General features: G+C 38.1%; 1 protein-coding gene across 1 annotated transcript; it reads left to right on the top strand.

Annotated features, from left to right (window-relative positions):
• Window positions 1-36,896: 36,896 nt before the first annotated feature.
• On the top strand, window positions 36,897-42,169 carry LOC145982347 (uncharacterized). Its single transcript, XM_083115904.1, has 2 exons — window positions 36,897-38,762; window positions 42,158-42,169. The coding sequence occupies exons 1-2, from the start codon at window positions 36,897-36,899 to the stop codon at window positions 42,167-42,169; spliced, it is 1,878 nt and encodes a 625-aa protein (XP_082972030.1).
• Window positions 42,170-72,089: the final 29,920 nt, after the last annotated feature.

Here is a 72,089-nt window from a genome sequence, read left to right as displayed (position 1 = left end):
TATATATATTGTCAATATATATATGTGTGTGTGTGTATATATATATATATTGTCAATATATGTGTGTGGGGTGTGTGTGTGTGTGTGTGTGGGTGTGGGTGTGTATGTGTACACAATGCATGCATGTATATATATACACACACACACTTATACATACATACAAATGAATACTTTTTTTCTGGGAAGAAAGGTTCCGGTATCATAGGCGTGTGCACGTAGGAGGGGGGGGGGGGCAATTGCCCCCTAATCATGGACGTCCTCAGATTTTTTCCACGGAGGACATATTACCGTGATAATGTGTTGCCCCTTCAAAAACACCACTTGAATTTGAAATTATCGAATAATTGTAAATTACTATGGCTGAAAGCAAATTATACGTGTGAAATATATACTTTTAGGTTGACATTGGTTTTCTAAGGGGGGAGGTGTAGCCATCCTTGCTCCCCCTTCCAGACGTCCGTGTCCCAACATTATTATACTTCCACCTAGATATTTAGTGGAGAGGAATCATATCGCCGTTATTAAACGATATTATACTCTTAAAGAAAATTAAGTATTTTAAACCGATTAATGGGGGTACAGTGGCTGAACAAGGACCAATGGACATTGCCACTCCCCAACCTTGGACGGAAATCAATTCTAGGGGGACAAGGGAGGCAAACATTATGGTAAAAGAGGGCAAGACTAGTAGAATCTAAGAGTAGCAGGACAAGAGTATACTCAAGATGGAATTAGTTTTACGTCTTTCTTGCATTATTTCTTTCAGACGGCCAAGAGCCCCTGCAGGCGGACAAAGAGGGGCAATTGGCCCCTCGATATCAAATTTAATACAAATAAAAATACATTCCGAAAAATTGCCTTGCTCACTTTTCTCGCATTACCTGCTTTTATACAGTTTTGTCAAATTCAGAGCCGTAGCTAAGGGGCAGCGGGAGTTGGCCCTGAGCGTCGAACGATCTAAATGAAAACTATTGTAGAAGAGAAAGCCATTGCTTCCCATGAAATTTTTAGTGCCATATCAAAATCAATATTGTTTTCAGTTTTCAAAAATTTGGACCTAAAAAATTTTCTTGCTCGCTTCGGTGGCAATTTTATTATTTTCTGTAGTGCATTGTAAATTAACAGAGAGAGAAGTTAGAATAACTGCTAAGTACTTCACACTCTTGCTGCTAAACAGTTTTGTCTTAAATGCGTGAACACAATTGTTTGGAGGAAAAGGAACGCGCCACAAATCGCAGCCAATTTATTTGTTATGGTGCGTCTATGTTGATGCATTATATATATTATAATGCAGCATATAATACCACCGGAAATATTTAGTGAACAACAATAAATATTGAAAAAACTGCTTTCGCATATATATAGGTATGGGAGGGGCTCATGAAATTAGTGGGCACAATACGTTCAACTACGTAAGGAAATATGGTTTTCAACACAAACTTAGTTTCTTTTAAATTGGAAACCCCATTTTGTTATTAGCCCATTTGAAAGTACGGAAAATTAATTAAGAATGGCGTTTGTTACATTGTAATACGTCAAGTGGTTCTCAAGTAATTTTAACGTGAAGTTGACGCTTGAAACAAACATTCTCACAAGTTGATTCGTGTGTCGTAACATGCATATCCCCCTTTTGACGCCATTCGTGTATTGTAACAAACATGTTACTCTTCTGCATGCTATGCGATGTGCTTAGGAAAGTTGTTACGTTCCAACAACTGCAGGTTACAGTAAAATGTGTAGTTTGTACATGAGTAAGTTTTGACAAATTATCTAAAAGGTTCTGATAAATCTTTCTGAGTTAACAAATAATTGTTAATTAAAAAGTATAAATTTTAAATATTCCGCCATCAGTTATATACAGAAATGTTAGTACATTAACATGTTTCTAATTTTTAATTCGCGTTCATTAATTTATGTCGTAATATTTAGTACATCGGAGCAATAAACTCCTCTCGTTTGGTCATGACAAATCTTTAGGTTTTCAAGTTTTGATTTATCAAATAATGCAAGGGCGTAACAAAGTATACTAATTAACAAGACGTTTGTGATAGTGTATGTATGACAGAACTGTTGCTGAGAAAATAGTATTTTCAAACTCTGAAAAGCAGGCCCGTAGCCAGGAATTCTTTGTACGGGGGGCGAAGTCAATCCTAGAAAGGGCAAATTTTTAATATATTGTGTCGCATTGGCAGATATAACAGGGTACTCAGAGGCACCTGCCCCCTCCCCCAAAAGAGATAAGTAACAGAAACGGGATGATATCTTGAAACTGCAACGAACAAAAGAACTTCGAGCAACATCAAATAGCAATATTTCGATAATGACCTTTCCAGATTGCCAAAGAATATGAAGTTTAACATAAATACCTAGGTAGGATAATAGGGACTGTATCTACTTGATATTTACAGGTCGATAATGTTAATAGATGATTAATATGCACCAATAACTTTGGGACTCTCTGCAGAACTGATTAAGGGAGCCCTTTATAAATCATGTTTCATAATGATTCCCTCTAGTTTCCAGTATGCAAGATTTTTACGCACAAAGGAATCTAACGAGAATCCAACAACACCATTGTGTTGAAATAGAATTAATTAAATAATAATGGTTACATATTACCTACACTTTGATGAATTGTGTAAAAAAAATTGTACTTGCTAAAACACTAAAACATGGGTCCCTTAGTCCAACACGGACTCTATTTCTTTAAAAGGGGAGACTCTTGCATCACTACAGATAACGTTTGCCTACTGGTTACGTTAACCATTTTGCAAAATATTGTGTGAATTGTATTATATTATAGTTAAAATACATTTTTTGACACCTGACAAACAAATAGGAATCCCTTGATTGATCAATGCCTTCTTGGATAACAGTGTCATCATTAATATTTCATATTAAGTTTCATAGAAATAAATTGTTTTAATAAGGTGCAATAATTTCACGGTGCACCATGGCATTCTGGTTAATAAGAACAGGAGATATTGCGAGCGAAGCGAGCAGGAAAATTTTAAGAAATGATTTGTTTATTTGTATAAAATTTGAAATTAGGGGGTGGGGAATTGCCCCTCTGTGCCCTTTCCAAGTGCCCTTGGCCGTCTGGTAGAAAAATGCAACGAACACGTAAAAACTAATTCTATCATGAGCATCCAATTGTCCTGCTATTCTTAGATTCTCATAGTCTTGTGTTTTAATTAAATGTTTGCTTCCCCTAGAAAGGATTTCTGTCCAAGGTCAGGGGGAGGGGACAATGCCCCCTGTAGTTGCGGCACTGTTTATGAGTGTCTCTTCATCAATTTCACGTCATCCTTCATTGTTGCGAATTGCGATTAGCTGGAAGTGGCAGGAATGCAACGCAAAGTAAGAAAAATCAAATATCCACTCCCTCTCTCTACCATACTATTACCAAAAGATAGACTTGGGAAACAAAAATTTAAGCAATTCAAAGTTCATAGCAACACATCCAAGAAAAACATCCTAACACATTAGGCACCTTTAATACAATACTACTCAAAATGTCAGAACTGTTCTAGATACTGAAAATTGTGAAATCATTTCTCGAAGTCCAATCTGGAAGGGAATTCCCCCCCCCCCCCATCCTGATACGACATTATATGGAATCCCATACACCCTAATAAATCACAAAATCAATAAGTGTCTTTGTAATGTTGCTAGAGTAACACATGAAATAATTGTAAAGATTTGTGAGAATTCAAGGTAGGAATGTTTTCTGTATTTTTCACAGACACCCTGAGCAGGCTCTCAGGGGGGGCAGTTGCCCCCCTGCCCCCCTTCTAGCTACAGGCCTGCTAAAAGGCTGGGAGTGTAGGAAAAATGCAGCACATACGCCCATGCATCTGTATGCGCGACTGTATTTGCGCTCGGCTCTGCCGACAGGCATATAGTGGAAGATGTGCCTTCAAGCTCAACTTCAGGTTACAAATACTTGAGAAATGATTGATTGATTGATTTGTTGTTTTAAGTCCACTTTATGCACAGTAAGGCTAATCGGGACTGGACCTACAGTTTAAAGTGGGATCCTAAACACTTTTGCCTCCACCGGGTATCGAACCCGGGACCCCTTGATTACAAGGCGACGACGCTACCACTGCGCCATCAGGGAGGCACAATTACCTGAGAAATACTTGACGTATTACAATATAACAAAAGCCGTTCTTAATTAATTTTTCCGTACTTTCAAATGAGCTGAAAATAAAATAGGGTTTCCATTTAAAAAAAAAAGTTTTTGTTGAAAATCGTACTTCCTTGCGTAGTTGAACGTATTGTGACCACTAATTTCATGAGCCCCTCAAATATATATATATCTGCGAAAACAGTTTTTCAATATTTATTGTTGTTCATGAAATGTTTCCGGTGATAATTTTAGGTGACTCATCCGGTATATATATACAGGGTGTCATTTTAATGGAGCCCACGGACCATGGAAACGTATAGAGGACATCAAAACGAACAACCTTTCTCAGTAACATTTTTCTCGTTGGTGCATCGTTTCGGCGCAATGTCGTTAAAAAAAGCCCGTTTTGCAGCCTGAATGCTGGCAACCACACACATTTGATTGCATTTGTGACGTCATATCCCGTCGTGAAGCGATGCGTTCCAGGGTTGCCAGGAACACACATATTCTCTGAAAAATGACATAGCTACAATCAGCCACAACGGATACACATGTAATAGTTTGCAACTGTGAACAGGGCAGTATATTCGCTACTGATTCATCATTATATTATTACTGTGGTTGTACGTGTTTTAGCTGTAATGTAACAACGTGAACCTCGGATACTTCCGTTATGAGCACAAAAGTACCACAAGGCATCTGGACACAAACCTGTAGATATCAACCTTGAAACGAGATTTGCAAATATTTGACATGTAGCTGGGTGTAAACAGCCACGCAAGCTGTAAATCCAATAAAATTTATTGTTGTTGATGTTTGACATGTAGGCTGAGACAAAATCCGATATTGCCACTTCATTATGAATACGTTTTTTTTACGATTTCTCATACCGTTAGTTCACTTCCCCCTTCCCCTGAGGTGACTGCTGGTCTTCTGGCTATGGTATTCGGTCTACTGGAGTCGTTTCTCGCTTTGTTTTACAGCTAATAATGTGGTTGGTAGTTTGTCGTTTTTCAGAAAATTTGGTTGTTCCTTGTAATCCTGCCATGCGGTGTTTCGCCGCAGGAAATGACGTCACAGATACGATCAAATGTTGTGTTGGGTTGCCAGCATCCAGGCGGCAAAATGGTTTTTTCGAACGGCTAGAGCGTCGAATCGACGCACCAACGAGAAAAATGTTGCTGAGAAAAGTTGTTTGTTTCGATGTCCTCCATACGAATCTGTGATCCGTGGGCGCCAATAAAATGACGCCCTGTATATATATATGCTTTAGTTTCAATGCAATGAAAGTAAAACAGCGAGGTAAACTGAGGTTTATATCTTTCCCGGCTGTACTTTCGTCAAGGCCTTTGCCTCCCCCCCCCCTAATCAGAATGTCTGGTACTCAAAGTTGGTTTGTTATTGTTATTATTTTATTCTACGTTAAATGATCGTGCATCTACGAAGCTGCATACTCATATGTCTGTCGCCCGACTCTGTGGCCGAGTGGTTAGCACATCGCGCTGCGACGCCAATGGTCCCGGGTTCGAATCCCGGTCGGGTTTGGTTGTTTGTGAATGTCTATTCATCAATTTCATAATTTCATCACTCATCCCCATCTTCGCAAATTAGCCAAGAGGCACAAAACGAGAAGTAAAATAAACTAAATCAATCAATCAATCAATCAATCATATGTCTGTCCTTAAAATAATACGTTAATCTATGTTCTTACCTCTAAGCAGTAAAAAGCACGGTGTGTGTATGATATATATACACACACACAAACAGATGCGAAGAGCTTCAAAACAAGACTAATAATATATCTGTAGAACTATACACTATTAAACACAAATAAAAGCACATTACTGCCGTATGTATAAACTGAAAAGTTTTATTCTTTATTTATTGCAATTATAATGCAACTATACTTGAGACGAAGGCAAGGATTTCGCTTTGTCGTTTAATTGACTCAACTAAAACGCTTAAACTCAATGCGTGGCTATCGGCATGCCTATGATCACATAGACGTAGCTTGCGCCCCGAACTACCACACCAAGAGATATGCAATGATAACTGAGCCAAAATTTGCTCTTTAGCCTTTTATTTCCAAATTAATCTTTAGGCTAGCTTTATTATTTAACTTAGAATGGTTGCAGTATTGTGCATAGCATCAATGCATGGCTATCGGCGTACCTATGATCACATAGGCCTAGCTTGCGCCCCGAACTACCATACCAAGATGTATGCACAACACAGAGGAGTTATTTTTAAGTTTAAAAGCTTCGTCTATCCGTGGCGAAAATGTGATGATTTCTTACGCGATATCCTCGCTTTTATACTATTTCGAGAACACAGATTCAAGTACAGATGCATCACTCACTATTTACAAAAAGATGCTACCAACCAAACTGACATCTATACATGTTTAGAAATACAAATTCGTATAGTGCACTCTCGCAAATATGAAGATACATTAAATTACCCATAATGTAGCATAAAATACAATAAACAATAAACAAAAGATATACATTACAAACAAGGTGCATTATTACATATAATAACAAAGAAATTACGCTTTCTTTCACAAAAATAAATATATTAGTGACATATTTTCCACTGGTGACGTCACGTAAAAATATGGATCATATCAAGTTAACATTGATTGATTGATTGATTGATTTGCATTATTTTACTTCGCCTATTGTGCCAGTTTTGGCTAATTTGCGAAGATGCGGATGAGTGATGACATGATGAAATTGATGAATAGACAGTCATAAACATCCATGCCCATGCCGGGATTCGAACGCGGGACCCCTGGCGTCGTAGCGCGATGTACTAACCACTCCGCCACGAGGGCCGGAGAAAAGTTAAGAAAACCGAGAATCCATTGCTTCTACATGGTACGTTATACTGAAATATAAGCACTTTACTTGATTTTGTTTCCTTATCGTCTCTGGGGATGAGTATTTGAAAGGGAAAGGTGAATGTCCTGGCGCAGTTGTTAATTTATTCGAACCTCATTTGGCCTCTTGTCAAACGTCAAACAAATTTGTATAGTGCAACAGACGAACGCAGATGATTGAATCAGTTTTCACGATTTTCACATATTGCAATATTCACAAATCCATTTTGGCACCACGTAGTTATTTCAGTAGAAAATAGTAAACAATGGCATTACTAAAGTTTTTTAAGCTTTCGATTTCCACATAACCACTCTAATTTCCCGCAAAAACAAACAAAACAAATAAAAATTCGCACGCCCGAGAAACTTTTAACCTCGCAAAGCGCTTGGAGAAAAACGTGACCGCGGCCAGCGAGTGTTACGAACTCTATTTGGCGGATGTGTCTATGGACGTGATGTCTTAATAAACCGAACGCTCTGAAACGTTTATATTCACATAGAATATGTCATACGCATGTCACCAATCATATTTTTGTGTTTCTCGTGTGCTTTGAAACTTTATGGTTTATTTAAAAATATTAAAATTGTAACTTGTTTCGTTGATATGCTACAACGCTGGCGTGGACACTTAATCGTGTATTTCGCAACACTGAGGACATCAGTCAACTTCACGGATGGCACTTTCCATCCCTTACCGATTGGAATGCGAAGTTTCCCTCCACATAAAACAGTCTCCCATTCGCTGGTTCAGTGTCGCCTGGTTCTCTTTTAAAAGCAGGCCAGGGTGATGTGTCGCCGTCGCCGGGCAGATGTTTTGTCAAGAAGCCACGAGAGGGTGTGGATGGTCCCATATCAGTAAAGGACGAACATTACAGGTCTAAGGAGGGTTGATTCTGTTTAGGTAACAGGGGAGAAATAATGAAGTTAAAGAAGTAATTTTGTAACCGTAATGCTCAGGGCCAGCACTGTTGGCCTTGCTGTACCTGAGTGCACGCGCATGGTGGCAACACTGTTGAGGGTCTGGCACATCGCATTCCAGTATATCACAACATCTTTTGATGTTTCAGATACCCGAAAGATTGGCAAGTTTGCATTGAGTCGTGTAGTCTCTCAGAAATATTGTTAGATTTCGTATTTGTAGTACATGATGCGAAGTGGCAACACTGGTCGCTATTTGGCAACGTAGCACAATCCTAACAGCAGCACTCCATTCACCATTTCGACATATCATTTAATGCAGGGAAGTATTTCACCACATTTTGGCTGCTAGCGAACCTCATAAGATAACACAGGTTGAATTAAATGACCTAATCAGGGACATAGAACTTCCCAAAAATATGGCCGAATTGTTGGTCTTACGTCTGCAAAAAGTGAATCACCTGGAGGATGATGTGAAGGTACTACTCGCTATAGACAAATAATTTCTTCGAAATGGGTACCTGAGTGTAATCCATGACAAAAGCTTCTTTGCATCAATGAATATATCACAGAAGACCGAATACTGGAGACTTCTTATTGATTCCTCGAAGTTATGTCTTAAAGCAGTTATGCTGCAAAATGGGAATGTCCTACCTTCAATTCCTGTTGCCATGCAGTTGACATTAAATAAACTTATGAAAACATGAAAGAAATTATTCAGTGATGGTGAGTGAACTGCATGGAATGCATTTCGATAAGTGTGTCATAGTTTTCTGGGGAACAGGAAGATAACTATGAACAAATCGTGGAGAATCTTCTGACGTCTTACGAGAAGACTGGGTGGAAATCAATATTCATAGTATTACTTAGTGCTTTGCTGTTAGTGATTTTTACTTCTTCAAGGGATCTTTTTCAGTAACTAGAAAGTACTTTCTTCTATATAACAGAAAAAAGTCTTGTCAAGGGTTCAGTAACTATATATTTCAAGGCCGCCAGCAGGAAATTTTCTCGGTGGGGGGGGGGGGGGGGGGGTTGCAGTAATGTTTAATGTAGAGGAAACGTGGAGTGATGCATTCTTCCGCTTAAGAGAATTCTCATGAAGCACCACTAGTACTAGAATAATTGCCATAGACACTTAATCTGCTGTCTTTCACGACACCTCTCGTCTATGTATTAATGTTATAAATTGAAAATTTGATTAGTATTAAATCTTTCCAGATATCTTGGAGGGCAATTGCCCCCTGGCCCTATTCTTCGTGCGGTCTTGATATGTGTTCAAGTTATGCCCAGATTGTGTATGATTAATTGTTGTGTGACATGAATTACGCTTATCTTGAATATAAGAGGCAATGCATTGGTTATGGGTAACTTGAATTATGCCGTAACTTCAAATTAAGAGCCAATCTTAGAGAATGAAGTGCATATTCGTGTTTAGGAGGTAAATTTCAGTAAGTAACAGAAAAATGTGAACATTTGTAGAACACTTACATTATAAATATATATGAAAATATCAGCTGAATTTGGAGGGGTCACAACATAAAAAATATCTTTAATTTTTTGGTTCACCATCCTGCGAGGCTTTGACCGATTTCATTCAAATATAAAATAAGTATCTGACAACCTAATGGTTAATATATAATAATAACCCGTGGCTCTACAGGCAAGCGCCCACCCAAAAATTCCTGTGCCCATCCGGTTGCCCACCCAATCAAATTCAATAAGTACATATACTTGGGGATATATGAATGATTCAATAAATAAGTGTATTCTGGTGTACATAACATGTATTTTTAACTTCTGAATAATATCTATGCTAGAAATGTTCACATATTATCAACCCATAAAAAGCCAATTTTGTCATTAGAAAGTGAAAGTAATTACTAGAGTTATTGAAAGAAAAACTGTGATCAAATGAACACTTCCATGGTTAAAAGCAGCTAGTAGGCTTAGGAGGCTCAAAATTATGCAGGGTATGATCAAGATTAGATCAGAACTAAGGGTGAACTTGAGGACTTCGCTCGCAATGCCTGCTTTTCTTAGTCTTATCAAGTTCAGACCGTAGTTAGGGGGTGGATGGAGTCGGTCCTGGCCGCCGAACGATTTAAATAAAAATAAGTTGTAAGATTGATTTTTTTGTTTTAATTCCACTTTACGCACTGAAAGGCTAATCGGGACTGGACCTACAGTTTAAAATGGGATCCGAACCACTGTATCATGTGCCTTCACCGGGTATCGAGCCCGGGACCCCTTCATTACAAGACGACGATCTTACCACTACACCATCGGCGAGGCACAAAAGTTGTAAAAGAGTGAATCCATTGGCGCCTCGTGAAATTATTTCCACCCTATTAAATTAATATTCATTATAGCCTGCAAAAAAATTGTATCCAAAAATGTTCTTGCTCGCTTCGCTCGCAATATGTCGTTCTTCTCTGTAATGAATTCTAGATTTCCATCTTGAATATATATGAGAAACATATATTGTGCATTAAAGTTGTACATGTTAATGTAAAAAACAATTATGTTTGGAATTTATTTACCAAGCATTTTCTGTCTTTTAAAAATAGTTTGCGTGCTTGTTTTCCATTATTAATGTGAAATTGAACCTGTTGAAAAAATAATTCAAATAGTTTGTTCGAACACAAATGCTCTAGCACCAACTTCTACCCCCTTTTTGCATAGTTTACGAGGGTAATAACGTCTTTGATACTACCGCTGCTACTACTACTACTATTATTACTACCACTACTACTAATAATACGAATAATGTTGGTCCCGGGTGCAAATCTCGGCTTATGCATGAATGTTTGTGAGTGTCCATCCATCACTCATCCCCATCTTCGCAACTTAACCAAAAGTGGCACAAGAAGCGAAGTAAAATAAAGCAAATCAATAGTAATAATGTTATAATAATATTATCATTATTAATTTTTTTATTACTACTACTACTACTATTATTATTATTAATGATACGTTTATCCTGTTACTCCCCCCCACCCCAGACAAAAATTCGTGATTATGCCTCTGGATTGGAGTGAGGTTTTGGTGCTGTTCCGGGCCTCCACATACGTATATAAATCGCGGCCTGAGTATGGTTAAAATACTCTCCAAATAAACAAATAAAAACATCATCTTAGCATTACTTCCTACGGCAAAACAAAATATTATTTCGACTTTTTAATTCTTATTAGAATAATTTAATCAAGAAGACTTAGATGGGAAGACCAAGCGACACGAATGGCAGGGGAAAGAATAGTTTACAGGATTCTCGTTGGGAAACCTGATGGTGAGAGACCTGTAGGAAGGCCAAGACAGAGATGGAGGGATAACGTTGAGATGGACCTAAAGAAAATCGGTAAGGATGGAAAAGATTGATCTTGCCCAGGATAGGGACAATGGAAAACTTGTGTTGATGCAGGCATAAACCTTCGGGTTTAAGTATGCTAGATAGTATAGTATAATTTTAATTAACTCTGCATTGAAATTCTAGAGGTGTCCCTTTTTTATTTCATTACAATTTTTATATAGCTACCTGTCATCTTCAAATATCAATATGGTATGTGGAATATCAACTTTATATTCGTTCTACTAATAAGAAGGAATCACAATAATCACTACAATACCGAACTGACTAAATTTTAAGTATGGAAAAAGCTACAGAATTATTCATTTGCTAATGAGTGGCTTATCCCATTTAGAAATCCTCGTTCCACACATAAATTTTGCCACATGAATCAGCCGAAGATGTCAACAGAATTGTAGATGCAGCTGAAGTAAAGAAGGAAAAGTTATGTCACGAAGTATCCAGAAGACGATTTTGTTAGTTTGATTTTAAGCTCATATAGGCTAATCGGGACTAAACATACAGTTTAACGAGTAGTCCGAACCAGTGTGCATTGTGCTTCCACCAGAAGAGGGGGAGTCGAACACATGACCTTTTCATTATAATACGGCAGCGTTGTGCCATTGGGGAAAAATATACAGAAAGATCTCGCACCTAATGTATCATTTTTATCACCACAGAAGATGCGTCTACTTATAGAGGGTGATTGACTGAGACAAATATTTGAGACTTTCGAAAAACAACGTCATTGTTCATAGAATTAGCTGCCTTGATCCACTAATGAAACGCTGTGCGATTGAAATTACCACCTCAACTTTCTAAGAGGTATGAATTAATGAAACTCCATTTTTGGAAGAGTAAGTTGGGGTTGATTTGTTTTATTTTAAGTCATTTTTCTGCTAATTTTGATAATGACGACGTTATAAGGTTCAATGGTGATTAGATGAAAGTAACGAAGAGGCGAAAACAAACACATGCTGACACTCAAAATACAAACCCTCACAAATTATTACTTTGACAGTGGTTCCAGGTGCCAGGGACTCGATGCCCTGCAAGAATAAAGTTTCCAGGGTATGCTGCACAGGATAGAGGTTGACATTCTAATGTGTTCGAAATGGTCACACCATACAACCCAAGTCATCTATGAAAATAGATGAATTATTACTGGTACGGTAATCAACTTTGATGAATTCCTTGTGTCCTAAATCATTTTGTTACCTCATAAAATATGTTCATGTAACCATACGTGTATTGCATCTCCCGCATTAGTAACATGAAAGTTCAAAAAACGAATAGCAACTTAGCTAATAATCTCTTCAATTCTGAACAGATTTTTCAATCTTACTTGTTTATTACTTATGAGTGATATTTTGTCAAAATAGCCTTTCATTAGCCTAGCAATACTTCATGGACAATGAACGAACAATTGGTTATCCGTGTGTGTTTTAAATCATTCTTAATAATGAACGTTAATTTTAATCCAAACATTCAATGTCGGCGATTAGGAGGAGCGGGAAGTGGGGGATGCAGTTCCCCCGCCACATTTTGCCCCCGCACTATGACCTCATTATGCTAAGCCTTTTCTACCAAGAAAAAGTACATTGTCCTTGCCCCTCAAATGTTGGCACCCAATCGCCGCTACTACAAACATCCAGATAGATTTCTCAGTTGTACAAACATTGTAAGCTAAGAAAAGTGGCCCCCAAGGAGTAAGAAAACTCTTTCAGTCAAAAACGCATACCATGAAAATACTATGCTCAGGAACATGCATTTAAATTACGAGAAACTTCACGATTGTCTACCATCGAACTTTCTATTTATCACTGTCGCCGAATACATAAAATCAAGTATGTGTCTTGTATTTGCAACACAAGCTTAAAAAAACCTAATTCACATTTATTTTACTCTATTAACATGCATGAATGAATGTGACTAGAATGTTTGGCTGCTATGGATAAACACTTCCTTGAAATAATTGTGTCCATCAGAGACAAAGCGAAACAAAATGGAACAAGATGCGAGAATAGATTAGAAAAGAGAAAGGGGATAACATTCGAATTTCGAAAATACCATTTCAGTGGAACCCGGCATTTGGTATACGATATCTGGTATAAGGATTTTGGTACAAAACGAAATTTTTGTGGTACATTTCGGTACAAAACGAGTACAATTCGATGACATAATAAAAACGTCGAAATTCGATTGTCGGAGTTTTATCGTTTCACTGGAACCCGGTATTTTGGTATACGATATCTGGTATAAGGATTTTGGTACAAAACGAAATTTTTGGTTGATTTCGGTACAAAACGAGTACAATTCGATGCCATCATAAAAACGTTGAAATTCGATTGTCGGGGTTTTATCGTTTCACTGGAACCCGGTATTTTGGTATACGATATCTGGTATAAGGAACTTGGTACAAAACGAAATTTTTGTGGTACATTTCGGTACAAAACGAGTACTATTCGGTGGCAGTATCAGAACCTCAATTTTCGAATATCGAAAATACCATTTCACTGGAACCTCGTTATTTTGGTATACGATATCTGGTATAAGGATTTTGGTACAAAACGAAATTTTTGTGGTACATTTCGTTACAAAACGAGTACAATTCGATGACATCATAAAAACGTCGAAATTCGATTGTCGGGGTTTTATCGTTTCACTGGAACCCGGTATTTTGGTATACGATATCTGGTATAAAGAACTTGGTACAAAACGAAATTTTTGTGGTACATTTCGGTACAAAACGAGTACAATTCGATGCCATCATAAAAACGTCGAAATTCGATTGTTGGGGTTTTATCGTTTCTCTGGAACCCGGTATTTTGGTATACGATATCTGGTATAAGGAAATTGGTACAAAACGAAATTTTTGTGGTACATTTTGGTACAAAACGAGTACTATTCGATGGCAGTATCAGAACCTCAATTTTCGAATTTCGAAAATACCATTTCACTGGAACCCGGTATTTTGGTACACGTTATCTGGTATAAGGATTTTGGTACAAAAAGAAATTTTTGTGGTACATTTCGGTACAAAACGAGTACAATTCGATGCCATCATAAAAACGTCGAAATTCGATTGTCGGGGTTTTATCGTTTCACTGGAACCCGGTATTTTGGTATACGATATCTGGTATAAGGAACTTGGTACAAAACGAAATTTTTGTGGTACATTTTGGTACAAAACGAGTACTATTCGATGGCAGTATCAGAACCTCAATTTTCGAATTTCGAAAATACCATTTCACTGGAACCCGGTATTTTGGTACACGTTATCTGGTATAAGGATTTTGGTACAAAACGAAATTTTTGTGGTTGATTTCGGTACAAAACGAGTACAATTCGATGCCATCATAAAAACGTCGAAATTCGATTGTCGGGGTTTTATCGTTTCACTGGAACCCGGTATTTTGGTATACGATATCTGGTATAAGGAACTTGGTACAAAACGAAATTTTTGTGGTACATTTTGGTACAAAACGAGTACTATTCGATGGCAGTATCAGAACCTCAATTTTCGAATTTCGAAAATACCATTTCACTGGAACCCGGTATTTTGGTACACGTTATCTGGTATAAGGATTTTGGTACAAAACGAAATTTTTGTGGTACATTTCGGTACAAAACGAGTACAATTCGATGCCATCATAAAAACGTCGAAATTCGATTGTCGGGGTTTTATCGTTTCACTGGAACCCGGTATTTTGGTATAGGATATCTGGTACAAGGAACTTGGTACAAAACGAAATTTTTGTGGTACATTTCGGTACTAAACGAGTACAATTCGTGTATGTATTTTATTTCGAGTTTCTTTATTGTTGGGTTCCAGTGAAATGATCCCCTCGGTTTGCCCTCTGTGCATTTCAGTCAGAACTGCTCAAAACGCATTCGCTTTTCTTGAAAGATGTCAGTCAAGTATTTTAGTTTTGTTTCCACTTCTGTAGCACCAATGCGTGGAGACTGAATCTTACAGTTTACCTCTTCTATTGGACCCATCACACGGCAGTAGAGGGAGAGAAAGAAAAATGTCTTGAAGTGAAGCATTGTCTCCAGGTATCCAGCACATTTTGATGCTCCGTCAGTAGAATCTACTTCAGAATATTTCTCAAGAAAATTTAGAAGGTTTTCATAGTTCCTTAAGATCTGTTGTACACTGTAGGCTCTCAACGTCCACCGACGAGGTCAAAGTGGTCGCAGTCCAGTATGGCCAGCCTTCTCATTCACATCAATAATACCCCTAAATATTTGCATTCTTTTAGTGGATTCCCAAACAGTCTTTAACAAGTCGTTGGCTATATTCATTATGTCATTGATTAATATATGTATAATAGTAAATAATAATTATATACTTAGTATATAGTAATAAGTCATGTGTTTTGCTGTCTCCGATCATAGCACCCCAAAGTTGATGGTTTAGCGGTCTCAGCCCCCTCAAAGTTGATGGTCTAAAACATTTCAAATGTGTATTTAAAGTTAAGTTCATGCGGCACAATTCACAGAACTATACAAGAGAAGAAAAATAATACATTAGATCCTCTTAAGCAAAATTATTTGAGGGGCTCAGCCCCACATCATTAACATTTGAGGGGGGCTCGAGCCCCCCTAAGCCCCATTGAGTGGGCGCCTATGAATATAATAAATGACCTTATGAAGAAAATAAATACATCGCTAGTATCATTAATGTTTTGGATCTTGCTCAGGCAAGACTACCAAGTTGTTGTTTTGAAGTCGTCTTTCTTAACCTGGAAAGCTAGTAGCAACCCTGCCACACGCCCCTGGTAGTTATGTCAGAGCAAGCATTTGCTGTCTTGGTTTGCATACGTACAGGATAGATTTTAAGCGCTTATAGAGCAGAAACTAAACGCTTTCGAGGTGAACTTCATAGGAAAAAGTTACTTGTTTTCATGATATCGACCAGCACCCAAGCGTTGTTGAAAGAGTTTTGCGACACCCTGTATACTCCATGACCAACAGTGGAGGAAACGATAAATATAAATGACCCTACCAATGTAGTGTATGGTGCAGTAACGCCGCTCCCAATCAGAATTCATTCCAGTTACTTTGAGGAGTCGCCCATTAATATCCGCCACAGCAATTACAATATAAAGGAACAGCTCGAAGCTGAAATAAATAGATCTGAAAAGGGCTTTAATTTTTGTCATCTAAATATTCAAGGTTTACTAAACTCCATAGACGAATTTAAACAAATAATATCGGACTTAATCTTACACCTGATAGCCATTACAGAGAGCTGATTAAAACCGAACATTAGTAATAAAATAACAGATCGAAAATTACACATTAATTCGACAAGATAGATTAAACAAATCTAGAGGTGGTGTATGCCTATACACATCCAAATCGCTTAAATGGAAATTTTTAGACGGGTTTATTAATAATGATATCGGAGTAGAGTCCCTTGTAATCGAATTAACTATCGATAGGGAAAAGATTGGAATTTTGGTAGCATATAAACCCCCAAATGTCAGCTATGCTCACATCATCCACGTAGTTGATATTCTCCAACACCTATACTTAAATTACGATTACTTCATTGCGTTAGGCGACTGGAATATCAACATGTTAAGAAATAACGAAAGCAGTAATAGACTACTTCAGAGTATAATCAAGGAAGTTCACGGGAAACTATTAATTACCAAACCAACCAGAGTGACAGCGACGTCAAAGTCATTAATTGATTTAATCATTTGTTCACAAGATTTAATTGTAAAGAAAATTGAGCATAGCGAGTTACCTGGAATTACAGATCACCATATAACATACTCGATGTTTGACCTGTACCCACCAAAACAGTTTCAAAAATTTAACTTGGACAAGTTTTGAAAAGACGCGGAAAATTGGAACGGTGTAAAATCGAAAGAAACGACGACGTAGGTGCAGCGGTGGAGGTCCCCCAGCGAAAAATTCGTATAACCAAACCTCAGTAGAAGGTAAACGCGATAACGGATGTTGCTATTTAATATTCGCAATTAATTTGTATGTACTTATAACTAATTTGCACGGGTTTTAATTAATTCGCATGTATTTAGAATTCATTTGCAAGTACTTAGAATACTTTACATTTATGTATTTGCATGTTTATAACTTTTTTATGAATATATAATTCTTTATTTTATGAAAAATATGTATATAAAAGGTAATTAGAGGTACTCAACGCTATGCATATGGTTTTATATTCATTACTGCAAAGTATGTAATGTATGAAATGTTAATATTAATGTTTATAGTATTGAAAATAAGAGTTTATGGTTTATGAACCGCTATGAACGGTGGTAATGGCTGTAGGTACAGGTCCAATTACGATTAGGGACGGTTCCGGTATTCGAACCCACGATATGTAACGATAATAAATATAGTGCACTATGTAATAATGTTATATGGCATGTAATATATTGAGCGGAGACGAACTATGTATAACGTGTGAGCTGAGTCTGATGCCAGACAGACAAGGGTGAACTCCGCGCATGTAGAGGAGAAAGGAATTTGGGGGAAGTGCGGTCAAGGTCAAATGACGTCACAACGTCAGAACAAACAAAGAACCCGATTGACCAATCAGAGATCGCGTCGGCAGATTTTCAGAACCGGTTTTTTCAAGGTTAACCAGTTCGCAAGAACAGGGGAAAGCTATGCAATACTGTAGGGCAGGGGAGGGATTGAACCAGACAACAAAGGATGTCTGGAAATGCGCAGCAAGGGCCAAATCTTTGAAGCTATGCGTCGCTTGTAGAACCGGTTTCCGCCACCAATTAATATTCTGCTCAGGTTTGCCTCCAGGGCATTGAATGCTGTAGCGAGGGTTTTAGGGTAGAAAGCTTGCATGTTAGAACAGGTTTCTGTCAAAGTAGCCCAATGTTACCGAGAACACAAGAAAAAAGGATTTTTGGATACCCAATTAGATTGGAGCGAGAATTTTATTTTGAACAAGGAGAACGAAGCGTAAGGGTTTATTATCTGTACTAGGAAGAAGGGAGAGCTCTCAGGGACTGGGCCTGCAGTTTTCACTATTTGCTTTTATCACGGGGTATCGAACCTAGGACCCATTGATTATTGATTTAGGTAGTAAATGTATGTTACTGTGTGCTATTTAACATAATATCAAGTTTATTTTTACCAAATTTTTTACAAGTTTTTATGTATTTATACACTTTTTATTTTACACTTTTTATTATATTTATTTTATTTTTATTTTACACTTTATTTTACACTATTTATACTATTTAGGCAACATTTTTTATTAAATTTTGGACTTGCAAAGACATTTTTCAACTTTTAAGTTATTATTTTACAATTTTATGTTAATTTTTTACCAAAATAACACTATTTATACTATTTAGGCAACATTTTATATTAAATTTTGGACACACAAAGTGTGTTTTTTCAACTTCTATCTGTTTATTTCACAAGTTTAGACTTATTATTACCAAAATAATCCAATTCAATCTGTTCAGGAAAGACTTTTAGTTACATTTTCGACACACAAAGTGTGTGTTCTCAACTTCTATCTGTTTATTTCACAAGTTTAGGCTTATTATTACTCAAATAACACTATTTATGCTATTCAGGAAAGATTTTTAGTTACATTTTCGACACACAAAGTGTGTGTTCTCAACTTCTATCTGTTTATTTCACAAGTCTAGGCTTATTTTTACCAAAATAACACAATTCTATCTGTTCAGGAAACACTTTTAGTTATATTTTCGACACACCAAGTGTGAGTTTTCAATTTTTATTTGTTTATTTCACAAGTTTAGCCTAATATTTACTCAAATAACACGATTTGAACGTGTTTTTTTATTACATTTTGGACACACACACACACACACACCATCAGACACACACACAAACACACCCATACGTGTAAACGTGGTCTTATAAGGCCCGAGTGAGTGTACATATGTTGTTGGAACCACTATAATTTGATAAATTAGCATAATCAAATTCACTTTAAAATGTCGAGACCATGCATGTGATTACAAATACCACCGTGGTTTTTGAAAATTATCATTTATGCAGTTTTCCTGACGAAAAAATGGTTACTATTCTTGTTGGAACCTGGTACCAATATCACCTGTCTAATTTACGTGTTGTAATTTTAATACAATTGCATCCGTTGTGGGTACCATTCAATATTGCACAAACCGTCCAACCAATCACAATTCTTGTAGGTCACATGATTTCTTCCTGTGTGTAAGCAGCTACGTGCCATACCGAATTGGGCAATAGTTGTGAAACGCGCTTTACGGCGTCAATTGAGAGCGCGTAGCTTGCAAGTATCTGTCTCGTCGGCGCAGAGCATTCGGAAGGGGAGGGGGAAAAAAAAGAAGAGTTCCTCTCGCGGCGGAGTAAGGAAGGGATTAACTGCGGCGCAGTCAGTGGCGTACTTAAGGAGTTTTTGCCCCACTGTGGAATTGAGAAAATAATTACATTTACCCTAATCGCTGAATCTAATTTTTACTTTGCATACTTTTTTGTGTTGTTTGAAGATTTCAGAAATCAAAGCAGGCTTGTGCGGCCTATCATGGTAACTGTGTGAAACGAAGCTCTTTATTGGAACGCTACCAAGCGAAACGCAATATGTAACAAGCGACAAGAGATACGTATCGCTTGGAATTGAACCCTCAGTAATCAATTCGACCTTTCGCATTGATGCGACAGGGCAAGCTGCACATGTCGCTTGCGGGTCGATGCATTAGGTTTTTCGAGCATGAGCGGCGAATTTCTTGCTTTAGATTGAAATCGCCAGTGTTCGTGGGTGTCCGGAAGGGGGGCAAGGGGGGCCGTGCCCCCCCTGGAAAAGTCAAACAAATAATATATTTCACACATATAATTTCATTTCAGCCACAATAATAAGTGTTTTTTAATGCACGAACATGATAAATTAAAATGGAAACAATGTTTTTTGAGGGAACATTGGGGAAAATGTGGCTTATTTGCCCCCCCTGGAAAAATACCTTCCTTGCCCCTCCCTGGAAAAAAAACCTGCTGACGTCCATGCCAGTGTTGCCTGTCGGTTGTCGCCTGCCACTTGTCGCTTCGATCTGAAGTCTCCTTGAAGGAGTCAGGGGAAGAATTCTGACGGAGGCGACAAGCGACAGTGTGCTTCCACATCGATAAGAGACACGGGTCCCTTTTGGCTTGTAGACTAAAACATTCACCGCCCGTGCACGACAACAAGTGGAGGCGTCACGATGCACAACATTGATAAAAAAGCGACATGCAATATTTGCAGCTTACCGTGCTGTATCAGTTCGAAACGTAGCATTGATTACCGAGGCTTGTCGCTTGTCGCGTTACGCTTCGGTCTGGAATCTGCTTAAACGGCAGGCGACTGGCGACATGGAGATTTTATACCAAAGCAACAAGCGACATTAGAAAATTCAATATAAGGCAAAACATTCACCGCGCATGCGAGAACAAAAGTACGAAGCCACATGATGCACAGTATTAACATAACTGGCAAATCAGAGCGACACGCAAGCTACAAGCGACACCTGCATCTTGTCGTGTCGCTTCTGTTCGAAAGGTTCAATTCATTACTGCTGGTTCGCTTCCAAGGGACAGGTGTTGGTTGTCGCTTTCGTGTGAAATCTCCCTTACAAAGCAAAAAAGCTGCAAACGACAGACGACAAGTGACAGGCGACAAGCGACACGGAGAATTCACACAGAAGCTACAAGTGGCAAGCGATACTAGCACAGTTAGTTTAAATTCAAACATTCACCGCGCATGAGCTAACAAGAGCACGGTATTGAGAAAATTGCCTGCAACTTGTCCTGTCGCTTTCTGAATGCTGGTTTGCAAATTAAGCGTGTCACGTGCCTCTCGCCTCTGAAAGCTACACCAAGCCATTGTTTTATTCAATTCTCCTCAGGGAAGGAAGAGAATGCTTATACAAATACAGTCTCCGCAGATCATTTGCGAAGCCACTCATTATATTTGAAACTCTATTTTCTGTGCACACTCAGCGTGCACTATAATCTACCGAAGCGGCCCTAACAATTTATTTGCTGGAACTATAGTGGAACCACGAGCAAAACAACTTGCGCAGACCCGCGGCTCCTGTGCACCGTACCCCCACGAGTAGGGGAGGGGGAGAGTGGACATTGCTTCCTTATGGCCCGAGGTGGAGGGAAGAAGGGAAAGTTGCGCGAGGACTTTTCGTCCCAAGGTTTTTTTTTCTTGTGGTCGATCTATAGGATCTCACTTTCTTCATCGTTGTGAAGGGTCACTCGCAATAGAATTGTTACGATTTTGTCTCTCTGCGTGAGAACAGAATTTGGAGACTATAGTCGACAAAAAATTACTTCTGTTGGAGTTATTAAGTTTGTGGAGGAGAGTGGTGCTTCAGATGGCTGTTCCATGTAGACTGTACATTTGAACAAAACGAGCAAAGGAAAAAGTCACTTATTTCATTTCTTTGTAAAATGAATTAAGTGTTAATTTACCAGAAGTCCAGTACAGTAAAACTATCCAAGTTTATAATGGTGTGAGTCTTAATCGACATTTTAATTAAACCTTTCTTCACAAACTGATTCAAAATTGAATAGGGCAGTGGTTCCCAAAGTGTGCTCCGCGGTGCCCCGGGGTGCGATATTTTCACTGAAATGCCACTTACTTGTTAGTCTACACAGGGTTTTAGATATGATTGTTTCAAAAATTTGCTTATTTGGTCCTTTTTACATAAACAATGTTTCTGAATTTGAAATATGTGCTTATTTTTTAACTTAAGGCAAGCAACCTAACAACAGTAACTTAGCGTTGCAAGTTTTAGATAGGCCTATGCCTACATTCTGACTTGGGCGCCGCGGAAAAAAATTGAAACTACAAAGTTTGGGATCCCCTGAGATAGGGCATAGTTGTAATACTCGTAATGAATGATTGACGTATAAACTTGATGTGAAGCGTACAGAAATATTTGTTTCGCGAATAGAGCGAACAATAAAACGTTTTATAAATCTCATTCCTTGCAACCACCCAATCACAGTAACTGTTGATCACCTGACCTCTACTTCCACGTCACCCATGAAGTTTGCTGGTGTATCTTTGCGTCCTAGCACAAGCATTTCGTTTTCGCGCCTTTTTTGCCGGACGCCCGGTCCTTTCTTACTTCGGTAGTTCTTCTCGCAGTCAAGTAGGAGGGGTACGAGTTCCACCTAAGACCTCCCCGATGGCCATGTCGACCTCCGTGGCGGACTGGTTAGCACGGCGCGCTACGACGCCAGGGGTTCCGGGTTCGAGTCCCGGGTAAGGCACGGGTATTTGTGTTTGTCCAAATGAGAAAAACTTAAAATTGAGAATAACCGAGAAATGAAAATCTTGAGAATATACTGAAAAACGGGGGATACTTCTGGTTAGGGGTATTCCTTAAAAAATGACGTAAAGGTTGCTTCGTCGCCTTGTAATCAGGGGGTCCCGGGTTCGATACTCGGTGGAGGAATTTCGTGGTTTGGATTCCACTTTAAACTGTAGGTCCAGTCCCGATTATCCTTACTGTGAATAAAGCGGACTTAAAGCACCAACTCAAACAAACTAGTTCCACTTGCACCAAAAGCAAGCATACAGTCAAGAAGTTTAAATATCGTATGTCTTCATGTCGTTACCCAGTCTCAAACGCAGGATAAAAAAAAACACGATTAAGAAAAAGAAATGAACCAATGTTCTCGAGGCCGAGTTGGGAGAAGTATATTATGGTAAATAATCATATTGTAGTCACGGACACTTCTGTGTTGTAGCAACACTATTGACTTTCAATGGAATCATTACTACCCAGAAGTGTCCGTGACTGTACAACCCTAAACTGATGTTGCGTCACATTTTGTTGGTATGTCGACTAAGAAACTCTCATAACATGTCGCAATAAAACAAGTGGCTTCACCAAACTGAGGTGGAGGCGAACAAACCATTATTCTGCACTGTTATCTCAAGAGTCCGATATTAGCAACAGAGGGAGACATTTCTTAGTCACAAGAAATGTTTTCAATTCACTACTTATAAAAAGTATATGGTGTCGTCTTGGCAGAACGAACTGACCTGACTACAAAAGCACAAGAAGCTAACTGTCTCGATTATTGCGACCATACGGTCTAGTTTTATTATTGTGTGTAGTTTTACCAACTAACCTTGAAAGAAACAGTTTGGTTCGACGTGTACACGGAACATTTCCAACCAATGGCAGCACAAAACATGTCGCTACTAATACACAGCGACGAAGTGCAATAAGCCTACGATCACAAAATGAACAATCTCTATTTTATGGTGGTATTTTAAGACTTTAGATTTCAATGTCGTTGGAAAGGTGTAGAGTGCTTAACACAAAAAATACTAATAAATAATATGAATGTGAAACATGCAAGGGTAAAGTAAAGTGCATTACAGCGTTGCATGGATGTAGTTGTAAGAAGCCACATATTATATCTCACTTAATGTCCCACTATTTTGGAACATTTCTTGATTTAAGGCAGTTATTTGGAAAATATTGTCCGTCGACGAAGCTGCTATGCCTGCAGTCATCTGTAGAAGACAGAAAATCTCAGTCCGGATACGAGTGCATCAGCTCAATCTATGGCGTAAACTCGTTCCGACTTTTGTAATTGTTAATCGGCCCAGATTTGAAAGCACCACTGATGCAAGGCCTGTTGTTGAGTGAGCGTGTCATCCGTTTCTTTTCCTACCTACTAATTTATGATGGCGGGCCATCAGCAAAAAGTGCATAATTTTAAAGAGTGGGAAGTTGCATGAACGTTTACTATACAGGGTGTCGCAAAACTCTTTCAACAACGCTTGGGAGCTGGTAGATATCATAAAAACAAGTAACTTTTCCCTATAAAGTTTACCTCGAAAGCGCTTATCCTGTACGTATGCAACCCAACACAGCAAACGCTTGCTCTGACATAACTAGCAGGGGCGTGGCAGGGTTGCCACTAGCGTTCCTCGTTAAGAGATTGATTGATTGATTGATTTAGTTTATTTTACTTCGCGTTTTGTGCCTCTTGGCTAATTTGCGAAGATGGGGATGAGTGATGAAATGATGAATTTGATGAATGGACATTCACAAACAACCAAGCCCGACCGGGATTCGAACCCGGGCCCCTTGGCATCGCAGCGCGATGTGCTAACCACTCGGCCACAGGGTCGGGCCATCGTTAAGAGAGACGACTTAAAAACAACAACTTGGGAGTCTTGCTTGAGCAAAATCCAAAACATTAATGATACTTGCGATGTTGTAAGAAGGATTCACAGTATTTATAAACTGACCAAAACAAGTAATGGGCAGACTGAAATTCAAGATTACTCATTCTAAAATATCTCCATAATTGATTGATTGATTTGGTTTATTTTAATTCCCTTTTCTGCCACCTTTGGCTAATCGCGAAGATGAGGATGATATGAAATAACAAATGACACCAATGTCTAGACCAGGATTTAAACCCGAGACACCTGGCGCCGTAGCGAGCTGTGCTAATCACATCACCACGGAGTGTTTCGTACATCATGCAATATCAACAATTGCAAGGGACACGTGTTATAGGGGAAATCCACGAACGAACAAATGTATAGGGGTTAGAGCTGGCGCTCTCCCATTGTGGAAAGACCGCAAGGTGAATGCAACGCGGTCCTGAAAACTCGCCCTTCTGGCGTATGACGTCATCTGAGATACACAGGTGGGAAAGAAGTAAAGTTTGTTTAACAAAACAACAGTATTTCATGAACTTTAGAATATTTTGAGGGAATATTTAAGAAAGTATACATCTTCTGAAGTAAAAAATACACAAACTAAAATATTTTTTGTATAGCATGATTTCTATCAGTTAGTCGTTAAACTTCCACCTTGCAGTGGAAAGTATTCTTTAATAATTAGGCTATCTGATTTCCATCAACCTAGCGTGCAGCATTCTTCTGTGCTTTTTATTGGGTCATATGTACAGGTAGATATCTCGGTGGTCGAGCGTGTTGAGTGGTATACTGGTAACCTACGTAGCGAGGGATCCGGGTTCGATTCCCTGTGGCTGGTGTAAGGTGTGACTTTCGTGAAGGGTAGAAATTCCACGTGCCAAAGGCCTGGGCCGCATTCTGCAGAATTACGAGGCTCTGGAGCCCAGACACACAGGCAGCATAATCCTTTGCTTTGTGTTGACATGTTTGCCCTGCGGACCACAGCAGTTCTAGTATTTGTCTCGATTGTAATCACTGGCGTAGGCAGAAGAGGGGGAGGCTTGAAGGGACTAGAACCACTCCGAAATTTTGAGAAAAATCAACATTTTCAAATAAAGCAGTGAGAACTCGGTTGGAAACCCAAGTGAGTGCTAAATGCAATGGCCAATGTGCTGACGTGTCCATAATTTAAATAAATCAATCAAGTATGTTCAAGTTCTGGCCTGGGTATGAGTGTACCTTTGTAACTGTAACTCATAATTCATCTTTGTCGTCGCCAATAGTGGCTGAAAACATATGTAAATTAAAGAACACAAACACGCTGTTGCAATTCTGACCACCTCTCTTACATTGAAGCAATTTTTTAATCTTTTCTCCAGGCCAGTGCTTCTCAACACCGCTGTTATGTACTACCTGGTTAGTAGAGGTAGAATGAGAATGAAATACCGGCAGTTTCATTTTTAGTGTTTAGAAGAAAGTTACAAAATTCAGAACTAAATTATAATATTTAGAACTAATTTGTAATATTTGAAACTATATCAACTCTTTTGGTTTATGAATAATTTGTGTCTTATAAATATATGAATATTAATTTATGAATCTCGGTACTGGGCAACATTCCCAGGAGCAGAGCTCTATGCTGCAGAGCGCATCCCCAGGTTGCGGATAGGGGAACGGCCTACAGATATGTAGGCTAGCTGCGACAAATAAGCAGTTGCGGACAATGAGCGTCAGTGTCAACAGGATGTGGAGAGAGTTATTTCTGGCAGGATAACTCTCATTTAAAAACCACAAAAATCCAGCGACGACACTGAGACATGGCGAGTAAGTGCCGCCATTAAATAAGCACTGCCCCTGCTGCCTTGCAGGTAAGAGAGGGATCTCTAAAGGCTAAGGGAAGGAAAACCCTGACAGAAAACCAAGGGGTAGGAAGAGCTCTTAGGCATGGTGAAGCCCGTCTTCCTAGGGGTAGGAACCTCGAATACAAATCCCTGGTCCTCCAGGTTGGGGGTTGGGCGTAAGGCCAGCACCCTTACCCCGTAAAACAACCTCCCGCTACGAACTCTCAGACAAGCAAAGCCGGACGGATCTATAAGAGACGACCCACGCAATGTAAAAGGCTAAGGAATGTGGATTTTAACGTGGCAACCTGGAATGTCCGTACCATGCTTCAACCAGGCAAAATGAATGAAATTGCAGACGAACTAATAAAATATAACATGCAAATAACAGCATTACAAGAGATAAGATGGAATGGGGATGGATGGATTAAAAAGAAAGAATTCTCTCTTATGTATAGTGGGCATCCAACAATTAAAGGAAGAAATGGCACAGGTTTTTTAGTTACTGGAAATGTGAGGAAATGTATACTTGGATTTGAACCAATAAATGACCGAATATGTAAATTAAGAATAAAAGGAAAATTCAACAATATGACCTTTGTATCTATATATGCACCAACTGAAGACACAAACAAAGAAGATATTGAACATTTCTATAGCGAACTGTCAGATGTATGTGATAGAGTACCAAAACATGATGCACTAATTCTACTAGGCGATTTTAATGCGAAAATAGGTAATGAATCCAGCAGCAGCGGAGTGTCAGGCAGATTTTCCCTACACAGAGAAACAAGTGACAATGGAGAAAAGCTGATACAATTAGCACAATTACAAAATCTTGATATCAGTAGCACTAGATTTAAGCATAAAAAAATCCACAAAGGGACCTGGAAAATACCCGGTGAACAACGATGTAATCAAATTGATCATGTATTGATCAATAAGAGGAGAGCTACATTAATAATTGATGTCAAAACATATAGAGCACCTAGTTGCGATACGGATCATTATCTTGTTAGAACTAAAATAAGACAAAGAATTAGCATGGTTAATGAAGGAATATACAAGAAAACTAAAAAATGGAACATAAAAAAATTGAAGAAATCTTTTATACAAAACACATACAGACAAGAAATACAAACGAAACTTGATGAAATAGGAGAAGAAGATGATGTAGAAGTGGAATGGGATAATTTAAGAAACATCATAGATAGTATTGCTAATCAGGTTTTAGGAACCAAAGCATATGAAAAAAATGAAGATTGGTATGATGAGGAATGTAAAAAGGTGGTTAAAGCAAAAAATGAAGCTAGAAATAGATGTCTTAATAGAACTACAAGAGCAAATAGAGAAAAATATGAAAATCTGAAAAAGCATGCTAAGAAAATGTGTAGAGAAAAGAAACGCCAAGCAGTAAAAACACAAATAGAAATGTTACAAGAACTAAACACCAAAAAAGAATATAGAAAATTCTATCGAACCCAGAAAGTTATAACACAACAGTATAAACCAAGAACTAGAAACCTAAAATCTAAAGATGGTCAAATCCTAACTGAACAAGCAGAAATAATGAATAGATGGAAAGAACACTTCCAGGGAGTTCAACACAACCAGGATTTAGAAGTGCCCTATAGGAATACGATGAATCAGCAGGATAATGAAAACATATTAGTTGATGCACCAACATACGAGGAAGTGGAGACAGTAATTAAAAACTTTAAAAAGATGAAAGCACCAGGAATTGACAATATGAATAGTGAACTTATACAAGCAGCTGGAAAAGAAATGTATCGTCGAATACATAAACTTATAATTAATATATGGAATCGAGAACAAATGCCAAATGATTGGAACATAGCACTAGTATGCCCTATACTTAAAAAAGGAGATAAAACAGTTTGTGAAAATTATAGAGGCATATCACTATTAAACAACCTATATAAAATACTTGCAGCAATAATTAACATCAGATTAACTGATTATGCTGAAGACATTATAGGAGAGTATCAAAGTGGATTTAGGAACAACAGAAGTACTACAGATAACATCCTGATGATGCGTTTGATTTTTGAGAAATGCTATGAATATGATATAGATTTGCATGTTTTGTTTATTGATTTCAAACAAGCTTTCGATTCAATATATAGACCAACAACACTACAAAGGCTACAAGAAATTGGAATACCAAATAAATTAGTAAGATTAATTCGAATGACAATTCAAAACACTAGAGCCTCAGTTAAAATTGAAAATGCAAGATCGGACTTTTTCGATGTCATGACAGGAGTCCGCCAAGGAGATCCTCTTTCAGCAACATTATTTAATTTAGTTTTGGACTCGGTGATTAAAAAATTAGATGTGAGAGGAGACATCAGTACGAGACTAAAACAAGTCACAGCATATGCTGATGATGTAGCTATTGTAGCAAGAACTAAGAAAGCTCTTTCAGAAACGTTTATAAGCCTAGTAGAGGAAGCTGCAAGAGTAGGACTCCAAATTAATGAAAAGAAAACTAAATACATGAATATTAATAGAACTAACATGAATAATAATAGATCAATATTAATAAATAATTACTCCTTTGAATGTGTTAGTAATTTTACATACCTTGGATCTATACTTAATGAAAACAATAAAATAGAATCTGAAATAGATGAAAGAATAAGGAAAGGTAATAAGGCCTATTATGCAAATGTATCCCTGCTAAAATCGAAACTTCTGAAACGAAATACAAAAATGAAGATATATCTTACTATGATAAGACCAGTGGTTACATATGCTGCTGAAACCTGGACCCTAACACAGAAAGATAGAAACAAACTAAGTATATTTGAGAGACAAATTTTAAGGAAGATCTTTGGCCCGGTACAGATAGAACATGATATATGGAGAATAAGAAATAATGTGGAACTAGAAAAATTAATCAATGGTGCAGACATTATACGACATATTAAAAGTCAAAGAATTAAATGGTTAGGCCACATACAAAGAATGGATAACATGAGAACTATAAAACGTATACTAGAATGGAAACCTATGGGAAGGCGACCAATTGGAAGACCTAGGATGAGATGGATTGAAGATGTATGCGAAGATTTAAAGATTCTCAAAGTTAGAAATTGGAAAGAAATGGCAAAGAAGAGGAAAGATTGGAATGATTTGTCTGAGAAAGCTAAAACCCACAAAGGGTTGTGATGCTAATGGAAGAAGAAGATTAATTTATGAATAATGAATAAAATACGCAAATAAAAAGGTTGATTTAGTTCTAAATATTATAATTTCGTTCTAAATATTGTAACTTAGTTCTAAACACTAAGAAAAAATCTGTCGGTACCTCACTCTACGTCTTCTCTGGTTTTCTGGGGTAACACATACAAACACATACATAAGGAGAGAGGAAAACCCGTTTGTGCCTTATTTACTAAAGTTGCCTCTACGTTCAATAGGCTCTAGGTTTAGCCCCCCACCTCAAATGAAACCACAGGCATGCTGCTGTACCACATTTTTCAAATTCGTAAGGCAAAAGTATTAGGAATTATCACTGCTTTCTGTAGCTTCAAATTATTTGGGGGGTGGAATCAAATTATTAAATTGGAATGCACTAGAGGGGTTGAAAGTGAAAAATAATTTTGCATGTGAAACAGTGTGAGTTGCGCAAGAAATTGCAAGATATATAGCCTAGTCATTAATAATGTAAAACATTTTAAACGCTGATTTATAAAATTAGCAGGTAGATCTGCACATAAACATTTTTAATATATCAAATAAGCAATATTTGATCAAAATAAGAGTTATGAGACTGGAAACGGAATGAAGAGACAATTATTGAATTCAATATTTTGGAAAATTTTACCTTCTGTCTTTTAAACGTTCTACGAAATTTTCTTTCGTAGTAGCAATTTTCTTCTGAGTACAGGTTATCATGAGCAAGATATTTTGAATGAACTAACAATAACATCCAAAAAGTTTAAAATACTTTCTCCTCAGTCGATTTGATTATTGAGACAACTATTATTTTCCGAGGTAAAATTAGTTTAAGTTTTCCATGAACTTTAAATTTTCAATCGAATTTTTCCAGTTTCTGAAATCTCTAACACCATATTTGAGGCTGGTTTAGGACCCCTATTTACATACTCCCACACAGAGTGAGAGAGGGAGCTGATATGCACTGCATGGTGCCTTCAGGTCGGCAGTTACGGCGAGATTTTCAACATATCAAGCAACAACTGTCACCATTGAATCTAGACTTGCAACTAATTATTTTGCTCACACTTTTTCCTTTGTTCCCTTGTTTAATGAAATCAATAAATACTGTTCAATATTTACTTATGAATAGCAAGCGAAAGTTCATGTCATCTTACACAATGTTATGATTCTTAATTTAGAGCCAGTATATTTTCCTAAGTTTCTATATTCTTTCCGTAAAGTGAAACGGAAGTTTTCAGTACAGAAAGAAATATATTGTGCGTCGTTGCCTTGTAAATTAGGGGTCCCAGGTTCGACGGGTTCGATACCAGGTGGAGGCACATAGTTGTTGGGATACCACTTTAAACTGTAGGTCGAGTCTCGATTGGCTTTACTGTGCATAAAACAGACTTTAAAACACCAAATCAATCAATATACTGTAAAATCAATAAATGTGAATCATATTCTTAGTTCTTAAATTCTTATTTATATTTTATTTCTCGAACAAATTAACATTGCTCAAACAATTACATTACATTTACATGTAAATGTAACGTAATCGTCTATTTCGAGTGTTATTGTCGATTTGTAGTACCTGAAAAGTTTCAAAAGATGAACAGAATAGTGTGTTAACTAACTGCTACGATCCTAGCTGCCCATGTAGCACACAAAGGTTGGGCCAACGTTGGTAAATGGTTACAAATTTTTTGTGCCAACGGTTGGCAAACTGTTGGCGATATCCGCCTTGCCATCAATCTCCCAACCAACTATTTCCCAACGTTGGCCCAACTACAATGGAAAAACTTTGCCAACCATCTCCCAACCAAATCAATTTCCCAACGTTGGCCCAACTACAATGGAAAAACTTTGCCAACCATCTCCCAACCAAACCTATTTCCCAACGTTGGCCCAACTACAATGGAAAAACTTTGCCAACAATCTTCCAACCAAATCTATTTCCCAGCATTGGGCTAATACAGTGGAAAAACTTCACAACCATTAATACTCAAACCAAAAACCAACATGCCAATGTTAATACTTTTGGCAAGTTTCTTTATAATATTAATAAATATTTTACAAACAACTGCATCATTTCTTGTATGTATAAAAATTTATTAAGATTATATTATTAAGACATTTTCATACACTGGAGAAGAATACAAGGAATGATAAAAAAACTTATGTATTTATCATTATAAAAGTAAAACATTTCTTAGCGGAGCCAATAAGCAAAACGAATTTTACATATACTATAATTACCATCACACATTACAAAAAAAGTAGCAAGATGCTATTGTATTTATTGAAGGAAAAAAGGTGCAAGAGGTTGACAATTTAGGTGTCAAAGAACACAATGTCATTTCAATAGAATAGCTTATTATTACAAAATGGAATACATCCAAATGCTGATGTGTCAGCGAAATCTGCTGTAAGAATACACGAATATACTTTTTATGTAAATAACTTGAGGATACAATAACTCTGTTCTTACATTCTTTTAACTTAAACATAAACAATCTACTGCTTGGAAGAGGTGAAGTGAAAATGTCCAATTTGTTTATGAAAATGTCCAATTTGTTTATGAAAATGTTCAATTTAAATTATATGTACAAACCATCATTACTACAATCCTTTTCAATGGAGTTTACAACAACAACATCACCCACCATCTTTCATTAAGAAGCAATCATCAGGTGAGGTTGTTCCCACAATACAATTCTCATTTTCAGGCAAAAGTATAGATTTGATACAGTCAAATGAACTTGTAGTCTGAACAACAGAACAAACCACTTTGAATTATGTCTGTAGATCCTGAAACAGAAGGGACTTCATGAAATTCACTCATTATAATTTCTGCAGCTTTAGAAATGACTCGTCTCTCATATCTTGCTGAAAAACTATCACCAGTCTTTACTTGTTTACTTATTTCTTGATGTTCCTGCACTTGCCTTTTCCTTTCTACGTTGCTCCCGGCTGCCATTTCTATCATTGACAAAGCGGAACCAGCTTTGTATCACTGAGTGTATTTCATAATCTGATGCATTTGTTGTACATGAATTCCTTCGAACTGAAACTAGAAACAATTCAAACTGTTAGATCCATGGATGAACTCAAATGTAAAATACCATATGATATGTGTACTTGGACCTATCTTTAGTATGAGGATTAAACTTATTCCCTGTCCCATGAAAGGAAACTAATATTCACATATTATCCATGTGGGGTGACATTAATCCTTCACATCTAGACAGTTACTTATACTATATGCATGGACGTCCGCAGGATTTTTTCCAGGGAGGGGCAAGGAAGGTATTTTTTTCCCAGGGTAGGGGGCAAACAAGGCACATTTTCCCCCAAAAATAGTGTTGTTTCCTAAAAACAAATTGCTCAAATTTGAATTTATGGTGTTCATGCAACAATTAACAGATATTATTGTGGCTAAAATGAAATTATGTGTGTGAAATACATAATTTTTGGTTGACTTTAATTTTCCGGCGGGGGGGGGGGGCATGCACCCCATCCGGAAGCCCATGACTATATGGTAGGGAAAGGATGAGAAAGGAATTACAGAGATTTGCCACAATATTCATTTCGTGTGAGTCATGTAAAACTGCAGGGAAGAAACTGCATGGCTAGCCTGGCCTCATCTGAGATCTAACTCACTACCTTCTGAATATAAAGTGAAAGCTCAACTAACTGAGCCAGGCTTGCTGAAATGTGACAAATGAGTTTGCACTTATGAACACTGTTCTAGTAAAAGCAGAATACTTCAGTGTTACATGAAATAATATTAGTTTTTCCTATTAAGTAAATAAGACAGCTGAAGTAAAAAAATATATATACCAAAAACAATGGTAAAATTAAACAACAAATGAGGTTTTTTTTTAAATAAAAATGTTTCTTCTCAGAATACATTTTTGAAATGTCCTTATTAGAGGATTTTTAAAGACTTATGTAAAAGAATGCTTACTATTAATACTAAATGTTCTAAAACTTTCCATCATGTACATTTGGATTTTACATCAACAAGTAATGGCCCTACAGCCATATTTAGTTACCAATTGAAAAAAGAAAAAAAGAACAGCCTTCTAACTTACTTGGTACAAGTTCCAATAATTTCAAATGTCGGAGAGGTATTTTGTTGTGTTCTCCAGTCCAGTTATGACTTGCTGCCAATGCATTAGAAAATATTTTATCCAGAATTCTTCACTCAATTTGCTGTAGGTTTTTGCCTCCAATGAAACTCATGTATGATTCCTACAACGAAACATTAATTCAATCAAGAAGCACTGACTGCACTGTGGGCGATACAAGGTACACATTTTATCGTAAAATTTCAATCTCCGGGAAACGTATTTCTTCAATTTTACAGAACGGAACTGAGTTTCTGTACACTTTTGAAAGGTCATGGAAGTGTTTTCTTCCATCGTTCAATTTATTTGGCCGGTAAATCATGTATTTTTCTAGATTAATGTTTGTCTCTCTGATGCACGAAAGCTGTTGCCTCTATTTCCTTCCACTACATAAACCAGATGTTGTGAGCATTTCATGACGTAACCCCCGGTCAGTGTTTCCAACCACACATATTTGTAACTATGTTAACGTTACATAACCTATGTAAATCTGCATCTTAATGTACATGGTTTTTGAGTATGTTAACTTAACAAAGTTAATGTAACGTAACTAATGTAACCCTTTTTTTAACTATGTTAACCTAACCTACCGTAACTAAGATAACCCTTCTTTTAACTAGGGAAGTAGTTATTTTTTAGTTAGGAAGGTTGGAAACACTGCATACCCACTGACGATAGACAACGTTAGTCAAGATTTGCCCACCATATTGTGTGTAACGCAAGCGAAGAAGGAACAAAAATAATTACTCGATATGTGCAAAATTGAAATTATTTTCGTCAAAAAAGCGAAATCCCACCTTAAAGAATCTTTAGCAATGCATAATAGGTAAGTACAAATGTGAAAAATAACAAAATAAACGAATTTGAGACGTCTCCCGGAGATCGAAATTTTTATGAAAACTGAAATACTTCAATTTGCATGATTTTTACAGTGAAACTTATATTGAAGTAAAAGAAGCACATGGAGTTTAGAATGTAATTGATCTCTCTTAAATTACAACATACCACTTTGAGCTACAGTCAATTATGCTGAAAATGTTAACTGCTCGATTAACACACACAAAAAAAGTTTGACATTAATGATTTCACTCACGAACATATGTCAACTTACCATCTGCTTCATGTGCTCAGGAGAAGAAAGTAACTACTCTTCCACCCTCTGAATGTCATCCTCTGTTTGACAAGGAAGCTTTAGATTTTCAGGCAAGGGCTGATTTGAGGATATCAATGTTGGATTCAAATTTTCCAAAATAAGCTTCTGATTTTCATGTATTTCTAACAGTCTATTCTCAATTTTTGCCCGATGACGTGAAATAACTGATGAACTACTCCCATGAAACTGGCAATTTGCAATTCTCGTCTGACCCAGATGTAGATTGTAGAGCCGAAGTTGCTTTGCCTTCACCTAGAATGAAGATGCCAGTAAAAGTAAAAGATCAATCTCTTGCAATCAGTACAATATACATATTACAAATTGAAACAGGAAAATAGCTACAGTGTGTCGTTGTACAGTTACAAACATGTTAGTGTATCTTCTTAGTGGTACTAGTTTACTATCCTCCTTCGGACAGATTTCTTCATTTCTACAAAAGAAACTACTTACCGTAATAAGTTCCTGTAGTATTGTCTAACATCTGGAAGGTGTTTTGTGTGATGTAGTAATGTTTCATAGCGGAAATTCAATCATTGATGCATAGCCCCACGAACCATTTCCGGTAAGGTTAGGTTAGGTAGGGTCACAATAGGTTACAATAGTTAAAAATTGGTTTCGAAAAAAATATGCGTAGCCCCACACAACATTCTCGCATAGCCCCACACACCATTCCCGCATAGCCCCACAAACCATTTGCGGAAACGTATGTTCTTCAGTTACAAAAACACTTTTTTTAAAAAAAAAAATGATCAAAAAAACGTGAATACACGTTAAAAAATGATTCGCGAAGCAGATAGGTAAGAAGAAATGTCAATAATTGACGAAACTCAGAAGTTATGGGTGTCCGAAGGATAGTAAACATTTACCACAAAGGCACATACTTACTTACTTACTTAGTCGATCCTCTTCTACCTTGCGGTGTTGAGGTTTCCCAGAGGGTCTTCCATCGGATTCTGTCTCGGGCCAGCTCCTTTGCTCTCCTCCACTCTCCTCCTCTAGCCTCTACAGCTGCCTTCACATCTTCTTCCCATGTTCTTCTGGGTTTCCCGCGTGGTCTTGCTCCTTGCATCTTTGCATTCAAGGCTTGTTTAGCTATTCTGGAGTCTTCCATTCTTTGTATGTGCCCAAACCATCGTAACTGGTTCTGTTCGATTCTCTCAAGCACTGGTGATACGCCCAGGCTAGCTCTAATGGTCTGATTCCTAATTTTGTCTCTTCTTGTTTTCCCTTCTATTTTGCGGAGAAATCTCATTTCTGAAGCCTGTATTTTACTCCTATGTTTATTTGTCAATGTCCAGGTTTCACTACCATAAAGTAATGTAGGTAAATATATCACTTTATACACACGGATTTTCGTATTTTTGGTCACTAATGGATTATTTAGGAAATTTCTCTTTAGCGCATTAAAGAGTCTCCCTGAGGCTTGGGATCGAGCTATAATTTCACCATCTATTCTACCATCTTGCTGCACTATAACCCCGAGGTATTTAAAATCTGTAGTCTGTTCTAATGTCGTTCCATTATTCAAAGCAATCTGATGAATATTTGGCTGTCGTGCCATCATCATGGTCTGAGTCTTTTTATCATTTATCTTCATACCCCTCTTTTTTAACTCTTTTTCCCAGATTCTCACGTTCTTTTGTAAATTACTTTCGGAATCTCCCAATATTAATATGTCATCGGCGAAGGCACAATGGTTTATATATATTGGTTTTAAAAACCTCGCTCCCAGGGCGAGCCTCAGCTACTGGGCGGGTCGCAGGTGGCGGATAGCGAATGGCCCCCAGATATGGGGGTTAGCTGCGAATAAGGGGAAAGCCGAATAAGCAGTCCCGGACCGAGGCAAACTGCTGCCTTGCAGTGAGAGGGAGAAACCTCAAAGGCTAAGGGAAGAAACCCTAAAAGAAAATCTAGCAGGCCGAGGGCTATAAGGGAGGCAGCCCCTCCCACAAGGCTTTGGAACTAGGGCTGATAACCCGAGTGTCCGAGATGAAATTATTAAAAGAAACTACAGAGGAGAAACCGGACTGATTAAACTGTTGACGACCAAGAGAGGGAAAAGGATAATGAGAGTGGCAACCTGGAATGTACGTGGACTTGCTAGAAAGGAGTTTGAATTAATGACGGAAATGGTGAGAGCAAAATTGAATATATTGGCGGTGACAGAGACCAAGAAAAAAGGAAATGGATATGAACAAATAATAGAACCAAATAGTGATGAAAGGTTCCTAATGTTTCATTCAGGCGTAGGCAAAGAACAGAGAGCAAAAGGAGGAGTGGCTATAGTAATCTCCGAGGCCTACAGACATTATGTTAAATGCTGGAAATTCATCAATGAAAGAATAATCTTGGTAACTTTAACCTTTAACAGTAGCATAAATGAAGACACTACTTTTATTGCTATATATGCACCAAATGAAGATGATATAGCAGAAGAGAAAGATAGATTTTACGAAGAGCTGCAGAGGACAGTGGATGACACTATGGGAGCTGTCTTTGTATTAGGTGACTTTAATGGCAGAGTTGGAAATAACATAGAAGGAATGGAAGGGCTGTTAGGGAAATACGGCGAGACGCACCAGAATAATAATGGGAGAAGATTACTAGATATGTGTGCAGGAAATGATTTTGTAATTACGAACACAATGTTCCCACATAAAGAAACACATAGATATACAAGAGAAGTCCCCAGCCGAAAAGAAAAATCTATTATTGACTACATATTGACACAGAGGAAACAGTGGAGATTTATCTTAGATGCAAGAGCATATAGAGGTTACGAGATTGGAAGTGACCACTATTTAGTAATTATTCAGTTACATGTTAATATCAAGACCAATGACCCTGGTGATAACAAAAGGAAACCTAAAGAAAGAATAAAGGTATATAAATTGAGAGAAGAGGCAAGACAAAAAGACTATCAAGAGGCTGTGAAACAAAGGGTGGAAACATTGGAATGGCCCACTATGAGAGAAGATAAACTGGAAGAAATATGGAGTTTATATAAAGAGGCAATCTTAGGAGCAGCGGCCGAAATCTGCGGAAAGTCCAGCGGAAAGCAACAACAAAGAAGAACAGCATGGTGGACGGAAGAGATAAAAGAAATGGTAAAGGAAAAGAAGCAACGGTGGAAAAAATACCTACTCACAAAACATTTAAGTGACTATGAAGCTTATAAACATCAAAGATTAGTAGTGAAGAATATAGTGAAAGATGCAAAACAACAGTCATGGGAAAAATTTGGAGAAGCAATGGAAGGAAACCTACAAAATTACCAAAAGCTGTTCTACAAAGTATTAAAATCGATGCGAACAGAGAAGCAATGTCCTCTTAAGTTCATAAAAGACAAAAGTGGTAACCTCCTCCGAAGTGAAAATGACATTATGGAGCGGTGGAAAGAATATTTCCAAGAACTGCTTGGAGGAAATATGGAAATTGGAGAAAAGGAGAAAGAACAGACTGAGGAAGAAAAACAGCAACACCAAGAGGAGGGAGAAACTGAAGAAGAAATAACTATGGAGGAGCTAAAAAGAGCACTAAAGAAAATGAAACTAGGCAAAGCGGCAGGACATGAGATGCTTAAATTCATGGGCAAAAGTGGTCAAGACATACTACTCAAGATTATTAATCTAATTTGGAAAGCAAAGAAGATACCAGCTGAATGGGAGTGTAGTGTCATTGTGCCAATATTTAAAAAAGGAGATAATAGAGACTGCAAAAACCATCGTGGGATATCACTATTGAGTGTGCCGGGGAAAGTATATGCGAGGATACTAGAAGATAGAATAAGGAAAGTAGTAGAGCCACAGCTAGACGAGGCACAGTGCGGATTCCGACCAGGAAGAAGCACACAAGACCTCATATTTACCATCAGACAAATCAGTGAAAAACTGATGAGATATGGAAAAGAGGCACATATGGCTTTCATAGATCTAGAGAAAGCCTTCGACACCATTCCGAGGGATGAAATATGGAAAATACTAAAACAAAGAAAGGTTAGCAATCAATTAATTACAGCAACGCAGAGTCTGTATAAGAAATGTAGAAACTATGTCCGCACCTGCAATGCAGAGTCTCAAGAATTTGAGACTATAGTAGGACTTAAACAAGGATGTATCCTTAGCCCACTCCTCTTTATCACCTTATCACAAAGGCACATATTGAACAAAATCTTAAGCAATCGCTACAACTCTGCAATAGGTGTTAGCAGAAGTAAATCGAAATCAAACCATGTCAAAATTGCATTCATAACATGATGAAATCACAATAAAACAAAAGGAACTTGAGCAACTGGCAACTGGAAAGATACGAAAAATACTCTTTCAACATTCTTCGTTGAGGTTGTGTGATTCAGAGCCTCTCTCGGAAAAATTGTCGATGTTTCTCATAATGCATAACAAGGAAATAATTTATAATTTCAATTGCAATTAAGAGACCCACAAAAATTGAATTTTTGGTCCCCAAGAAAAGAAAACTGGCACATGTTCGATCTATTACATCCCGATTTCATGGTGATACTCTCACCAATTTTTGGTCGTAGGTTCCTAGACATGTTTAATAATGAAATCCGGGAGAAAATGTTGATACATACAATGCTATTTAGTAAATTCTTAAAAATCTAACCGTTACCAAAAACTGCCTCGGAATGCATAACTTTTATAACTATGTAAATATTAATAACTCTGCAAGTAAATTATAACATTATTTTTCATTCTCTGTACTATTATCGAACTAAATCAGGTGTCACTTACCTTTCTCAACGTCGTCTTCAGTAAGAAAAACATTTAACTCGTCAGTCGTCACATATCCTTATCCACTTTGGCCGCCATCACAAAGTCACAATCGACTTTCAAACACACATCGATTATATGTATTTCGATATAAATCGTTATGTGAAATTATTATGAAAAAAATTCTCCGGAGGATGAACAAATCAAAGAGCACACCATCGTTTTTACGTCTATATTTAACTAAATTCATTGAGAATGTTCTTTGCTATACTTTCCGGCAACAGCCCGAGGTTCGTTTTGTCCTGAAAGAATTTTGTTCTTCATTTGGTTGCCCTAAGCTTTACATTGTAGCGCAATAGAAATTGAATTCGCACTATTCGTTCACATTAGGTAAGTGCGGGACAGAAAATTTCTGGTCGGGACGGGTAAAATTCACCATTTTCCTAGTAAATCGGAAAATTTTCGGGACGAGAAATATTTTATTTTTCCCGACACTTCATGAAACTCGAATTTTACACGCTATTTCCAGTGATTGTTTTTAGAGGTGTGTGCGGGACAGCATTTTTTGGGTCGGGACGGGGTCGGAAATTTTTTAAATTCCGACATTCTCGACGGGAAGTCGGGAAATTTTCGGGACGGAAAATGTTCAAGCTCTGGAAATATCTAATTCTACACGTCATTTTCACTTTAAGTGATTGCTTTTGCACATTTTTTAACGTTAAACAGAATTTATTTCTCACTGTAGGGTCTTGCTGATCGACAGGGGGAATTTTACTCCCTCTTTCTCGTTTGGCATAACGTCACTGGCCACTGTACCAAACCTTGAATGCAATGTTGGGCAAACCTACAATATGGGCGTAATTGACAACCATGTCTGCCAACAATGTGAATCATTGGCCCAACGTAAGATATTCGTTGGCTAGAACTACCAACCACTTCCCAACCATGCCGACAATCACCCAACGTTGGCCCAACAATGTGTGCTACATGGGTGTAGTTCAATACCAATTCAGGATAACAAAACTGTTGGAAAACAAACTTTGTATCGAAACTTTCCAGGATTTATCCATGCTCTTAAGCCGCGTTTACACCGGGGTTGCTCACACATGTTACCAGCAAATGTCGTTAATATTTCGAAGAACGCTTGTGAATTTCTTATCAACATCTCATGTTTTCAACAGATTTCCCGCGTTGGAAACAGAAATGTTGTTATCCACTAGAAGTCGCTACAGATCAAAGGGCACTTCCCCTACAATTAGCTCCTGTCCGCAGTGAAGGTCTCACCCAGAATCTTCGGTCTTATCTGTTTCGACAAAATGACACATGCTGCCACAGAGAGTACAACGTCCTCCACGGTCGGCATCTTGCAGCCAAAATGTTAACAAAAGTTATTAACAAAAGTAAAGTGAAAGTGGTGTTATGGCTACCAACATTTTGACAACATCTGTTATTAACCGTGTTGGTAACAAAGAGTTCATAACGTTTGCAGGGAACATTCGGTGTAAACGCGGCTTTATCCATCCCGTCCCCCTTACTCCGTAACGGTTGCCATGTGTCAGGCACTCTTTATTCCTCGAACCCCTACGCATGCAGGATCTTCTGTGGCTAAAATTTATACACGCACGTTGCATAACTGCACGATCGTGGTTTTTGAGAAAAGAATTGTTGTAGAAAGGACGTTAAAATTCCCGTGATGAGAGTATTGATCGAGGCAGAAACTGTAGTTGAACCTGATATGTTTTGTTATGGTTAGGCCTAGTGGCCGTAGCGGTTAAAAAGTTGGGTGATTTGTTAATTACAAAGAAAAAATGTTTTTCCTACTTTTGTAAAGCGCCGAGATCATGCTTTTTTACTAGAAAATGTCTGTGTTCCTTGTAACTTACCTTACCTTACCATCCGGCGCTACAGCTCCTGTCGGGCCATGGCCTCCTCCACTATGTCCCTCCATTTCTGTCTGTCCTGGCATTTCTGTTTCCATCTTGTTACTCCTATCTTGTTTAGGTCCGTGCATACTTCTTCTTTCCATCTGCTTCTAGGTCTTCCTTTCCTTTTAGTTGAATATAGCTTACTCTCTATTATTCTTCTCGGCATGGCTTCTTTTGGTAGGCGGTATACATGTCCTATCCAGCTGATTCTCCTGGCTTTAATAAAGCGTACTATATTTTTATGTTTTACTAGTTCCTCTAGTTCGTGGTTGTATTTTATTCTCCATCCTATTTCTTCTCTAGTTGGTCCAAATATTTTTCTTAATATTGCTCTTTCAAATACCATTAGCCTTCTTTCTGTACCTTTGGTCAACGTCCAAGTTTCGGCTCCATATGTTACTACTGGCCTGATTAATGTATTGTATATTTTCATTTTTGTTGTTCTTGTTATTATCTTACTTTTCAGCAGATTTCTATTTGCATAATATGCTCTATTTCCTGCTCTGATCCTTCCTTCCACGCATCTTCCTATGTTATTTATTTCATTTATTTGATTTCCCAGGTATTTGAATTCATGTACTACCTCGAACTTCTTATTACCTATCTCTATTTCTTTTCTTCTTTCTGGTTTTCGTGCTATTTTCATATATTTTGTTTTATTTATGTTTACTTCTAGGCCCATTTCCTTAGTATAATTCTCCATGTCGTTAAATACTTGTGTTAACTTATTCATAGATCTTGCAATGATTGCTATATCATCTGCATAAGCGCAGATTTGTGAGCTTTTATTAAAGATGGTACCTCTTTGGTCAATCTGTTTTATAGCATCATTCAATGCTATATTAAATAGTGTAGTCGACAATCCGTCCCCTTGTTTTACCCCTTTGTCAAATGTGAACTCTTCACTGAGTTGTCCTTTTACTTTTACTCTTGCTGAGGTATCCATCAGAGTCATCTGTACAAGTTGTCTTAGTTTTTTGGGTATACCAATTCTTTCCATTGCTTTACTTAGTTCTTCTCTTCGTACACTATCAAAGGCCTGTTTAAAATCTACAAACAGCACATGTAGTTCGCTCCCATGTTCATAATGTTTCTCTAATATTTGTCTAATTACAAATATTTGGTCTATGGTGCTCTTATTTTCCCGGAATCCTGCTTGATACTCTCCAAGGATGGGTTCAATTATTTCTTGTATCCTTTTATTTAATATACTCGAGAATATTTTATATCCAACATTTAACAATGTTATTCCTCTATAGTTGCTACAGTTGTATTTGTCTCCTTTCTTATAAATGGCACATATAATCCCTTGTCTCCATTCGTCCGGTAGTTCCTCCTTTCTCCATATTTTACTAATCAGCTCGTGTATTTTCTGGTATAGTTGTGCGCCTCCATGTTTAATCATTTCGGCTACCATATTATCACTTCCTGGTGCTTTATTATTTTTCAATCTCCTGATTGTTTTTGTTACTTCATCTAACGTTGGTGGTTCTATTGTTTCTTCTTCCTCTTCTTCTGTTTCCCGTTCTGTATTTCCGGCTTCTATTCCATTTTCTCTTCTTGACAGTTTTTCTTTGAAATTTTCTGCCCACCGTTTTCTGATCTGTCTTTCTTCATACAGCATTTCTCCATTTTTATCTTTACATCCTTCAATTTCTGGTTTATATTCTTTTGTAAGACTGAACATGGCTTGATAGAATTTTCTTCTCTCATTTTTTTATCTAATTCCTCTACTTCCACTAATCTTTGTTTTAAATATTGTCTTTTCTTTTGGGTACATATTCTTTTAGCAGCTCTTCTTGATTCTGTGTACCTTCCACAATTGCTTCTAGTTTCTCTCTGTAACTTCTTTTTTCTTGCTTCATTCTTCTTCTGGATGGCCTCTTCGCATTCTTCATCAAACCATGGTTTTCCATATTCTCTTTTCTTTTCTCCTATTTTCTCTTCAGCTGTTTTTAATATTATTGATTTTATATTTTTCCATTCTTCATTACTATTCCTCTCTTCTATCTCTTCTGTTTGCTCAGTAATTTTTTCATTAATGGTGGCTTTAAAGGTTTCACACACCTCTCTATCTTTAAATTTATCTGTGTCCCATCTTTTTCCTAACATTCTTTGTTTACTTCTGTCTACTTTAACAATTTTTAATCTTATTTTTGCTCGCACCATGTAGTGATCCGAATCGATGTTAGGTCCCCTCAGGCTCCTGACATCCATTATCGATGACCTATATCTTTTATTGGTGAGAACATGATCTATTTGGTTTACTTCTTGGGTTCCTGGAATCTTCCAAGTTCCTAAATGAATGTTTTTATGAGGGAAAGTGGTACTACTTATTATCAAATTGTTTCTTAAAGAAAATTGTATTAAATATGCTCCGTTTTCATTACTTATGTTGTGGATAGTATGTTCTCCGCTAGCCTTATATATGGCTTCCTCCTTCCCAATTTTAGCATTAAAATCACCAATAATTAATATCTGGTCATTTTTTGATATTTTCTCATATGTACTTTCTAATAATTCATAAAATGTCTCTTTTTCTCTATCTTCTTTTTCTTCAGTTGGTGCATGTATTGACAGCAACGTTAGATTTCTAAACTTTCCTTTTATTCTCAATCTACAGATTCTCTCATTTATTGTTTCTATCTCCAATATTTTCTTGCTGGTTTCTTTCTGAATCATAAAACCAGTTCCAAATAATCCAGTTCTTTCTCTGGTTCCACTATATATCATGGTAAACTCTGGTCTTCTTATAATTCCACTTCCCTGCCACCTTATCTCCTGTAATGCCATTACATCTATCTTATATTTCATCATTTCTTGTGCCATTTCCATCATTTTTCCTGCTTGTAGCATAGTTTGGGTATTCCATGTTCCAATCCTTATCTCGTAGTCCTTTAGAAGTTTGCCAGGTTCGTTTCCTTTATATCTTCCTTTCCGAGGCATAGTGTTTGGTTTCTGAACCATTTTTTCTTTTATGGGGCCGGGTTGTTAGCCCTGCGCCCAACCCCCAACCTGGAGGACCAGGTAATTTTCTGTTGGGGTGTTCTTCCCCTAGCCTTTGCCAGTCCCCTGGCTCCTGCAAGGCAGCAGTGCTGATTTTGGTCCGCCCTGGCTATGCCAGTACTATATATATCTATATAGCATTCCCCTATCCGCCACCTGGGGAGGCGCCCGGTTGGAGATCAGCAACTCCTGACCGGGGTTCCTTGTAACTATTCTTTTCTATTCAAACTTACGTAGTTGTGGAGCAAAAAACTGTGCATGATGACTAATTGCGACTTAAATATAGGGAGAAATGCAGAGCTCATCCTCATATTCGCGATTAGTCAAAAGTGACAGAAAAGAAAAGTGAACTACACCAAAACAATCAATAATGTCCAATTACCATCCTTTTCTTCGTTATTTAGTTAACGATACGATACGCAGTCTCAAGGTCATGTTTCATGATGCCGGGGAAAAGATATTCAGCTTCTGAAATGTCACTTAAACACGTGGGTGATAGAATTCAAAACTATACGCTCCCCTATCCCTTCCCCTCACACACATATGCAAGCGCAGACTAATTTATTTGGGAGTGTTAAGGAGTGTTTCAGTAGCCTATCTGGACAATGTCATACGTTCATTTCCCCCTTTCACAGAAACCATTTTACCTTGTGGTTTATGGGTATGCATAATCACCTTAGCACAGGTTATTATTGCTATTATTGTGACGGTATTTATACTATTTATATGTGCCGCCACTGAAAATCGAGTCCGAGACATCTTGATTACGGTGACTGCTATATCAGTTTTGCAACCCCCCCCCCCCCCCGCTGAGGAACTCATTAATGAGGCTATATATAAAACCAGTAGCGTAATTTCTCGTGCAGTTTGTAGTACGCTAAATATTTACACATAAAGAAATCTAATTAGAATTCAGTAACACAATTGTTATGCAAGAAAAGCTGCATGCTATGTCGAATAAATTGAATAAGAAGAATATACAGTCGAAATTATCTTGTACTTCGCCAAAATGTGTGTCTTGGAGTCTGACCCTGAACTGTATTTATCAGACTAACGAGTGTCTGGTGCCTGGGTTGTGTCGTCCATATAGGTTTGTGATTGTCACTTCATCAATCTGATCGTATTACCATTCACCCTCATCTTCGCAATTATCGGCAATGAATATTTGAAAGAAGCGCTGATCCAGAAACTGTCTGTTTTCATTTCTTCAGCTTTGGTTTCAAGTTTGGTCCTGAAAATTGGTTAACTCGGATTTGCGACCAGCCAAAAGGGATGGCCTCTTTCCTCTGGCCCAATTCTTTCAAGAACTTTAATAAATAGTCGGGCTGTTTGCTTTGCTTTATATCCAGTGTAAGCTTTATATCCAGTGTAAACTTATTTTTTCTCGGGGGCCACATATCTTCGCTTACCTAGGAACCTTTGAATCCTTTATTAAATCTGTTTACAATTTTAAATCTCCTCTCCTTGCCTTCTTTCGTTTATATTTGAATTAAACTTTCAATTTTACTTCCAGGTAATTAGTTCTTACTAGTGTTGGGCAATATATAGTCACGATATTTTAGAACATATATCGTGTCAGCGATATATCGTCACGGCATTTGGCGATATACCATTTGCCTCCCCCCAATAAATCAAGATTACATTCTGATCTACCAGCAGCCTCTTACGGTTAACAACATTTTACTGTAGTATGCAATTTTAGACTAAATATTTGGTCAAAATTGCCTGTTTTACCCTCAATTTTGCAAAAAAATATTTCTTGCTTGCTTCGATTGTAATATAAACATTTCTACACGTCACATTATTTTGAAAGAATTTGCGACCTATTCAATTAAAATGTTTCCTATATAGCTATTTCTATTTTGGTTATTTTACGTCACCGATCTATTTCGTGGATGAATCCAGACAATGATGTGGAATGATAAAATGTTGAAGGTAGAATTACGATGTCCATGACACCATATTATCGAGTCTATTCTTTAGATTTAGCTATACTTTGTATAACAAGTATTAATGCAATCTTTCAAACCAGAATTTTGGTAATAGTTTGAGACCCTCAACATTGGCCCATGTACGCAATTGGATCTCCGACGCTGTTTTTTCTTGCTTGTGGGCTAGGGGACGTCAAGGAAGGGGAGGGAGTGGGTGACGCCGTTTTTGGCTGATTCCAGGGTTGTCGCTTGAAAGTACGGAAAGGGGGGAGACTATGCCATTCCTGTTTTCTCTGTGTTGGTACTATTTGAGGGCAATTGACCTGAAAGGGAATGATTGTCTACAGTCGGATTAAACATTATGGAAACTCGAGTTTGAGCTCCAATCAAAACATTAACCAGTAGAGCTACGTATTTAAATTTCGTCACGATTGGACCACAAGTTTTTTTAATTACAGAATCTCAAAGAGAGAGTAGTTTGGAAAACACCAAAAAAGCGGCATTTTATTTGGTTCTCACGAGGATAAGAAATTGAAGGCATAATTGAAAAAAATAGTTATTATAGCTTAATTCACAATTCAATAACTTAACTGGCTAATTTTTAATTCGAGAGCAAACCCGAGTAGCCATAATTTTGAATTGGACGGTAGTTCGGCGGAATCTTTCTTTATTGTTTCATTTATGACGCAGTGTTTGCAAGAGATCGTGATGATTAGATATAATGAGATATCGCTGTTCGGGAACAGCACATGTTAACGGCTTGTAAAGCAATCGCCTGTTCTCTGTCCCCTTAGCACATTTTAAGTCTTAGCGCCTTTCAACTCATTCAGCAAAGTGTCATGATGTTTTAACTTGATATATAAATAGCAGATATTAACATACTAATTAGTTTAATAATTTAAATGAATAATAGAAATATGGGTACACATAACACGTACGCAAAATTAAAAAGTATTTAATAAATTGTGTTTCAAATCGGAGAAACTTGAATTCAATTTATCATCATAATTATTTTCTTTCTTTCACTTTCCGATCTCGGAATGTAGTCTTGAGGCTTGGGCCCCCTTCTCTCGCAGTGCGGTGTGTGCGAAGTCACGTATACCACTAACACTGCGTATATTTTTCGGGCGAAGAGAGACAGCATACAATTGTTGCAGTAATCAGGTCATCTTATCATATTATGCCCTATAACTCCACAGTCCACACTCCCGTGATATTCAGTCATGGCGCAATGCACAGGGAACAGCTGTACTTTACTGCATAGACAGGTCCCTAGCTCCCCCCTTCCCTGCATTGAGGGAGCTGCTGCTATGCCACTGGTCACCTCTGAAACCTAGTTTGTTCTTTTTTATGTCTTATATTTTGTTCAGTTATAAGCCCACGAAATGATTCCCTGTTCAAAAGGGACGTGGGGGGGCGGGGGAGTTATGGACTGTTAGGTTAATTTGTGCAGTTATGGACAGTACGAAGCTTTGTCGTTGGCCAGGCCACTGTTTTTTAGAAGTCATTTGTATTTGATATTTATTATTTATTTTACGTCTCTTTTCTTCCATTTTTGGCAATTCACGACGATGAATCTTGATTATGTTAAATGGATGAAGAGAGACTCGCAAAACAGCCTCGTCCAGGCTGACGGGACTCGAACCCGGAGTGTACGATCACCCAACGCACTCAACAACAGAGTCGAACTTTTATAAATGGGGGAATTAATCTTTTCGCACCATATTTCTCAGGAAATTACGTTACGACTATGCGTCAATCAGTGAGTGAAAATATGAATATATGTTAATAATAAGTTGAGATAGGATTATTTGTGTGTAAAATATTTGTGTTCGACGTAAGAAAGTGAAGAGAAAAAGCTGTATAGTTTGATCGGGTGAACAGGCTCTTTCGTTGCAGCTGTAAGGGATTAAGGGATTAGCGAGCTACCGATAAGTAGGTCAGTGGTACAAACATGGTTCGAACGTCGATCTCTCCTTCTCAGGACGAAGCAGCCGAAATAGGCTGGAATAAAATACTTGAGTGATGCGGCAATGAACTTTCTTATGAGGGAGCAATAGAATGTAGTTGTTTTTTTTTTATGTGGTACCATATAGGCAAAATTAGAATAAAAAAATTGACATGTTGTATCATAATGTGGAGGAAAGTAAACGAACCATGAAAGAAATGAGCGTCCGGCTGGAAGATAAATTGGATAAGTTAGAAATTAAAGTATATTAATTGAAAGAGTAATGTAGTTTAATGTAGAAAGATAGGTCCAATGTTCCATTTGTAACATTTTGACTATCTACTCCGTCCGCAGTCAACCACCGGTCACAGGTCTTCTTGTACTGCATTTGACATGTTTAACTCAATGTAGTTCGGCGAAAAGAAAAAAAGAAGCAAGCACTTCTTATCGCTATCTTGCAGGAGGGCGAGGGACAGAGCAGAAACGTTTTTAATCCTCTTAGCTTCTTACAGAAGGCCTGATTTTCCTGCATTTACTTGGGCCTCTCCGATGGCGCAGTGGTAGCGTGGTCGCCTTGTAATCAAGGGGCCCCGAGTTCGATACCGGATGGAGACACACAGTATTTCGGGTTTAAACTTTAGGTCCAGTCCCGATTTGCTTTACTGTGCATAAAGTGGACTTAAAACACCAAATCAATCAATCCTGCATTTACTTGAAAGGCAAAAACATATCAGCAGCAAAGGAAGTGAATTATCCGATGTATGATTAGACGTCGAACTCCACCTAAAAGAAGTAGATATAATGATTTTGATTTTGATGTTAGAGCTTGAGCAAGATGAGAAATTCACTGGCGCTGTTGCAAAATTGTCAACTGTAAGGGAGTTGCCAGAGCCTGCTTGACGCAATGAGCTCTTTACCATGTAATCCTGCCTCTGCGTTGCCAAAATGTTCAGCATTTTTCAACGGATGGTCGTCACCTTTATTCAGTACTAAACAGTATAATCATGAAGCTTACGCATCGAAAGTAGAGATGTGATATTTATCGTTGTTGAAGCCTTTGTCGACGAAACATTGATGGAAACTGGCGACGTCTCGATACTCGGGTGAAGACTATACGGAAGGGAGGAAAAAAACAATTGACTGTCAGTAACAGACATATTTTGGATCCATCGCAAAACATTATTTAATGTGCCTTCAATGTAAAACACACGTAATTGTGAACTGAAATGCAAAACTTTTACTGCTACTAAGTTTCTTCACTGTATGTATGTTGTTTGTGTGTGATTTGATTTTGTTATTTTGCATCGCTTTGCTATCACTTTTGGCTAATCGCAACGATGAAGATGAGTGATGATACGATGAAATTACGAAATTGATGCAGGAACACTCACAAAGAAAACATATGTCGTTACCATTGGCGTTGTAAACTCTCCTAACCACTCCGTACGGAGGTCGGCATATCTGTGGATCTTTTTTACGTATAGTTTCAAGTCCACTTTTATGCACAGATAGGTTAAACGAGACTGGACCTACAGTTTTAAAATAAAATCCGAACCACTATGTCCCCTTTACCGGATATCGAACATGGTATATACCTATAGAGAGGAAAGTAGAATTGTAAATGTGGAGTTTTGCAAAATAATGTGCAGATGAAACTTTCCATAAGTCACTTACGACAGATGTTTAAATATACAATTCAGCTGGAAATGATGGACCAATAACTGGTTCATAATATTTCTACATTTGCGCACTTTTAATTTCAATTTGTCAAGTTTTGGGCTGGGTATGCAGTTCTGGTTTTGTTGTATCCATGGGATTTTCGTCCTTTGCTCCGCCTGTCTGTCACAATTACAAGTATTATACATTCATTGGACAAACCATTCGTTATATTAATACTATGCACGTTCTCTCCAATAACCAAGTACGAAAGTTAACTTTTGCATTTCAAACTCCCTCAACCTTTGGCTCAGGGCGGTTAACAATTTGAAATAAGACATTCTTACTTTTGTTTGTTTGCTTGTCCTTGTAAATACAAGATTTAAAAAAATATTTGTAAAATAATAATAAATTTAAAAAAAACTGGGAACGAAATGTTCGATCACAGGCCAGTTTCATAAGTAAAGCGTCAAAGAAAGGCAAACGCTGTCTGGTAGCTATTGTCTTTGTTTTGATTCATAATTCTTTACTTTGCTATCTCATTGTTGTTAACTTTAGCGAAAGGGAAAACTATTTCACTTTGCAAAAGAGCAATTCATAAATAATCTCTAATAATAATCGTCATGTTATATCGCATGACTAATTATTTTGTTAGACCTTGCTTGTAGCCTGGAGCGAAAATTAGATACCGGTCAAAATAATTCTTACGCACTACTCTGGCAGCCCGATGAGTGGAAGAAGGGGAACGACTTGACGATTACTGCAGCAGATAACACTCACTTGTGCAAGCAGTAGAAGAACTCTGCCGTTGAAACCATTTGTACAGTCACTGGCACTTCTGGGTTGTAATTATCCAACTGAAAGTCAATGAAATCGTTACAACCCAGAACTGTTAGTGACTTGTCATGATGCAACAAAAGACAAGTACAAAGGCATGCTTTTCTAGGATTCGAACCCTGAAACGTTACCCTTGCGTTCTACACGTAAACAAAGACGGACTAGAAGTAAAATCTAGATCTAGCATTTTTGTTTTTCAGACTGTCCAGTATTTGACGAAGAGAAACATTCCTGTTTTAATTTTTTATTGAAGTTTGTTATGAGGAGAGCGTATAAGCAGAAGATCTTTGGCTGCGACTAATGCTAATTCCGTGTTAAAGAAAGGAACATGCTAGTATTAAATTCTGTGAAGTTAGGTATTTTTTTCGTGTTAGTGTAGTATTTTTTTTTGTCCCTAAGTAACTTGGAGTTATGAATTATAATTTGGCTGTTATATCTGTAGCGCCTCCCCGATGGTGTAGGGGGAACGTCCTTGCCTTGTAATCAAGGGTCCTGTGTTCGATGGAGACACATTGTGTTATGATTTAACTTTAAATTGTAGGTCCACAATGACTAGCCTATTTATATATAAAGTGGGTTTGAAATAAAGCTCAAGTCAATTTAACTCACCTGATTCATCTAACCTATTAAGCACAAAACATTAACAACATTTAGGACTGCTGTATTATTCGTAAATCCTCGTAACTTCTTCTTCTCTTAAATTTTACAATTATTTTACACTTCTTCTTACAATCCAGTAATATAGTATTTTTCCCAGTGCTGACATTTTTCTGTACATATATTAATAGTGGACTAAGAACGCTGCCACTATATAATCAAGCTTTGTAAGCAAGTGGTCTCAGATTGGATGTCAGGTGGAGGCACATAGTCCGGATCCCATCCAGTCCCGATTAGTTTATCTGTTTAAAAAGCGGACTTGCAACAAATCTTTAGCTCTTTACCTGAGCAGTAAGTTGTTGATCTGAAATAATTCTACACACGTTTATGTAATTTATTTATTTGTATTAACAACATTAGAATTAAATGCAAAATTAACATTAAAAGTTTTCCTTCTAAATGCTTTGAATTCAAAGCTTTATTCTTCCATAGCATTTGAGCTTCAGAGGGAAGCAGGCTTGAGAAGAACGCTTGGCACCTCGAAGTCTGGACAAGACTCCCCGAAGATTAGGGATGAACAAGCGAAAATAACTAACAATTATACCAACACAAAATTAGATTTATTCAATTACTTTAATTTTGTTACTTCCAGTTTCCAAATGCAGCAGTAGGCAAGTTGTCCATCATTGTGAATATTATGCACATTGTTGTATGCAACAAAAAACGAGGATTGAAAGAAAAGCTCTAAGAAAACCGAACACAATATCAGAATGTCAAATAACAGGCACACAGTAGTGATAAGAGAGATGGGAGAAGATAATGTAACGCAACGTGCACACGTCGCGAAAATTGGCTGCTAAGGCCTAAGAGCCTTAAACTTGCCCTCCTAACCTAACAACGTAGGCAGTATTAGAATTATAATTGTAAAAAATATATACCTGCTAGTTACTTAGGAGTGTTAAGTTTGATGCAGTAAGCAAATTTTATCATCACTTGATCCCGAGCGGCGTTCACCGACAAGAAAACATAGACCGGATCTATTTAGTGCCCACATCAGTGAATTTCGAGTTCAAATTTTGTCATTGTTGACGTGCATTTTGTCTATTTCGTATTTTTTTAAAAAAAAAAAAACCGACACTGTATAAAATCTCAGGAGCTTAGAGACCACCATCGCGGGGGCGGCTGCTATGCCACTGTCATAAAGGAAAGAAATCGCTATCTTCAACTCAAGGTTTTTTTCTTTCCCAAAGTTTCCTGGTGGGGACCATTACCAAAGGTACATTCATTGTTCTCTCTGTTGTCTTGTATATAGGAAAATGTATTATACGCATAGACGAGTATCAATGCTAATATCCCTGCGTAAATATTTGTATGTTGTTTCTTTATATTTTTACTTTGAATGCACACATTTAAACAGAAAGTTCGGCAAAAGACAACGAGTTTTGGGCGCGGCCTTGCCAGATGGAGCTGGAATACTGTGACCAAGGATTATAGAGTATTATAGAAAGAACATTCCGATACACAGCGGTCTCTCATTGGCCAGGAGCAGCTACAAGCTCTGACGTGTACAAGAGGCGTGCGAGTCTTAATCGTACATATCTTGGTTCTATCAACCATTTACAGTAGGGTATTAAGCAAAAAGCAAGGAATAAGACCTAGGCAATAATATGAAGAAGTTTACGGCACGTAATAACAATAAATTGCGTTATACAAATCAAGCAAAAATAATCATGACTATCATCAAGTATCAAATATCAAAAAGTAATCACGCTACATTGAAATCTAAAGTTGCTTGTGGGAAAATAAATGCAATTTTACGTATGAAATATTTCGCTACGCCACCAACACTTATTATCCTTCATATCTTCAAATTTCCACAGATGTTCGTTATTTATAATGGCGTGTTCATAATAATTTATATATGTCTAGTATATGTAGGATGCAGCTGTTGATATTTGACGTTGCTTTCTACGTCTTTATGGTAACCGCAACATTAAAAATGAATGATGAAATGATAAATTTGATGGGACCGTAGGCAAGATGAGTGTGGACACTCTGTTCAAATCAACATTTCCCACGTAATTCACTGTCCACAAACTATGGGAAAACTGCAGAAATATTCTACCTGAAGTGATTTGTGTTTAGAAAACCGTAACTCAGATATATTTTATTTTTGAAAAATTGAAATATGTCTTCTAGACATTGTAAAAGGATAGAATCTAATGTCGTGGGAAAACGTAATCCATCAATAAAAGATTAACTTCCTCCTCCCTTTGTGGATGAATTACAAAGAAACTCGTGCCAGCTCGATGGCCAATGTTGTCAAGTGCGTTAAGTGTTTGATTTTGGATCCCGTCATTAAAGTTCCCGAGTTCGAGTCACTCGTGGGCATGGATATTCTTTGTGACTGCCCTTTCATCAATTTCATGTGATCATCACTCATTAATCGCTTGTCGCCTGTTACGTGTCGTTTGTCGCTTCAGTGTGAAATTTCCCTTACAAAGCGAGAAGCTGGACAGGCGACAAGCGATATGGAGAATTCACACAGAAGCTGTAAGCGACAAGCGACACCATGGACGGTATTGAGAAAACGGGCCAGTTTGAGCGACACACAAGCTTCAAGCGGCACGTGCGGTTTGTTCTGTCGCTTCTGTTGGAAAGGTTCACTTGATTACTGGGGGTTCGTTTCCAAGCGACTCGTGTCGCTTGTCGTCTGTCGTTTGTCACAAGGTGTGAAATCTCTCTAAAACTAAACATTCACTGCGAACAACGGACTGAGACAACAGGATTATAAAAGCCCAATTCGAGCAATACGCGAACGACAAGCGACACAGGCAGCTTCTCTTATCGCGTGTTTCTTTCCTCTCGAAGCTACATTAAGCTATTATTGTATTGTCTTCACCTAAGGAAAGGAAGAAAATGCTTACGCAAAGGCAGTATCCGCAGAACTTTTGCAAAGCCACTCACTACATATTTTCTGTGCACACTCAGTGTGCACTATAATCTACTGAAGCGACCCTAAAAAAATATTGCTGAAACTAAGTTTTCACCTTTTTCAACGTTCTGAAATGTCAGTCACAATACAGCTGTTACGATCCTTGCGCCCTGGGCGTGATCAGATTTAGGATACCCTTCAGTCAACTACAATAGATTGATTGATTGATTTGCTTTATTTTACTTCGATTTTTGTACCACTTTTGGCTACTTTGCGAAGATGGAGATGAGTGATGACATGATGAAATTAATGAATGGACATTCACAAACATCATGCCCAGGCCGGGATTAGAACCCAAGACCCCCGGCGTCGTAGCGCGATGTGATTGATTGATTGATTGATTTAGTTTATTTTACTACGCGTTTTGTGCCTCTTGGCTAATTTGCAAAGATGGAGATGAGCGACGATATGATGAAATTGATGAATGGACATTCACAAACAACCAAGCCCGAGTGGGATTCCAACCCTGGACCCTTGGCATCGCAGCGCGATGTGATAACCACTTCCCCACTTAACTAAAATTTTACCTCTGTTGGAATTATTTGCTTGGGGGAGGAGGAGGTCGCATCACGTGGCTTTTGCGAATATACGGTACTATATTTCAACAAAGAGAGCGAAGGAAAAAGTCACTTATTTCATTCCTTTTTAAAATGACGATAGTGTTAATTTTAGAAGGCCGCGGTGGCTCAGTCGGTAACGCGTCTGACTACCATGCTCAAGATCCCGGGTTCGATCCCCGGCCGGTTCAAATCCGGGAACTTTTCTAACGTTGGAAGCGGCCCTGGCGCACACCCAGCGTCGAATGACAGGGGACAGGGGCATGATGCTGATCACATCACCCGCACTCACGACCGGATCAAGAAAGTGTGGGGCGTTACCCCCACACCCCCTCTACGCCTTCATGGCGTGGTGCTAAGCACAGGGGAGCACTTTACCTTTTGATAGTGTTAATTTCTCAGAGATCCAGTACAGTAAATTTACAAGAATAAAATCGTGTCTCTTAATGGAAATTTCAATAGAATCTTTCATCTCAAACAAATTCAATATTAATTGAATAGTGCATAATTTAATAAATATCTAATGAAAGTAGAGAGTATAAACTTGATGTGAAGTTTACAGAAATGTTTGTTTCACGAGTGGAGCGAAGAAGAAAACGTTTTCTAAATCTCATCCTTTGTAACCACCCAATCACGATAACTGTTGGTCACCTGACCTCTACTTCCACGTCATCCAAGAAATCTGCTGGTGCTTCTTTGCGTCCAAGTTCATAGACAATTAGCCTTTCGTTTTTGCGCATTTTTTTTTTACCGGACTCCGCTCCTTTCTTATTTCGGGATTTCTCCCTGCAGTGAAGCACGAGAAATACGAGTTCCACCTGCGCCAAAACCAAGCATAGAGTCACGTTTAAATATCGTGTGTGGATGTCGATCCCCTGTCTCAAACGCGGGATACAAACAAGTACCCTTTTTACCACCTTGTTGCCTCGAAACACTTCATCCTTGCGATAGGCAACCGCAGGGAGCAGGCAAGGTTGAATGAATGAATGATTTGATTTATTTTACTTCGCTTCTTGTGCCACTTCTGGCTAATTTGCGAAGATGGGGATGAGTGATGAATTGATGAATGAACACTCACAAATATCCATGCCCAGGCCAGGATTCGAACCCGAGAACCCTGGCGTTGTAGCGCGATGTGCTAACCACTCCGCCACGGGGCCGGCGCAGGCAAGGTTGAGACCAACCTCTTCTCAGCCTTTCATATACAAGATTATGAAACTTCGAGTGACGTTATGAGGTAGTGACATTGCACCAATGTTGTTTCTGTGTCCTCTGCGTCTCTGTGTTGATTCAGTGACATTTTTCTTTGGAATCTCTGCCCGTCAGCATCTCATTGTAAAATACGAGTGTATTTGTTCTGACAGACAGTTGTTACTCGTGTACAGTAAAATATATCACATATTCCTTTATTCTTCCTAGCTTACTAGAAACATACTTTATACATTTTTCAAACTTTACAAAATATTTCCTCTTTAATATGCTGTTGCAACTTACATTTGAAACTTCTTTCGTGTAATATTCATTTTGTTGCAGCCCACCTCCCCCGTGGCGGAGTGGTTAGAACATCGCGCTACGACGGCAGGGGACCCGGGCTTGAATCCCGGCCTGGGTATGGATATTTGTGAATGTCCGTTCAATCCTCCGTACTTTCACGTGTCGCCAAAATAGAAAAACGCAAGTACAATCTATACTTGGACTCCCTTTTCGGTTGCCGTGTTCTTGTGGATCCCTCGCTGTTCTTTTGTTTCCAATCCAGCGCGTCGTTAGGTAGTAATATACAGGTGGGTCCATTATACTTGTTTCGGCGATTTGAAGTGTGACGTCAGCAGGAGTAGGTTATTACGTACTTTTGAATATCAAATTCAATTAACGGTTTCACCTTATTAATGTTGTGTTATATATTTAATATTATTTAATAATTAATTTTTTTTATTTTCTACCTATTAAAAAAAATTGTATCGATAATGATGCATGATTTTTATATGAAGTTCACTCACAAATGAACCAACATGTCCTGATCAAGACTCGAACCTTTAAACTACAATTTTTCCCGACCCTGTGGCCGAGTGGTTAGCACATCGCGCTGCGACGCCAAGGGTCCCGGGTTCGAATTCCGGTCGGGCTTGGTTGTTTGTGAATGTCCATCATCAATTTCATAATTTCATCACTCATCCCCATCTTCGCAAATTAGCCAAGAGGCACAAAACGCGAAGTAAAATAAACTAAATCAATCAATCAATTTAAATTACAATTTCGAAATCGCGAGTCGACCACTCAACCAACCGAAGCGACTGCCAGAGGGAGTGGCGGCGATTGGGTTCCAAAATTTGAAACAAGGTGTAAAAAGTGGGGGTGGGGGCAAGGACAATTTACTTTCCCTTGGTACATAAGATTTAGCATAGTGCGGGGACAAAAGTTGGAAAAAGTGGGTGGGGGCAACTACACCCCTCGACCCCCTAATCGACGCCACTGGTCAGAGGCTTTTTCGAGTCCCTTACCTCTACCTCATAGCGCTGATGGAACCAGTCGGCTGTTGCCTCAAACATGGCCTATAGGAATACGTAGAAAGGTAAACTGAAGTGACATCCATCCCAGTCACTAATGATTCCGTCCATGATATCTGAAATCGTATCCAAGTTAAACGATTTATGCTGAGCCCTGAATGTCTATGGTACAGTGATTCGGACCCCATTTTCAACTCTATATCCAGTCCCAATTAACCCCGATTAGTGGCTCTAATCGGTTTGGCGTCTGACTGCCACACGGGATACAAGAGTTCTATTCCCGGTGTGGGTGATCTAAATTAGGATTTTTTTTCCGGCCTTGTCACCGAATTAAGCGGCTCTGGGGGCTATCCAGCTTCAAATCAGTGTGTACCTGGAGGCAAACCTACAGGTTAAAGGCGGCGCTGGTGCTGATCACAACACCTCCAAAATGGCCGAGATCGAGAATGTGTGGAACCCTAACCTAGTTCCCCTGAATGTGGCACGGTGCAGTATGCACGGGGAAGTTACCTTTACGTTACCAAATCCTTTCAACTAGACAGAGATACGAACAGAGGGTCTGTTAAAAAGGTTGTTATGTATTATTACAATATAACTTAATTCCAGTTGGGAAGGACGCGGACGCCTTGTAAAAAATGAGTACCAGGTACGATTCCTGGCGAGACACATTGAACCGTGATTTGAATCCGACATTTGAGAATAAAGTGAATTTGAAACCAATTTGGCTAATCAGAAAGACTAATCCCAGAATCACGTAAAGATTTCTCAAAATTATAAGGGCAATTACGCTGTAAATGTATGGGAATTACAAATCTATTTATTAATTCTATAATATAACACATGGGGGAAAAATATAAGGACAGATAGAATAGGGAGAAAGAAGGGTGGAGCAGAGAACACTGGAAGCTACGCATCGTGATTCCGTGGCGCCGTCTTGTCCGAATCGAATAACCGTTGCAAGAGGTTTAACGATTTGAGAGATGGTTTGATAAGGTCCCATCTGCTGCAGTCTGACTAAGCTTTTCTGTTGTTTGGTGTAGTCACTTCAGGCCACTGGCGTACGCACAAGGGGGGGGGGCTAAATGGGCTACAGCCCCCTATATTTTTATAAAATAAACAAATGAAAGCAGAAAAGTCGGGAACCCCCCATTAAAGTAATCCCCGATAACCATTGTTGTCTTTCAATAACTTTTAAAATGAAGGTTTAAAATCGTATTTGGAGCTCATATCTGATAAAAAAAAGGGACATTATAGAAATTGACTTACAGCGATGTAGCTTATTCTATGATCCAAGAAAGATATAATCTCTGAACCAGCGTTCACATTCAGCTGTAGATATTGGAACAATTTTGATATAATTCACATAAACTTTGAGTGACGTGGCAATGTGTTGTGGAGTTTCTTTGTAGGTGCGAAGATTTTTAACTATTGACGCACACATCCTTTCGCTTACAAAGTTTGCCTGACATCTCACACACCTTCACAATTATCTAAATACCATGTATGTGCATTTTATGGGACTGTATGCGAAAATATACCTGAGTCTTCAAACCGGCTATTCATATTATTCACGAAAGGAGAAAATGCTTTGGAACATGGTTATCCTTAACTCCGAAACTATCGTCCTTCAAGGTGAATCAATTGTTTTCGATGCTTAAAGTGTAGCCATGTCTAAATATCTAAGAAACTGAACTGACGAGACGGAACTGAACGCTTCCAGATAATCACGAACCGGAAGCCGTTCCGGTCGGCTACGGTCCATTTCGAGCCCTGACCTCACCTTATGCTTCGTCTGTGTTTGTAAAATAACAATCAACGTGTAAATATTTTGTGCCAAACTTCCTTTGTTTTCGTTTTTGTAATCGGTGTAAAATGGGCGCACAGTACTGTAGGTACTAGGTAAATAAACAAATAATGTGGTGTTCTGAACTACGTTATTTGGGTTAAAGGTATTTTACCAGTATTGTATGAAAGACGGAATTGTCCATTTTCATCATGAAACTGTGCGCAAGAGCAGGAAACAATAAACTGAGAAAAGAAGAGCGCGTCCAACAGCAAGGCGCCTTGAATTCCAGAGGTTAGGTTACGATGAACAGAAATGTATAGCTTACACTACGTACAACACGGGTTAAAATATTGAAATAATATATATTAGTATTTTAAACAATAGTTTTGTAAGACAGTAAATAAATTCTCAAGTCCGATTTCGCCACCCACCAAACACCCCCTCGGGTCCCAGCTGTGAGTCGCGCCCCATAGGTTGAGAAACGATGCGATCCAATGCCTTATTTCCCTTAGCATTTGAGTCGGACAGAAACAAGTTTGGGAAGAATGCTTCTGCAAGCTGTGTCAGTGTATGGCTCCTGGAAGTCTGGAGAAGGGTCGGCGAAGAGTAGGAATCAAGGAAGGAGAAAGATAACGTTTGCTTCCACAAATTAAACTTGCAGTCAGTGGCGTGCCCAAGGGGGTGGGGGATTAGTGGCGGTTATAACACCCCGTTTGGCCCAGCATTCCTAAAAGAAAAATGTCAAAGTTAGGAAAATATGACAAAATGAGGGCAGACTGCCAAGACAAAGTATACGTAACCCCTCCTTTTGTAAACTCCTGGGCACGCCACTGCTTGTAGTAGCATACTTTTATTTGCATTCTCTTATTTTAAGTTTGCAGGCAAGTTGTCCTTCACTATGTTTATAACTATGCCATATGCAATACAAAATTTAAGGATTGAAAGAAAATCGCTAAGGAGACCTAGGACAACGGCAGAATATAAAATTGCACGGCGTACTTCGGCGATAACATAAAGGGGATAAGTTCTATACAACCTCTCACCTCACTGAAAGCAATAAACGATCTTTCAAACCCATATATTTTATCTTCATATGTTTTTATGGGTATCACTGTAGTTGAGCCTGTGACATTTTGTAAGCTAAGCCTAATGGCGGCAAGCGACTAAAAAGTTGGGAGTTGTGTTAATCACGGAGGAAAAAAAGTTTCTCGTACATTTTTAAAGCGCACACATCGCGCTCTTTTACTAGCAGATATCTGCATTTCTTATCGCTTTTATTTTCTATTTAAACTCATGTAGTTGTGGAAGAAGGGTTTCCTTTAAATAACAGTGCGTGATGACTAATTCGACTAAAATATCGGGATAAAACTAGAGTTCAACTTCATCTTCGCGATTTGCCAAAAGTGGAAGAAAAGTGAAGTAAAATCAAATCAATTAATCAATTAGTAGTGTGTCATTACCGGTCGAGCATCCTTTTCTCCGTCGTTATTTAGATAACGATACGATACGCAGTCTCATTCATGCATCATGATGCCGGGGAATACATATTCAGCTTCTGGAAATGTCACTTAAACATTTGGTTAATGAATTTTTCAAATATACGCTCTCCTTTCTCTCTCCTCCCCTACACATGCGCACGTGCAGACTAATTCATATGGGAGTGCCTAAAGGGGTGTTTCAGTTGACTATCTGGACAATGTTAGCCTATTTGTCACAAGTTAATTTACCCCTTTCACAGAAACCATAAGGTGTGTGAAGATGAAATTTAACTTATGGTTTATGAGTATGCGTTTTCACATGAGCACACGTTTTCTTATTTTTGTGAAGATATTTACGTTATTTACACATAAATAAATCTAATTAGAATTCAGTAACGCAACTGATATGCAAAAAAAACTGTATGCCATGTCTAGTAAATGGAATAATAATAAAGAGAATATTGATCTATTTTACCTACTTTGTGATGAATACTATAAATGTTGTGAGGTTGAAAAGTTTGTACGTCGCTAAAACACGGGACGTTAGAGATTTTATTGCCACAGCCAGTTCCTGACGTGCACTTCTTCTCTGAAGAGGCAATGGAAACTGTTTGAGGAAATCTAATAAAACAGGGGAAAGTCAAAATTCTACAAATAACTAAGTTGGTACTTTCTTCAGCATTCCTTGGCACTTTCTATTTCTTTTCAACCGATAGCTGCACTGAGTTCACTATTCGAAGAGAAATGTACAAGAACCAGATAATTATTTATTATTACCCACAGAGATTGATTTGATGGCACCCAACAAATGTCAAACATTTCGCTAATTTCCATCATTGTTGTTTCTACTGCTTGACCACTCTAGAACAGATCCTATTATTTTTTTCTGAAAATAAAATAAAGTGCATCCATAAAATATTTAGGGTACAATGACTATCTTTCTTAAAAACATCTTGAAGAGCAAGCTCGAAATTATGACTCAAACAGTGTCATTCCATTCAAAGTACACGTTCAGAGGGGGACATTTTCTTCCCATGGTTGGGAATGAAAATATAAATGTAGAGCAGAGCATGGGAAAAATAGAGGGGGGAAATTCCCCGGTTCACCCCTTCATTCGAATACTGCTTCATCCATCCGATCCTATTATCATTCACCTTCATCTTCGTGATTAGCCAAAAGTAGAAGAAATGCGACGTCAAAAAAATCAAATCAATCGGACTCTACTTCAAACCCTGTTTTCTCTAACGTAGACTGTTGCACCACTACAAACATCGCACTGATTACGTAGATCATTTTGCAAACTATTGTGGGTATTGTTAGCATTGTATTATTATTGTTTTGTCAAAATAGTTTGCTTGACACTCGTTAAGCAATCAAGGATTTCCTCTTATCACTGGTGAATCCCGAACGAAGGGTCATCTTTCTAGGCGGATTCCAGCTTTGGCTGCAAGTCGTTTCACTCTTCTGTCTTTAACTTTAGAAAGATCCGACCATTAAAATTCAAATCTCGAGACAGCAGAGGAGACATTATTTTCATTGTTATAATGGTACTTTCTACATTCTTAATTTTTTGAGGACGCATTTTGAGGTGTTCATGCACCACTGGCAACCACCGTGCGCACTCCTATGCCCTCACATATCAATTTTAATTTGCTTCATATGTACAAGATGTTGTTTGAAAGTGTGTTAATATCGGGTGTTTCATAGACGAAAAAGTATATATATATATATATATATATATATATATATATATATATATATTGGTTACTGGGACTCCCTGTTGGCGTAGTAGTAAACGTCGTCGCCTTGTAATCAAGGAGTCCCTTGTTCGATAACCAGTTGAGACATAAAATGGTTCGTATCCCAGTTTAAACTGTACGTCTAGTCCCGATTAACCATACTGTATGTAAAATGGACTTAAAACACGAACTCGATCAATCTATCAATTTGTTTACTGAAAGGTGCTATTCGGAAATGAGCAAAGCGTTTTCGTTACTTAAAAAAAAATATCCAACTTTAACCAACAAAATTATAATCGAAACGTTGCTTTATATATCTCGGCTATGACTGCCTGGAAAAGTTAAAGGACGCCACGATTGTTAAATGTCCGTCAACTCATTATATTAGCACAATAAATTCTGGGTTCGAATTCCTATGTCAGTTTCATCTGTCTATGTGGCAAATAAATAATCAATTAGAACCAGAGATATACGTATATAAAGAGACAGTAAACATATCATTTTGGGGGGAGGGGTACTGACTGCATTTACGCACAGCATCGGCAGTATTAAAAACAAGGTCGGTAATTGCTTTGATAATATATCAAAAGGTAAATAAAAGCAAACGTTGTTATTCACTTTGTTGATTTCTGGTTAAATATTTTTTTTACTATTTCTTTATCGGAAGAAAAAATTCTTACACTCTACAGAAGAGAAATCATGTATTAATTTCCGAATAATAGTAACCATTTTATATCATATGCATATCATTAACATTATTCTGTTAAGGCTTGCATGTATCCTGCAGCGAAATAGGACACCTGCCAAAATACTTCATCGCAACCAAAGCAGTGACTCAAAGGCCAAGACAGTAGAAATGCATGTTCCAACGAACGTCAGTGGCTTAACCGTTATCTGTTTCACGGCGCCTGGAGTTTCGGTTTCGGTTGTAAGTGAGTGAACACTTATATACACAAGCAACAGTGGCGTGTGAATGGGGGCAATTAGTTGGGAATACAGTGCTCCCAATATTATTCAAGTTCGCTGTATTATTAACTTCAACTGCAAATAAAGATGGCGAAAAAGTGTGAATGTTTTCTGCTATCGCAATTGTCCCCAATGGCGTAGTGGTAACGGTATCACATTTAATGGTGCGGTTAGTCGTTTGATCACCATTAGAACCTCAGCGGTTGTTTCCATTGGATGATATTCAGCCAACAACTTCCCCGAAAATTGTTTGCGCGAAATCACACCCATTGCAATGATTACGGCAAACGTTTCGGAGCGTGTTGCAAACACTTTATAGGCATTGCACCTTCAGTGATTGTGGCAGTGATTGAAAGTGCAAATATAACGATTATATTCTAAATGTAGTCCTGCATTTTGTTTAGTCTCTCAACAATGACAAGACTATCTATTAGACTAGATAAAACGATGTGTAGGGCCTCCCACATTCCTCAATCGCGGCTAATTTGGAGGTGCTGTGATGTGAACAAGTAAAAGCATTGATTCAATATTAACATATTATTTTGAGGTTTAGAGAATGATAAAATATGACGTGTGTAACACTCGTGAAATAATTCGTTCCCTACTTATTAATGATGATAATTTTGCAATTATTTGCAACAAAAGAAGAAATTATTCATTAAAAAATTGCTTCTTGAATTTTAATGTTAGAAAGTATCAATATCTATTCATGTTACTGATTGGGAATGATCTACCAAAAGCGCGGATTTTCATAAATGACTAGCATGTGAGTCAATATGGGAAAACAACCGTCTCCTCGAATTAATAGCACGGAGTTAGTGTAGAAACTAGAGCCCCTGGTAGCAGCAGATTTTTCATTTATCCTTTATTAAAGTTCAAGTTGCTGCTTCTCATATAGTACATGCATGCGAAATATTGAGGACAGAGTGCTGAAAACAATTCTCCCCTCTTTCTTTGTTGCTACTAGCATTTCTAGTTTTAGATGAGTTTCCCCCTTCCCTTGAAGCAACAATGCGGAGAATTCAGCAGTCTTTCAACAACCACCCCTTCGCCCTCTGTGATGTGCCCAACTAAAATATATATTAGCTTCAAGTACATTAACTTGACATGACATTTGTGTGAAAATGTAAAACAATTTACCAATTGATTTTAGGCGAGTTTAACCACAAATATTTAATTTTCGATAGTTATAACTGCGAAAGTCAGTTAACAAAGCAACACCTTAAATCCACAATCATGCAATTATAATTTATTTTATTTTAACGGTTATCCCATTTTTCATATGTCCCTGGTCATTAACACTGTGTTACACATACATATCTGTAAGTTGGACGGCAGAAATACAACAACTTGAAGTATGGGGCATACATACTATTCACCTTGAAACCACATCAAGTTGAGGTATTGATACCGATATGGTTGAATGCTCGGCGGAGACCTGAAGGCGCCAATGCAAGTCTTATTCATCTTGCCACTTTTATCGTGTGCGTCTCGAGAGTCACTCCTGCAAGCACAAAGTATTTCAGGTCGGCTCTGTGGCTGAATGGTTAGCGTAGCGTGCAACAAAACTCGGTGTCCTAGGTTCGCATCCTGGAAAACCTGGACATGAAATTATTTTTGTTCCAACAATCTGTTTCATCATTCATCCTAACCTTCATGTTATATGGGATATCTGCGAGAGGAATCCTCAATTTGAGGAAGACACCGCCATTTGCTGGTGTTTTATAGAGATTAATTCGACTAATATTACTTCTCGCTTTTGTCTCTTTTGGTCAATCGCTAAGATTAGGATGGAATTGATGCGAGGGCAATAACAAGAATGTATGGGCAGTACGCAACAAACAGACTGAATCTGAGTCTAGACGCGAAAGCACCGATTGTCTGCAAAATGTAGCCCATCCAGAGCGGGATATATAGAATTTGGACTATCCTTTATTTTGGGCACTGTAGACATTTTTATTAATAATTTGTTCTCATGGTACTTAATTTTCACTAACTGCATCATGCTCTGTACTAATAACACTTGTAAAGTTCAAAACATTGATACATCTGATTAAAAATTACTCATTAAACTTCGTTTTCCTTTGAAACAGCCACTTTCAATATATATTTCGCCAGACAACACTAATACCGCACACGCACTCAAGAAAAACGAATCAACACTACCTTATGGTAGCCACACTGCACGCGAACCGGTAAATCGGTAAACAATGATGTTGATTTTGGTCGCCAATATCCCCCCAATTGACTTTTATTTGGCATTCAAAATGTTTACATTAGTTTTTTTCGAGGAACAATTACTTATATTCGAACAATAGAGTTGTACATACTCTTTGTATGATCTAGGTGACGTTTGAAAATAGGCCATGGTAAAATAACTTATTTAATTGCTAGATAGTCCTTCGTTAACGAAATAAGCAAGTAAAAGGATTTGGCATGTTTCAATTTGCCATGGTTTTCACTTCTGCCCCTTCAGCATCTCATTTTTGTCTGGCCCTAGGTTATAGCCTAGGATAGCCTAATGGCAACCCCCCTTCCTCCCTGAGTCCAGGACGTGGAAGAGAGGTTGACATTTAGGCTCTTGCAGGAAAGCCATGCATTACACCCCGCTTCTGTTATCGTTATTTAAGGAACCCTCTCCATTTTATTTGCGGGCAGTATTCCCCACGCTTTCAGTGACGTACTCACAAATGCAGTAAAGGGATGTGAACATAAGGTGGTTATAAAGGAGTCCCGGGTTCGAATCCCGGTGGAAGCACATGTGGTTCGGATTCCACTTTAAACTGTAGGTCCAGTCCCGATTAGCCTTACTGTGCATAAAGTGGACTTCAAACAACAAATCAAATCAAATCAAATCATAAGGGGTTATCAGATATTTCTTACCACTCCTAGATCATGCCATATTTTCCTAAATTTTATTTTTATTTTATTTTAAGGAAAGTTGAGCAAAAATAACACTACCTAGTTCTAAAACTCCTTCTAAATACGCCACTGTTCTTAACTTTACAGCTGACATATCATAACACCCATCTATCACCCAGTAACAGAATTCACCTCCGATTAGCGTGAAACACAATAATAGCATGTTTTGTTAATATTTTCTCGCCAATCTTATATAAAATTAATCATCTCCATAACAGCTACGATGAAAAAACTCCGTGGCGAAACTGCCATGAATAACAAAGGCCTCTTAAGTGGTTTCCTTATAAGTTGACACGTGGTCAACACATCGAATCCCTTTGCCTCTGTTATCTTTATCCTCTATTTCACGTAGCTCCCAAATTGCCTTCAAGAAACCGAAATGTTCGGTAATGGAATTGAGTTCTAAGTCTACTTTATGCAAAGATGGGCTAATCGGTGCTGACCTATAATTAAAAGTGGTATGCGAACCACAACGTGCATAAGTCCAACAGTAAGGGAACGGTCGGAGCGTGGGTGACGCAAGCAGCTCTTTACAATGTCATGCTACCCCTGCGTTGTCAAAATGTTAAGCATTCTTGAACAGATGGTCGTCGCCTTTATTCAGTGCTAAGCATTTGTATCATCATGAACCTTAGACATCGAAATAAGAGATGTAATATTTTTCTTTTTTGAAGCTTTTGACAACGTAGCAATGAAGGAAACTGGCAACAAGGCGGTACTCGGCTAAAAGCGATGTGGAGAGGAGAAAACAAATGACTGTCAGTGACGAATCTACATATTTTTGGCCCATCGCAAAGCATTATTTAAGTTGCCTTGAATGTAAAACAAACACACTTGTGAAAGGAAATGATAAAACATTTCCTCCTGTTCAGTTTCTTCTATTTATGTATGTTGTTTGCGTGTGTCTGCAAAGATTTGATTTTGTTATTTAGCATCGCTTTTATACCACTTTGGCTAATCGCGACGATGAGGATGATAGGATGAAATTAGGAAATTGATGCAGAAACACTTACAAAGTACACCCACGTCCAGGTGGAGATGGGAACCGTAACCACTGGCTTCATAAACACTGTGCTAAGCAGTCCGTGCGGAGATCGGAGTTTTTTAAATGTATAGTTTTAAGTTCACTTTTTTGCACAGATCGGTTAAATGGGACAGGACCTATAGTTTTAAAATGATATCTAACATGGTATACCTCTGTAGAGGGAGGTAGAATTGGAGAGGTACTGTTTGGCAAAATCATGTGCAGATGAAACTTTCGATAAGTCACTTGTGACAGATGTTTAAGGATACAATTCAGCTGGGAATGATGGACCAATATCTATTGCATAATATTTCTACATTTGCTCGCTGTTACTTTTAATTTGTCGAGATTTGGGTTGGGTATGCAGCGGTTGTTAGGTAACTAAATCACGTTTGATGGTTCCCAGTGTAAATAGTACTTTCGTTCTATCCACGGGATTTTCGTCCCTGTCGCAATTATTAATCATTCATTGAACAAACCATTCGTTAACTTAATATTACGCACGTTCTCTCCAAGAACCATGTACTAAAGTTAACTGTTGCATTTCGAAGTCCCTCCCGCCTTTCGTTTCACGCTACGGGGTTAAGAATTTCAAATAAGACGTCCTTATGTTTCTTTGTTTGATTTTCCTTGTAGATACAAGATTTAAAGAAGAATAATATAATATATAATAACAAAATATTGGATCACAGGTCTGTTTCCTAACTAAATCGTCAAAGAAAAGCAAACGCTGTTATTAATTTCGTTGATTCATAGTTCATTCTTTGCTATCTTCTTTATGTTAATTTTAGCGAAAGAGAAAACTATTTCACTAATTAATCTTTAATAATAATAATAATAATAATAATAATCGCCATGTTATAACACATGAGGTATAATTTTGTTACACATTGCTTGCAGCCAGCAGCGAAAATTACATATCAGTCAAAATAATTGAAAGCACTACTATAGTGCGCGTCAAATCTCCTGCATATGGCGATAGCCAATAGCAGCGCACTGCAGCGGTGCCATGTCGAAATCTCACACGGAAAAGAGACAGCGTGGTTGAGCGAAACGCCTTGTCACGGAGAGCACGGAACATTAGATAATATAACATATAATAAACTTAATGGGAGTAAAGAACATACCTGATTATGCCAGAGGGACTGCATAATTGTTTCAATATTCTCAAGGTGGAAGTTGTACAGCCTTTGTAAGATATTTTGTCCCGTAAAGAGTACCTTATATTTTTGGCAGTAGGAAATTCGCCACGAACGTAAAATTCAAAGACGGTTCTACGAACTACGTCTTTTTCAAAGTCATCTAAGTTTGTTGTTCTTTTCGGTACGTTAATGTGCTTTCTAGGTGATTGAAACATTGGAGCAGGCCCCGATCCATATTGTTTTGCCCCCGAACATATCCGAGAAACGGTAGCTTGATTCACACCACACGCTTGAGCTGTTAGAGCCTGGCACTTCTTAAAGTCAATTTTACTTCTCTCTTCTTCACTCGAACATTTTTTTTTAATTGTACACCTGAAAAATCATCTGTCGTGCCTGGCTTCGTACAACACTGTATTGTTCTCTCTTCTCTCGCTATCACTACCACTTGGTTTACTCAACGACATGCTGCACACACACACACACACACACACACACTAAAGACGTGGGAAAAACGTCAATTTCTCCTTTTACAATCACTGGGAACGAACCTGCCCCGTTCCCTTCGCTAATCGGAAAGTTTCGGAATGCAACAGGAACGAAGGGAGAACAAAAACGATACAATGCAAATACGTTTATAATAACATTGCTTCTACAGAGGGAACGGTATAAGCTACAATCACGCTTGTTTTTCGTACATACTCGCAAATTCATTATCTTTCCATCTGTTGAACTACTGACACTTGAAATAATATATTTATATCCGAGCGCCAGGTACACGATTTAGTAGCGAGGTAAAACAGGTTCTGAACTAGGCAACGCCGCACGTCTGAGATTCGCTGGTGCTGTTCAGCAGTTCAAGGCCATATGCAGGAGATTTGACGCGCACTTCTACTCTCGCAGCCTGGCAGGTGGAACACGGGAGTGTAGATTACTGAAGCAGATAACATCCACTCCTGCAAGCAGCAGAAGAGCTCTGAAGTTGAATTATATCGAGCTGAGGCATTTGTACATCTTATCATGATGCAAGAAAGGACAAGTGCAAAAACATGCTTTTCTGGGTTTCAAACACTAAAACTTTAACCTTTCGCGCTACACGTAAACAAAGACGGACTGCAAATAGAGAAACGCTCGTTTTTTTTGTTTTTTTTTAATTTTTAGTTGATCTTTGTTATGAGGGAAAGGGTATATGCAGCAGATCTTTGGAAACACTCATATAGTTTGCAGGTAATGATAATTCCGTGTTAAAGTATTATATTCTGTGAAGTAAGGTATTTTTTGGGGGATCAGTGTAGTATTTTTTTTGTCACCAAGTAACTTGAAGTTCTAAATTATAATTTGACTGGTACAGTCCGGCCAAGGGAAACGAAACTAGCTGGAAAGTACGATTCCAAACGCGAGAAGGGAAGCAGGTAGAACACCACCCTGTGGCTCTTGCTTGCTATAGTAAAACCACAAGCAAAAAAACCTGCTCAGACCAGCAAAGCCTGTGCACCGTACTCCTGCGAGGAGAGGAGGGGGAGAGTGGACCAGGCTTCCTTATGGCACGAGCTGAACGCTGGGACATTTCGTCCATGGTTTATTTTTCTTTGTGGTCGCTCTGTATGGTCCGCTTGCTGTGTTTATTACTGCTTTCTGTGTTGTGTTTGTGATGTCTCTTACAATTCGTAACAAACCGTTTCGAAGTGGAACAAAGAAAACAAAGACGTATTGGTCCCTGTTGCACATTCTACAAAACACCCTTGATATAATACACAATGCCACAAACCAATCAGTTACTACATGTTCTTTACTGTATTTATAATAGTTTGCATAATAATACTGTTGATACTATTCTGATTACTGCTGTGTACATTTGTGCTAATTATACGATTTAATAAGGATACCAATTTAATTGAATGACCGAAAATGAAGTTCCATGTTTACAAACAAGTTTATCTACTAATGTGACGTAATGAATACTTTCCTGATATGTTCCGTTTGCTTATATAGTATATGGATGGTTATTTCTTTCATTCTGTACCCTTACATAATTCGTAAACATCTATACGTATTTTGGCGGCGATGTTACTACGTTTGAAACTTCATTGTTTTTTCAACAGCTGACGATTTTCACGAAACCGGCTTCCTGAACAAAGTGCCCCTATTTTGCCAATGCGCACTTTCGTCCATGGTCTCAGCTAAGGTAGCCAGACAGTATGTCTGTAGGGCCACCCCGATGGTGGCAATCTCGGTGCCTTGTAAGCAAGGGGTCCTGTGTTCGATGGAGACACGTAGTGTTATAATTCAACATTAAACTCTAGGTCCACCATGACTAACCTATTTGTACATAAAGTGGATTTATAATAAAACCTTAAATCAATTTAACTGATTCTTCTAAGCTTTTAGGCCCAAAACATTAACAAAATATAGGATATATATTATTCGTAACTCCTTTTCGCTCTTAAATTTTACAGTGATTTTATACTTCTTTTTTTTAAATCCTGCAATATTGTATATTTCCCACTATTGAAATTTTTCTATACATATATTAATGCTGGACTAAGAACGCCTCAATTTCCAATCAAGCTTTGTAATCAAGGGGTCCCGGATTCGATGTCTAGTAGACACACATATTGGTTCGGATCCCATTCAGTCCCGATTAGTCTATCTGTTCACAAATCAGACTTGCAACAATCCATTATCTCTTTACCTTAATATCCAGGAACAGTAACTTGTCGATCTGAATTCTAATTTGCTAATTCTTCACATGTTTACCAACACGAGTCTGCGAGGAGTAGCGATCGACAAGCGAAAATAACAATTATACCAATACAAAATTAGATTATAGCAGTATACATTGACTTGCATTTTGTTACTTCCAGTTTGCAAATGCAGCAGTAGTCACGTTGTCATTGTGCACATATTTTGATTGAAAGAAAAGCTATAAGAAAACCGAGGACAATGTCAGAATGTCAAAGAACACGGCACACAGTAGTGGCAAGAGAGAGGGGTGAAGGTACACGTCGCGAAAATTGGTTGCTATTGCTAAGACCCTTCATTCATTTCTGACATTCACTTGCAACCTCGCAATTAGCCAGAAGTGGTAGAAATGCGACGTCAAATAAACTAAGTAAACTAACAATAAGTATAAAACAATTGCAAAAAACATGCATGACGCTTCGAAATATGGATTTTTGAATTTAGTAATCCTCTCTCAACAGTGGCGTAGCAACATATAGCGAAGCCCTGGATGAGATTAGAATGCGAGGCCCCCATCCAATGGTGGAAATTAAATGGAAGTGGGGGTGAGCAGTCGCTCCCCTCTTTTTTCAGAACTGTGCTAAACCTTATCTGCCAAGGGAAACTAAACTGACCTTGTAATTTTTGTTTTCTAATCATTGATGCGTGTTTACAAGACATTCCAGTTTAGTCGGAACAGTCTATTCTTTCAAATCCCTGTCCCAATTTCTTTCAAACTCAAGTCGTAATTTGACTAAATGTTTCGAGGTTTTATTTTGGAGGCGTTAACCCCCATTTAGACATGTTCTTCATTTTAATAATGATTGCTAATTATTATTAATAATTAATTAATAATTATTT

This window comes from Lepisma saccharinum, unplaced genomic scaffold, assembly GCF_977018435.1.
Source record: "Lepisma saccharinum unplaced genomic scaffold, izLepSacc3.1 HAP1_SCAFFOLD_142, whole genome shotgun sequence".
In the NCBI taxonomy this organism is placed as follows: Eukaryota; Metazoa; Arthropoda; class Insecta; order Zygentoma; family Lepismatidae; genus Lepisma; species Lepisma saccharinum.
Note: the sequence above shows the minus strand (reverse complement) of the source record. Positions and strands in the feature narration are given on the sequence as shown.

Coding starts and splice junctions, on each gene's coding strand:
- LOC145982347 (XM_083115904.1), top strand. CDS start 36,897: ATGGTGAGAGCAAAATTGAATATATTGGCGGTGACAGAGACCAAGAAA.